Here is a 60,948-nt window from a genome sequence, read left to right as displayed (position 1 = left end):
TTACGCTCTTGCCAGAGAGTAATGCTACCTTTTTCTTTGCGAAATAACTTCTCTTTGGAGCCCAAAATTCAAAAGAACCACTTTTCTATCAAATCATCGATAAAGCATAAGCTCATGTTCTGAAGACAACTTTAGGATTCGACTCTTGAAGACTTAAAAATTGGATACCCGATCCATTTGCAATAGGCTAGTTTGAGCATGCTATTAATACGTGGAAAAGTGGTCGGTTGAACTTGAGCTTGAGAACTTGAAGAAATTGAGGCGTTTCTTCTTAATTTTGGCTCTCGTGTTGCCAGAATTCCAAAGGAACTAATCTCATGTTTTTCGGGGATGCAATTGTTTCGGTGTAATGAGGTGGCAACATAAGCAGTCGACTTTCCTACGCTTGGGTAGTGAGGTAATTTTAAATAATCTGTAAATAATAGTAAAAAAATAATAATAAAATATTAAATAATAGTAAAAAATAAATAAAAAGTAATGATAAAATATTAAAGAGTAATTTTACATACCACCGTAAAATACATGAATCCTACATAATCAATTTGAAAAAGAGTAGAGTCTACTATTAAAAAATTAATTTTTTTCTTGTGAATTATATATTTTATTCATATTTTTTAAAGTGATTATGCGATAATCGTATAATATATCTTTTCTCAATATTAAATAATAGTGAAGTGATCTCCTTATAATGAGGTGGCAAATTTGGAAGGTACCCCCTCAGTAAATCGCCCTCATGTAATTTTGCCCCCACAAAATTACTATCAGTTCAAATTTATTTTTTTGTGTGTTTTTTATTTTTTACTTTTTAAATGTTATAAAAAAATTATATAAATACACTAGTGGTTTAAAAAAAAAAAGAAAAAATCAAATGAAATCTGGACGGAGAGCAACATGCTATTTAGTATGTAGCAACTAGCAAGTTAGTGAAACTGAACAACTTTTGATTGGTCAAAAGCCTCTTCATTTCTTGAGGAATATCCCAGAACTAGTCATCTGTAAAATCAATTCAGGAAGGGTATACAAATTTTTAATATCCACAGCACCCTCTGATATTCAAAAACCAATAAAATAATTGAGAATGTCTCGGTGGTAAATGTTATTTGGTTTTCATGCAATTGACGAGAACCTCTACAAATCTCTTGTACATGTGCCGCTTCAAGTACATTTTCTCTACTTTCTTCCTTCCTTCCTTCCCCATTTGCTCCCTTGCCAATGGATTTTCAAGCAAAAACCGGAGATTTCGAGCAAGGGCATGAGTTCCTGGACGCCCCGGAGGATGAAGAAGACCCGTTAAGTTGTGGTCGACGATCTCTTTTGTGCCCCCGGCGTCTGTACCAAGCACCTGCTCCATAAAAATGAAATATCGTTGTCAAGACCTGTTGGTCTCAATCCCGTACATTGCTTCTCAAGCAACATTAACCAACGCCCCTAAGACATGGGGGACAGCTTATCTTTCACCTAAATGTCTACAAGATCCCATCAATGATTTTATTCTATCTAAATAAGATCACTTGTACGAGAAATAGTCTCCACGAAACTTCCATAACTAGTCAACTACGAAGATAAAATGATAAGTCAACACCAATAAGAACTACATTCTCGTTGTGATATCAGCTGTAGCATGTCCATTGACAACCCAGGTCCAGTAAATAAGATTCATCCCTTGTAAAATGTCTGAATAGGAAATATACAGTCTCAATCATTTACACACGACTTGCCAAAGTGAGAGATCGCTTCCCATATAAAGCATCTCCAATAAATGAACAAGCACATGCGCACAGATGTACAAATAAACAAATCAAATAAATAATTGCAATGTCGATGAACATTGATTAAATTGTCAACAGATATGTAAGTGGTAGAAAATGGTTTATAAGCAAACACTGGGAATAGTCCGAGTTTTGTAATGTTTTTAAAACATTACGAATTGTTCTGATGCTACATTATCAAAGTAAAGCAGTTCTTGGGAAGAAAATCAAAATCAGTTAACCATTCTAATAATCCAATAGATGCCTCACGTTTTATCACAGAAGTTGCACGTTGAGGACATGTGAGAAGCTTTGACTCTAACGATTAATAATCCCAAATTTTAATGATGTTTGAGATAGAGGATTATAAGCATCATGTGGGTTTTAGAATGTCAGCAAAGATAGCATGTCTAAGTTCTGCAAGTGTAGATAATCTTTCTTTTTAACAAGTGAAGGTAAACTAGCAAGACAAGAACAAATAACACCATACTTCAAGGCCTATTTTTTTTCGCAAAAATAAAAGGAAGAAAAAACAAGTTGGTTCTCTTACCGGAAGACCAAATGCCATTGCTTCAATTGTCACTCTCCCGAATGTTTCTCCCAATCCCTGTACAGAATTATACAGATTATCTTGTGTTTTATATTTAACGTGTAATCATAAAAATGATTAAGAGGCATGAATCAAATAATTTTTTTTGAATTCTGTGAAATGTGAGCTTCATATATAAGCACTTGGTCAGTTATCACATACGTTTATTTGGTAAAGATGAATGCAAGTAAAATTTTCAACACATAATTACAACATAGACTAGCATGCATCGGTGATGCTCTTGTATATACCCCGTGTACTTGGGCTCTCGTCTATTCTTATAATCAATAAAATTTTGTTTACCAAAAAAAAAAACACATCAGACTACAGATACCACCTAGCAGCACTCAAGTTTTAGCCAGAACTCCTCTAGATATTAATGCAAACAAAATCCTTTGGTTGTATCCAGTGACGCAGGGGACATATCTGAAGCTTAGTATTTTAAACCCGACAGCATAAATTGAAACATAAAAAACATAAACAAAGCTTTGAAAAAATTATGTAGAACCACGACCACTGTCTATTGACTAGAATCACTAAAGGACCACGAAGGTTGATCACCTGGGAGTTTATGACATAAACATCTGCCGCAGAGTAAAGTGATGCTACATGTGTGGTTGCTGGAGTCCAGAGCACTGACTTTGACAAGTTTGAATGCTGGGATAAAGATCCTAGAAGTCTTTTGACATAAAGCACCTTATTGCTCTTAGATCCAACAGACCCGATAAGAATTTTAAGTGCATGTTCCTGTGTTCCTCTACTGTCAGACAACATTTTCCTTGTTCCTTGGGAGATGTAAAAGTTCACAGCATCTGTGTCATTAACAGAGGTGAAGAGACCATGTGACTGCAAGCTTTTCCTCTTGGATAACTTCAACCTGAAAAAGGACTCATTTGAAGCAGGCAATTCATTTGAGGACACTCCAACATCATTAAAATGTTGAAACAGAGCTCTTATATGATGCCTTTTAGATAAGTTATATTCGTCTTGGCCTATATTGACTGGATTTTTTATATTAGAAGCATTGTCCAAAGATTCTTGTTCAATCAGCAAACGTGCTGATTCAAGAAGCAAGAGCTGGCCTTTTCCAGGATTTATACTACTCAGAGACATAACAAGCATATCATTATCTGTCAACCCCATCTCCTTTCTGACTGAATCTCGCAACAGCTGCCTTTTCTCTTGCATCTTCTTGGTGCTGAAAGATGGAGTATTAAGTGAACATGCAATACCAGCAACAAAAGCCAGTTCATCATTAACAGAGAGAGGAACAAGTGCAGGTTGAGATCTCAGTTTAATATTCTCTTCTTCGCACCAGTTTAGCCATTGTCTAGACTGTGATTCAGACAGAAAAATTAAAATTTTGACTCGGTTAAGGACAACTTTTGCCCGATCAAAGTACTCTCGTCGGTTTTCCATTATCCACCAACCAACTTGGCTGGCACCAGCCGGAAAATGAGAAATATATTGTTCTGAAACAAATAAACAAACAACTAAATAAAAATCTTTATTTATACTCATAACATGGGGTACATGCAAAAGAAGCCAATGATTCTTCAAACAAATCGTCTACACTTGAGATTACATGGTGTTGTTACTCAATCGTCATAGGAACTAAGCAGACTGTCTTTAGCTGAAGCAGGATAACGTTAAACCATGACAAAGACATGGCAGTAAAATAGAACCCTTTAAAAAAATGCTATTTTTGATTTGCAAAGAAGACTAGTTAACTTTAGAATGGCACGATTTTGTCCCTATTGTCATTTTTTATTTGTAATACTCAATAGTTTTTTAGACCGTCTGACCTTACACGTATCAGAGGCATGACAATTGTTTCAAAAACTAAGAAAAAAAGTTAATCTGCATTTCAAGAGCCTCAAAAGAGCGTTTAGATACTCGTAATTATAAAGCAGAACAATTCTGCGTTTTAAGAGCATCCGAAGAGTGCAGCAAGCAGCAAACAGAAGCAAATAGCATGCCTGCATATGGTTAATAATGCAAACAAGTAACATTTCAGTGCTAATAACAGGATCTTTTTCACGAGTAAATAATAAAAAGATTCATATATAGGTCTAATTGATGAATCATGCTGATGCACTTTGTTTCTCACCTTTAACTTTCTTCATATCAGCATAAATAATAACATATTTTACAAACTATACAGTGTATACTGCCAAATTGCACTCACCAATCCATGATGCACAAACTGCCGATCCAGCTATGACAAGATCTGCTTTCATGGCTGTTTTGAAGCTGAGGTCTGCTCTGTCATCAAGCACCTTGATTCTTCTCCTAGTAAGTTCTGACATCAACCCACCCTTCTTACTAAGAACTACAGCAGAAACCGTAGCTCCGCAGCTTAGAAGCTCTGTTGCCAATTCCATCATTGAAATTGGAGCCCCAGTCATTGAAAGTTCATGGAATATCAAAATAAACCTTCTAGACCAAACAAGGCGCGCAAAGTCTCCCTTCCTGTTACAGGTTCCAGAACGCTTCTCAGGACTCCATTCTAAAATTCTATCCTCTGTCAAGCCAAATGGACCAACAAGCAACCCATAAGAAGAATTCTTCTTTGGAATTTCTGGTTCCTGATCCTCTAAGTCATTGCCTTCAATGTCCACTGCAGTCTTTTGTTTACCATGCACTTTACCATGCAAACTACGTCCTGCTCTTTTACTTCTCTTCTTTGATTTTCTACTTCTATTTGATGAAACAACATTTCCCTTTTTGGGCAAAACCACATCTATTGTTTTAATATCTTCATCATGAATTTTATTAGTCCCATTATCAAATGCCAAGCTATTGTCTTTGACAATCAAATCCCTTTGCAGATTCTGCTCTGTGTCTAAATTCTGATCAAAATTGCTCGGCTTATTTCCAAAACCCAAAAATGCCTCCTTGTTATCACCGTGAGCCCACCTGGACTGAACATAAAATGCAAGATAAGCCCAGAGAGTAATCAGTAGCAACCAATACACCAAACGATTGCTTCGAAACCATTGTATACCACCTCCACCACCTCTACCTTCTCTTCGTGGAGTTCGGCTAGAGTTCAATCTACGAAATGCAGGAGAACTCCGGGGAGTCAACCTTCCTGACAATGTAGACTTCAAACCACCACCTGATTTCAATGGTGACTGTCTAAAATCCCCTCTGTTGCTGCTTTCCTCCATTGATTTCTGCCACTATATTACTTCACCAGAAAGATTGAATGACATGTTTTGAATAGTTATCTATTACTCAACATAAGCAGGGCACCTCTTCAAACAATTGAATGAAGCTTAGACACCAAAAGATACTCAACAAGTATGTTCTGTTATAGCTCTTTGAGGAATGATTCTACATGAAGAAAAAAAGAAGTATTAAAAAAGCAATAGATATATATCTTGTCCAAAACTTTCCCGAGTGTAAAGGTAACCTCAATTTAACTAGCCAAACAGCAGTATCTGATTTTCTTTCCCCATTCTTTGCAAGATCTTAAAGCATTCAGAGAGATTCACAACTAATCGCTTTAACTCTCTTGCATTTTCTCAGGAATTAAACAGAGCCTAAAATTACCGAGTATTGAATTAAATGTTAAGGAAAAGAAGACCTCTGTTACTTAGCACCTGAAGCAACATAGAAGCTACACAAGTAGACCATATCGTCAAAAACTATAGCCATCCGTTTGTCTGCCGATAAATGGAAGAAACTGACACCTTTCAACACTCTCAGGAGCAAAAATAATGGTGATCACAATGAATTTCAGTAGGTTTTCTTTCACTGCATTTTCTCGGCCGCCAAACAAAGAAAATTCACAACGAAACCAACCACATGATAAATAAGACATCGCTTTGTCCCTGTTAGTATTAACTCAACAAAGTAATGGAACTCTCACGGTTTCAAAATTTTGATTTATGCATTTCTATTTTGCTCGTTTGTTTTCTCGGAGACCAAGTAAGCTACAACGACACACCGATCCTCAGTTACAAGCTATTCTAACATTATCTAGAAGTTGAGAAATCTTTCACAACTGATGATCCAAGAAGCAGTACACGTTGGTTACAAACCCTAAGAAGTCACCATTTTATACTGATAAATTAACATTCTTCATATTTAGCAAACAAAGGATAGCAAAGAAAAGGAATAGAGGAACGAAAGGAATAAGATTACATGGATCACCTCATTGTCTGAAGCAGTAAGTCCAAGATCTGAGCCACAGAGTAAGGAAGGTTCTTGAATGTGCCGCTTTGAGCTTTTAGCGAAGAGAGTAAGAGCTTGGAGCTTCTAGAGTTATGGTATATTGCATACGATCAGTGAATACCTTGAGAGAGAGATAGGAGAGAGTTGCAAAGTTAAAAAAAGTGTGTGATTATAGATGCGAGTATACCGTATACATGGAAGAGGGAGAGAGAGAGAGAGGGCATTGAAATTCAGAGAGAAATGATCGCACGTACGAGTTGACTCGTGTGTTCGTGTTTCGAGGGAAGAGGAAGGTGAAGAGTATTGATACGGTACAACGCCGCACTACCAAAATGCATGAAGAGGAAGTTCCGATTATCATGAGGCCCATCCACTTGCGTCATCAAAGGCTGCAGTCAGGATTGATGAGAAACTGATCTCGTTTTCGTGACGCGTTAGTGAGGAATTTAGTACAGCAGAGAAACAGATGGCCTAAAAGTTTTCGCAATGGTACGGCTGCCGTCGGGGTTGGGAAGCGTCTTGGATCTTGACCTTTAAACAGCTTGATTGTTCAACAGCACCAACCACCAGGGACCCACCGGTCAATTGCTTTTAAATCAGGTTTTTTTTTTAGTGAAATGTTGTACATATATTGACTTATCGTTTGGATGACAAACATCTCTCAACTCATCTCAACAATTTCTTCAAATCTCATCATAAAATATAATAAATAATTTAACTTTTTCAAATCTTAAAATAATAATAATATTAAAAAATAATATTCTAACAATATTTTATCATCTCAACTCAACTTAACTCAACTCATTTCAACATCCAAACGCAACCGACACTTAAACTGAGTTGAAATTATCTCTGATTTGAATTTAATTTCTAAATATTTAATTTTTAAATCATTAAATTCATCTCATGTATGATCTATAATTTTTTTTAACTCAATAATTTTTTACATATAAGATCCATAATTATTTTTAACTTTTCATAAATATATATAAATTTATCTTTACATCTAAACATATCTAAATTTATCTTAGGTAATATAACAAAACTCCCTCTATCATCTTAATTTATTATTATTTATAAATAACTCAATTCATTTTAATTCACCTTAACATTTAAATGAGATCTTAATTAATATGTGATTTGTTATTTTTATCAATTTATATATATATGTTTAAGTATTAAGATTGAGGAAAAAAAATCATATTTAGATAGATATGTAGGATGTACCAATTCTACAGATAATTTATCATTTATAATAATAATAATAATTGAGGCATATGGGTCCTACGCGAGCTTTACCAAATGGATAATCTTTATTTTAAACAATATACGTAGGCATGTGGTCTTTTCCAAGACAAAATGAAAAGCATCCAACAAGCATTATGAGGTGGAATCAATTATAAATTTTAGAAATAAACCTCTTTCCCACGTCACGCAAAGTGTTGGGAAAAATGGCGTTTTCCTTGTTATAAAGAATATGCGAGTCAAAATAGTTGTTATGAAAGCGTCGGTTCTTTCTTTTTTTTTTTTTTTTTTAAGCTATGATTCTGCGAAAGTTTGGTGTTTGAAGAGAGGGGGTCCTATTTTCTTACTTGTGTAAGTAAGTACAAATAAAGTGCCCAGAGCCCCGACCAAGAAAAAAAAAAGGGGTGTGCTCTGTTTTTCTGTATAAACATGGTAAATATTACATTGGAATTTATCATTTTAGAGATGTGTTAAAAATGATAAATATTAGTTTTATCGAAATTATCATTGTGGAAAGAAGTTGATTGCAGTAGAAAATTGGGAATAAATTGTTATACAGAATATATTTTTATTAAAAAAAAAAGAAAAAAAAGATGCTGATCATGCCCAAACATATGTGCAATAATCATGAATAAAAAATTATATTTGCAGTCTTCATTTAGAGATTGTATGTGCAAGTCCTTCATTAAATGAAAAAAAAATATTATTTTGATAAGGATATTATTATAATTTTAAAAAAATTTAAAGATAAAATTAATTAGGCTTGTAATATAGTCTCCATTTAGAGACTGTATGTAGCATTGTTCATCATGAATAATGTTTAACAAAAATCCTTAAAATGATTTTTCTCGAGATTTGAGAGAGAACTTCCAAATTTCATTCACTTATGCACTCACGAATTAATTTGCAACAATCAAATTAAAATTTGAAGGTTGTGCCCTTTAAATATTACAGTTTTAAAGGGTGATTTTAAATGAGATTAATTAAATAAATATACCACGAGTGACAACAGCAAGTAAGGGTCTGATACAGTGCGACATGCAACCGCTGTGCTTATATTCATGAGTCAACCTATACCATAATTAAAAAAGCTCGACCTCTACTCTAGTTTGATTTCCTTTCAAAGCACTTTGAAATTTTCCAAATGAATGGAGAATTATGAAGGCTTATGAGTATGCTAAGTGAGAGAGAGCTTGCTTATTATTTACCTGGGAGATTGTTAAGGCCCTTGTATTTCTCACTGTAATTCCTTACTGTAAAGTATGATGGGAAGGTATGGAAATGCAATGTGTGCTGCAATACACTAGGAGCAGATTGCACTACATGTGTTCGAAGAATTGAAACAGAGACAACAAGTATGAAGAAATGTTGCATTTATTGAGGTGACTACGTTGGAACTCATTCGAGGTAGTTCCTTCCTCCTGTTATAGCTAACATCTATGAAAATTACTCACAATCCGAATGCCCTCTGCACAGGTCCCTTCCTTCCCCAAATACAACATCTCTAACAAACTCCCGAGCTAGGCTAATGTCACATGCCCCCTAATTGTGAACGACAGGACACACCGTTTTAGGTATAACCAAAACGCTGTGTCTTACAACTGATATGGAAATAAAACATTTAATAACAAAAACACCCCGTTTTAGCCTTAAGAGTCAAAATGCTACGTTGAAACCACTTTAAACTAGTTGGGAATTCATTAAACGGGACGCAGCGTTTTGGCATGTGCACTGTTTTGGCTTATACATGCCAAAACGCTGCATCTTACAATCGACACCCAAACTTATTCTCATTGCAGACGATGCCATCTCGTACTTTCCTTACTTCAGATCAGATAAGTTCAAAACTCCCTTCACTTCAACACTTCTTGTCTTCAATTTCCAAACTTAGGGTTTCTTCTTCCTTTCGGCATCACAACAATTCCTCATTTGTTCATATCACCTTGCCCACAAGGTGTGGGTAGAGCTACTGTATTTTCCACAATTTCTTCCATGAATTCTATTCATCTCCCAGTCCCCTCCATCTGACCAAAACTTCTGTTATGCCATGGTTTCCCTCCTTCCTCAGATGACGATCCATCATTGCTTTGAGCTCGAGAAGAACTTCTCCATGTGAATCAACGGGGGGAAGGGTGGCTAGCGGTTGAACTGAACTCCCCACTTTCCTTTTGAGGCACGACACATGGAAAGTGAGATGTATTCGGGATGAGGAAGGCAGCTTAAGACGATAAGCAACCTACCCGATTTTCTTCTCTACTTGGAATGGCTCGCAATACTGGGGGGATAACTTCATATTTCGGCGGTTGGCTACTGATTTATGCTGAAATGGCTGCAATCTTAGGTATACCCAATCTCTCTCTTCAACTGTTCTCTCAATTCTATGCTTACCAGTTTGTGTTTTCATTCAGTTCCTTGCTCCTTCCAAGTTTTCCTTAAGTATTTTGATGATCTTGTCTCTACCTTGTAATGTTAGGTCCACTGATTGATTGTTTGAAGTCCCTGGTATGTATGACATGTTTCGATGGCTTCAAAACATAGCAGCTCCAGCTTCCGCTTTCCATGGAAGATGATGATGGTGGCTACTATGTTTGGGCTGCTTTCGAGGGTGGCCAGAGGGAGGAGCTGAGACGTGGTTTTCTTGGCTTCGGCAAGGTGGTGCTGCTGGACGAACTGAGGGGAGGTGGTGGAGGTTGTGTTCGTGACTTACGGGGTGAGGGCTAGCAGCGGCGTTGAGGAGATTAAAATGTATATACATATATACATATATACATATATATATATATATATAAGTGATAGAGAACGGTGAAGGAGAACGTTCAAAATAAAACCAAGGGAAATAGACGTGTAAATGAGTGAGATGACTAGACGTGCAAGCGGAGGAAACAGATGCAATAAAGCAGTGTATGCAGTGATAGATGGACAACAACTAAACCGTGCATGACAATCTACCACAGTGAGGAGTCTATGTGATGGAGGGCTATTGCGGCAACCATCAATAAGAAAGTTCTCGGATGTGTATAAAAAAAAAACATGGTGGAAAACCCTAGAGAAAAAATAAAGGAACAGACGTGCATGTGCATGTGCATGTGAGTGGATTGTTTGAAATTCAAAGAAGAAAATCCGGTAGGGAGGATTTTTATTATGAAGAGGATTCATGAGTTTGGAGAGAAAATAATAATAATAATAATAATAATGATGATGAAGCCTACAAAATAATATATCTGATAAATTTTCCAAATGAATGGAGAATTATGAAGGCTTACGAGTATGCTAAGTGAGAGAGAGCTTGCTTATTATTTACCTGGGAGATTGTTAAGGCCCTTGTATTTCTCACTGTGATTCCTTACTGTCATGTATGATGGGAAGGTATGGAAATGGAATGTGTGTTGCGACACACTAGGAGTAGATTGCACTACAGGTGTTCAATGAATTGAAACAGAGACAACAAGTATGAAGAAATGGTGCATTCATTGAGGTGACTACGTTAGAACTCATTCGAGGTAGTTCCTTCCTCCTGCTATAGCTTACAGTTATGAAAATTACTCACAATCCAAATGCCCTCTACATAGGTCCCTTCCTTCCCTAAATACAACATCTCTAACAAACTCCCGAGCTAGGCTAACATCACCTGCCCCCTAATTGTGAATGGCAGGACTCACCGTTTTGGGTATAACCAAAACTCTGAGTCTTACTACTGAAATGGAAATAAAACATTTACTAACAAAGACGTCCCGTTTTAGCCTTAAGAGTCAAAATGATGTGTTGAAACCACTTGAAACTAGTTAAGGATTCATTAAACATAACGCACTGTTTTGGCTTATACATGCCAAAATGCTGCATCATACAATCGACACCCAAACTTATTCTCATTGCAAACGATGTCGTCTCGTACTTTCCTTACTTCAGATTAGATAAGTTCGAAACTCCCTTCACTTCAACACTTCTTGTCTTCAATTTCCAGACTTAGGGTTTCTTCTTCCTTTCGGCGTCACAACATAGATGCAGTTTGGGACAAAATGACAATTATAAATAGCACATTGTGTATTTTTTTATGTACTTTTTGTTGGCTTTTTAGTAACTCTTGTTATTTGAGTCAAAGTGATAAGTTGTTTTCATTAGTTTTTTATTATTGTCACGGAGACCGACAAATCTTTATTAAATCTTGATAAGGTGCAAATTTAAAAAAAATTGAATTGTTTATTATATTTTATGTAAAAATTTTAAAAAATTATAATTATAAAATGAAACATTTTGGACTAAATGTAGGAGATTACCTTGATCAAGAGCATTATGTCTAACTTGCCTACATGTTTCCTTTTCAAGTTTGTTTCTACTTTTACCCCATCAGCATCACCAATCAAACCCTTGGGAACGGGGCCGGGAAAGTTCAAATTTCACGTATTAAATTAAAACAAAAGAGTTTACAATTTACTCTTAAAACACATTTACTATTGTATTTTGGCAATATCCATTTATTTACTTTTCTTTCATCATAGCAATCTGGAAGGGACGCAATTAGAATAAGAAGAACATGATCACTTTTTCCCTTCTCTGCATAAATTTCTATTGCTCGAGTATTCCTAAACTACATAGCCTTGATTGTAGATTTGTATCTCCATTGAGGTGCCTTTATGCTAGAAGCACACAAAAAGAAGGTTAATAGAATAAAATACAGATAAGCGTTGCATTGCCTAGAAAAACATCAATTATCACGTATGAGTTTTGCTAAAACATCAATAACCCATTCTTTACTAGAGTCCTAAAACTATTTAGCTGCAACATCGCCAGCAGTAAGTCAACTGGAGAAATTCTCACTCGTTAAAGGTCCTCTCAAAACAATTATTATCGTCACAAAAAAAAAAATCCACACCATTTATATAAATAGAAAAATTCAACTCCACTGACCAATAAGATGCTGCACAACAAATCTTGTTCTTTTTGCCTTTTCTTTATATTTTTGGAAGCCAGCCAACATTTCTCACGAGCTTCACTGAAAAACCAAACCACATGAAAACCTGAAAGAAACGAAAACAAGGGATTATCACAATTTCATCCAATGTCAACTTGCGAGACCAATACATTGGTGATTATCCTTTGATGCATATTCCTACCGCACGTTTAAACAAGATACTGCCACCCGTCAAGCCGCCATATTGTCTTAAATTATTTAGTGCAGCATGAGCAGGTGTTCGTCATATGTAACTGCAAGAGAAATTGTAAATACAGGTGCAAATTAAAATGTTGATATAGAGCAGCAATTATATTTTCGGTGGGGGTACAAACCATCACAGGTGCTGGCTAAGCACAAAACTAAAACCTTAAGAATGCATCACGGGTCCAGCCAACTGAATGCATACATTGAAAGAGAAAGGGGGAAAGGAGAAGAGCATAGCATGAAACACAAATCTGAAATCTCATATTTCAAAAAATATAAATAATAATTGTAGAAAGACAATAAATTGCGTGGGAAGGAGTAAAAAATGTTGAGATATCAAACTAAAGAACCTTTAAATGGATTTTGTTATCGCTGTGAAAATAAAGAGATAAAATTCGCAACATCCAAAATACAGAGAAAAACACATTAATCAGTGCAAGATTAGTTACCTAAAATATCATGGAACCTATTGCGGCCCAGAGTGCTCTAGAACAAAAGCCTAGATACCACAAAGGGCTTGGAGGAAGGCCTGCAGCATGAAGCAATCACAACTCAGAATTTTGCAACACCCACACGACACAAAAGTTTAGTTGGGTGATAGTGAACCTTTATCTGCTTATTAAAAGCTCCGTAATATCTATGTATTTCACTGGCCAAAGTTCATTTCTGAGTATCTGCATGGATAGGAAAAAAGGCAAATTAAAAATTTTCGTTTTAAGGCAAAAATATATAGCAGGATGGATCATGTTCCTCCACCCCACCCAAACCAGGGTGAATGTGGTGCCAGGAGACACTTAGGAGAGAGCCTTAAAGATCTATTGGCACTCAAAAACAAGTATTCCAACTTGCCTGCGAGGCTTATTGTGTCGCTGCCCAAATTCATCATTCCCAAGTTCTGCAGGGAAGCAAGTTACTTGAGTTCAAAATTAAAATAAATGATGAAATGAAGTATTTCAAAATTAGTGATGATATAAAAGTGCAAAGCTGCAAAGTTACCAGGCCTCTGTGAAGGCTTCCATTCCTTATTGGGTTTGTTCAAATTATTTTCTTTGCTACAAAGGGGAAAAAATAAAGATTAAAACATCGCAATGTTGATGGAAAGATGACATCAGTCAATATTAGCATGATCAAAATATCGTCTTCCAGAGAAAGGAGCAATGATTACATGCCGAAATAGGAAAGATGAATCTACTTGGCAATGCCTCAAAGCATTTTAACAAAAGAACTAAAGTGAAATGATGTTTCACTAAACACCATATTGCCAGGTTAGGCCAAAACAAAAGCCAGTATATCATCCTCTGACCATTGTAAATTATCAAACGCATGCAGACGATGCTACCAACCTTGAGGCACCCATTGAAGATGTCTGCCCCGATGGGTGTTGATGATAAGCGCCATCAACAGTAATATAGGGATATGTGGTCCCTAGAGCTCCTGCAGCACCCGCCAATAGCCTGAAGAACGAGAAAATGAACATCACTATTATCCTTTGAAAATAAACAAAATGCAAGTGGTAACTGGAGGAAAGATAATGTAGAAAGAAGAATGGTAAGAGTGTCGCTCATTGAAACATCCACCCCAAAGAAATTTGACTACCAGGCAGTGAATTTTTTTTTCCCCAAATCAGAAAGAAGGCACTAAGGAATACCCCTGACTAGAGATGAATCTCCTCTCAGCTGTAAAAACATAGAGAGTAGATATTTCCCAATCCAAAGGAAGTGCCAATTAGCCACTAAATAAAAAAACTAAAAAATAGCATTCACGGAGCACGTGAGCCAAAGAAAAACAAGGCGACCCACAGAAGAAACTGCAGTTTACAATGAAAGGATTACTATACCATGTCATCTCAGAATTTCCCAATCCAAGTTGTGGCTGAGCAACATAACCAGGGAACGCCATACCAACAGCAGGAACTCCAATACCACCAGGATGCTGGCCTCCAAATTGCATCACTGCAAGTAAACCAAACCAGGGAAGAATGAGAATAAAGTTCAATAGAGAAAAAAAATAGACTACGATTCCATAAACTCTGCAATTACATAGATCTAGAAAAATAATTCAAGCTAATGAAGCAGTTCCCAGTAGCTCATAAAATAATTGAGGCATATTTAGTTAGGTACAATTAATTTGGTTACGTTTCCAAATCCAAAAATTTGTTTAAGAACTATTCACTTGAACTAGTGGAAAACGAGAAAGAAAATTAGATTTTTTTTCCTAAACTGTCTCCAAAAAAAAAAAAACTTTTATGGAATCCAAAATGAGGATTCTTTGCACAACATTCCAGAGATTTTTCCACATACAAAATTTCTTCTAAATAATTGAAGATAAGATCCAAGAAACTTTCACCTGGCAAGAATGTGGGAGTCGCAGGGAAGTTTTGATCTCCATGACTAACAGCCATGCTACCAGTAGCTCCCATAACCTGAGTGCCACTGTACATAACAGATCCCTTCCCAGTATCTTGAGTATTGCCTTTTCCCTTTCCAACCAATGCACCTTTAGAGCTATTTGATTTTGAAAAAGATTCAGCCTCCTCAGGTTCATAAGAATTTATTGAAAGACCCACTTTTGGAGGGGAGGAAGCTTGAGAACCACTACCAGGACGCTGGTTTGCATGTTGTGCAGGAGCTTGCACAGGAGGCTGACCTCTGCTTTGAGCAGGACCTCTCTGAACTGCATGGAATTGCGTTGAAGGGGAAACTCTATTGACTTGGTTGTGAGGTGGAGCCGGTTGATAATTTATCTGTCCTGCTAAACCCCTTCCCTTTGTTGGAGGAGATTGTGTAGCACTGACTAAGGAGGATCCCGAAATTGGCATTTGCAGATTAGCCAAAGGTTTCCCAGCACCTGGATTGATGGACTCGTCAATATAAAGCTTGTCCATGCCAACAGATTCAGTTATGTTCTTCCCACGAAGCAATGCATTGGTTTGTGGGATTGAAGAACCATCATCCATAACAGCTGGGTGAAGACTTCTGTTGGAACTACCAGCTTGTAAATCTGTTTTCTGCATCAGAGTGATGTCTCTATTGGAAGAGCCAGAAGGATAAAATGGAGGAGAAGCAGAATTCAAGCTTGATGCAAACACTTGTCTCCTAACAGGAACAGGTTCAGATTCCACACTTGACACGGGCATGAAAGCTCTCCCAGAATTTGTATGTGAAGTTTTCTCAAGAGGCTTCCCAGACCTGAAACATCAGCAAACACAGCAAATTTTAAGCACAACCTGATGAACATGGTGAAAATTCTGAATGAAAGCCATCAAGCTCAAATTTCATACTTACTGTTTGTTTTCAGCTGGTGGAACCTGACTTTTGTTTTTAAAGGTGGGTTCATATCGTCTGGGCCCCCGTCCTCTCACACTCTTAGGTGTCTGGCTTTGGTCATTATATGCTTTAGGCCTACTCCCTCTTGGATACCCTCGATCAATACCTCGATTTTTACCACGACCTCGATAAGGACCTTTAAAATTCCTCCGACCCTGTAGTTATATTAAAGTGCATGCCATAAAAAAATAAAAAAATAAAAAAATAAATAAAATCAGATCAGAGAGAGAAAGAAAGGGAGAAGGGGAATGCAACATTTAAAACATTATCCCTCTTGCAGATTGCATGTATCTAATGGATCACCTCTTCATAATGCCTTTCCTGCGAAGTCATTTCCTCAAACTTGTCATGCCCCCATTTCCGGTCATCTTTGGACTCCCACAACCTCCTTCCACCACGTGTGCGCCTAAAAATTCAATAATCATGTTAAAATCATCATTTACAATAAATTTCCTAATAGCAAAGGGTTATATAGTGGCAACATTAAAATTCAAATTTCCTAATAAATTTCCTAAGGTTCATGGAAACTGTAAAGCAGGCTTTCATTTTGGAGTCCCCAACATCACTTGTTAAGTATCGTCCCGTATACTCGAACCTTTGTCTATTTATGCTCAATAAAATTTTTTTTATCGATCAAAAAAAGAATCAAGGGAGTGGGAGGAAGTCAGTATGTGAAAAATGAAGAAATAATGCCTTCATAATCTAAATTCTGACAAAATAAACCTGGAATTGATGGCATTTAAAGCCAAGGAAAATTAACTTATTCAGTAATACTCTGAAAACACCAAAAGCACATCAACACTGACATCATTGCCAGAGGGGCAAGGCAGTGCCAACTCCACCCTGCGTATACTATTGGGTACCAGTGCAACAAGACAAATACATACCTTCTATAGAACAATCTGCATTCCCACACGTTACAAATGCCCACATTACATAATTTTGTGTTCATACTCCAAAATGTAGCACAAAGGTCCCTCAAACTACACCTCATTCTTAATTTTTTTTTATGCCTAAACTCGAAATATAATCTACCAGCATTGAACGACTCTTCTAACCATTTAACAGGCTTATCCGACCACTTTTTCACTACAAGCCAATCCAATATCCATACCGAAGTATAAAACCGCTTAAGATTGATGACAACCCAAATTAGAGCGAGACTCTAAACACATTCCTATAAATAATAAACTATCATGCCTGTGCTGAAAAGAAATGAGCCCAAAACCAAAAATATACCTGTGTCTACCACCAGCATTGTCCCTAAACCGATCATCGTGCATATAGAAAGCCCCAGCGGTGGGCACCGCAAAGGGCTCATTCTCCTTCTTCTCCTCCTCCCCCTCAGCCCGATCCTCTGCTTGCACCTCTGCCAACTCATCCATAGCCCTCCTTTCATCACCATCCGCTTCATTTAAATTCACCACTGCAACTACCGAGTCGATCCTACCACCAACACGTGCCTTTCCCTCAACGCCTCCGTCCCTATACAACGCTTCTTCTTCTTCACCTCCATCCCCATCTAGCTCAACCTCTTCTTCATCTTCCAAGTCTTCCTCTTCTTCTTCATCCAACTCTTCATCATCCTCGTAATCCGCCACCCCACCCTGACCGTCCGATTCGTCGGAATGAGTCCCAAAGCTCCGGTCCACCCTCGGCTTCTCTCTCCTTTCTCCTTCGCCTTCCTCATCATCACTTGCTTCGCGCCTCCGCATAGCCAGCGATCTCTTCACTTCCTCTGGATCGCTCTCATACTCAACCTCTTCTTCACCCGCCGAAGCCATGAATTCCTCTAATAAAAATTAAAATCCCAAACTTTCGCCGTCACCAAACACCAATTTTAGAAAACGATATATCAATCAAAACCAAAGAGGCACAAAAATCATCAAAATCCCTACACAACCGAAAGACCGAATAAATGACTTTCAGGCAATCCAAATGGGCAGCAGCCCTATAAACGGAAACTTACTAGAGAACCAAACACCAATTCGAGAAAATCTCGATAAAACGACGGCCTATAAGACAAAAAATTGAAGGCAATTAGGGTTTTATAAATTGGGATCTCATGGTTAGCGTTTGAGAAACCCTAGATTTTTAAAGGGAGAGAAAGGGGCAAGAGGATATTTTTGGATTTTTTAGTTGACGTCAGCAATTGTATGGGAAAAGACTTGTAAAAGGAAAAGGAAGAGGAAAGGGAAACGGGTCTTTCTTCGGAGAAGTGTTTAAACTTTAGAAGGGCTAATTTCATAGGGGTATTCTTGGTAAAGCAAGTTTTTGGTCAGCGTCCGGCACGTGAGATTGGGCTATCTTATAGTCGTCAGAGACTCAGATGCTACAAGACTCGCAGTGACTCTGGCTGGACTGCTGGCCGAGGGCAGGTGAATCTGAAGCCTGTACCAATTAGCCAATGAATTTATGCCTCATTGTCTAAACTAAATTTTTCTTAATTTGATTTATAAGATTTAAAATTTAAAATTTATCATTAAATTCAAATTATATCATCGTGTAAATAATATGTGATATAAAAATCTTTAAGTAAAATTATTCTAATAGATTTTGTTGGAAAAAGATTTACGAGTTGAATGTGTATACCATTACCTAATTGTCATAAAATAAAATTCTATGCACTAGTTTTTTTCTTCTTGTTTTGAGATATTTGTAGATAAAACTTTAATAAATCACGTTACCATCTCATTTTCATTCCATTATATAAGATGTGACGCATTTATTACCGTTGAATAATCTTTTATTTGATGATTTTTTTATCGTTTAATAGTGATAAATATATCGCATCTTACTCATTCAATAATAAAATATAAATATGATGTATAATATTACTCATATGTAGAGTTCACTCCCTCCCACCTACAACATGGCTAATATGTTAATAAGGAATTATCTTGTCAAAAAGTAAAACTTCGTAAAAAAAATAATACAGAGTAGACACAAGGACATCGTTTAATCCAATCCTCAACACAATATCAGAATATATATCCACTTTGTGATTTTTGGGACCAAGAAGATATCCACAATGCAGATCGATATATCCCAAAGATTTGGGGGACAACCATAGAACTGTGACCAACACCAATGTCTTGCAAGCTCCAATTATGCCGTCCGAACCCGAGAATTATCCAAAATGAATCCAACAGTACCTTTTTTTTTTTTTTTTCTTTTTTGTTGGGGGCTTGAAATTAAACTACAACAAAATGGAGAGAACTCTGTTAACTCTGCAACATAAGGGCCGAGGATTCCAAACCCTAAAACTTTCTCCTCTTCCGAAGGGAGGAAGGACTACTATAGGAAGGACTACTACCACATACATGCATTAACAGGGAACGCCTTTCAATCATCAGAAGCCTTGGGAGAATTCTCTGGAGTCTTCAGAACTGTAGACACCTTACCTTTATGCGCAGAAACGGCAGCACGAAACTCCTCCACTATGGAACCATCCTTGAACTTCAAAGCAAATGTTGTGAGGCCATCCTTCCCTTCACTGGCACTATTAATGCAGGCAAAGGTGATGCCTTTCTTCTCCATATTTGTGAGCTTCATGTCTGGGTAAAGACTGGCATTCATAATTAACCTGTAATTTCCTCTGGCTCGCATAAGAAGTCGGGCTCTATCCGTCTCAGTTGTGGAGACATTCACTTTTAGTTCTCCCTTCCCACGTTCCTTCCAACCTCCCTCGATATATTCAAACAACACTGAATCGGCAGTGAAAACCACTTCCTCGTGTTCTTCCCCAGTCTCGACCACAATCTCCTGCATTGATGGGAAACCAGTTTGCTCAGTCTTCGAAACAGTGGAAGCCCTTGAAGTGCCAAAAATTGAAGAACTTCCATTATTAGAGAGACTCAGACCAAAAGGCTTATCATTTTCCCCTCCAAAAAGAGACACAGAAGCAGTACCGGGTCTAGACCCATCTGTCGAAATAGAATCAAAGGAAAAAGTAGAAGTGGAAATTCCAGTTCCAGCAAGACCAGTGAAGGCATTTTGGCTGCTCGAAAGTTGTTGGAATGAGCTCAAAGGGGTACCTTCCACACCTGAATTCACAGTTTCGCTTTTGTTATCTTTCTCGTCTTCATTTTCAGACTTCTCTTCTTTTGCAGGTTGTTCATCATGTTCGGCTGCCTTAATTCCAATATTACTGCTCTCCTTCTCCACAGCATTTACCTCATGCGCTGAAGATTCATCCTCTGCCTCATCAGTTTTGGTCTCTGACCGCTTAGTTTCCTCATCTTTTTCATCTACCTCATCTGAAACTTTCTCCTCACCAGCAGCCTGTGCAACACTCGTAACAGACGAGGTTACATTGAACTCTGTAGGAGGGACTAAGTGGATTGTAGCAAATGGATTGAATGAGGGGGCTGACATGGCCTGGTTTCGACGAACTTTGACAATTCTTCTGGTTGCCAGCACCCCCTCGCTGGCCTTCTTGAAAGTTCCAGTCTCTGGTTCAGGAGCATCTTCTTCATCATCAAGACCAGCATTATCTTTATTGAGTTCCCTTCCAGCGACCCTCTTCTTTGAAGGTGGAAGAGCATTTTCCGCATCCCCCATTGAAAAATGTATTCAACAAACTAAAACTTCAGAACTGTTGTCACGATGCCTTGGGGTAAACAGATATCTGCAAATGAGCAGAAATGATGTTTTTCTGAAGACATTATAAACAAATGAAGAAATAAAGGAAAAACAGCATTGGCCTGCCTCAAGGTTAAGTGAAATTAAATCATCCAACAAAATTTTAAGCTTTCGGGTTCGGATACTGAGGAAATCCTAGATATCAATCATGCTTGGAAAAGCTTATTGTGATGCCTTGTTTATCTTCTTCTTATTTTCTCTCTCCTTAAGCTTGCGGAGGCAGAATTATGATTGGTTTCTCTCCGTACACTTGCGAAAAAACACGATGGTGCTTCGTTGTCAATGGTGTAGCGATACTGGTGTCTGAGTTTTTTTGGAGGTTTTATAGTTAGTGATTAGTGATACATTGTTTTAACATTTGGCTTCGCTGTGATGGAGTTGAATTGTAACGTTATTATTGATTACAAGACCTTTGAGTTTAAGAAGGAAGATGATAGGTGGTGGAGAATAACGGAGAGTAGTTGCCGTATTGTCAAATATGTCTCCATCGACCAAGATGCTTTGGCATGGCTGGCTGCTAGAGTAATGGAATGCTTAGCTTCTGGGGGTCCTTCTGAGTTTCTTAGAACTCGAAGGAGGGGAAGTCAGGTCTTAGTCATGCAGAGAAGACATAACAGTCACGGCAGGTTTTTTTCCTTGTCGGAGTTTGGGCGAGAGAGGAGGCGTGGTCTGATAGTAGTACCGGCAGGGAGGACGGGGGATGGATGGAAGAACTTTGGAGAGACCTTGAAGGAGCTGTTAGCTCCAATCTCCGCTGGGGGTGAAAAAAACAGAGGTAGTGGAAGTCCATATCCTCCATCGGAGACGGTGTTTCCTTTCGCACGGTCGTACCGAGAGGCGCTAGAGGTGCCTCGAGTAGCAAAAACAGCAGAGAGGGCAGGCTCGGTAGGTACAGGAGGGTCATGCTCTTTAGCGAGGGCTCAATGGAGTAAGGAGAATGTCAGGCTAACGGTCGGGCTGAATGAGGAAGTACTGTTGCAGGCGTTGGCTGAGATGGAACGTCAAGTGGGAGCTTTGTCTGAAAATATCGGTTGGTTGAAACGGTGTGTTAAAGGGAAGGCTGTCGGGGAAATGGGCTCGGGCTCAGGCCATTTTTGTAAGGGGCCTTTCTCTACCGAGTTTGGGCTGGAGAAGGGCCCAGGCCCAGCACGGGTAAGGAAGGAGGGTATGGACCGATATATCGTTTTGCCTGATATATCGGTACAGGGGGTTTACCCCCTCATCACCTCGCCGATAGGTGATCGGACGGACTCAATTCCACCACAGAAAGGGTCGCCGGGAGATAGAAAGGGTCGCCGGCTCCCGGCGACCACCTTGGTGGGTCTGCGAAGTCAGCTTCCTGGAGAGAAGATGAGAACTTCGCGGAAGGAGAAGTCACGACAAAGATGGGAGATTTCGAAGGGGATTCTGGCTCACCTATCTTTGTGGTTTTGGGTGGGGAGATTAGTTCACATACTCCAATGATGGGGGAGATACCGTTGAGGGGGACACAGCCTTGTTCTGGTGCTGTAGGCGAGGGATACGTTACAGAGGTGCCTTCGGTAGAGCACCAGGGAGGGGTTTTTTCTGCGCTTACGGCGATAGGGGAAGTGGGGCCTGTTTCTAATGAGTTGATTGTGGTTAGTGGGTCAACAGAGGAGGTGGGGTCTGTTATAGAGGCGTCGGATAAATTTTCAGGGAACTTACAGATGGTGGTCAGCAAAGTCAGGGGTGATCCGAAGGAGTCGGGTAGTCCTACCCCACTTTGTACAGTCCACTCTAATCCAATCCCTATCCCTGAGGATTGGTTGATGAAAAAAGTGGAGGAGCTTCAGGGATTCCTGGGGATTTCTTGTGCGGGATATGAAGAGCAGTTCAGGGCTCTTCTAGTGGCCATTGAATCTGGATGCTCAACGGCAGAAAAGTCGGCTGCTAAACAAGATAGAGAGTTGAGAAGACTAATTTGCACTATTAATTACGATAATAAGGGAGGGAGTGTGGGGAGGGAAAGACAGAAGGGAGGGGGAGCAGTTGTTCTTATGAAGCCTAAAATTATATCATGGAATGTCAGGGGTATTAACGATGCAAATAAGCGGCTTCGCATCCGTTCTCTTCTTCGTAGTTGGAAAGTTGATATAGTTTGTATCCAAGAGACTAAGGGCAGGTTTGGGGGTGAGATGAGAATTTTGTGTTTTGTTTTGAAATTTAAAATATTATGTTTTAATATTATTATTGTTTTGGGATTTGAAAAAAGGTGTATTATGATTTAAAAAAGTTGAATTGTTTATTATATTTTGTATGTGGATTTGAAAAATGTGTAATGATGAGATGAGATGAGATGAGAATTTTGTGTTTTGTTTTGTATTCCAAACCTACCCTATGTTGAGCCATGTTGATAGGAATATTATTCGGAGTCTATGGGGTTGCCCGTTTGTGGGATGGAGTTTTTTAGCCTCTTTGGGTGCATCCAGAGGGGTATTGTTAATGTGGGATAAAAGAGTAGTGGATCTAGTAGAGGATTGCATTGGGAACCATTCAGTGGCCGTTTCTTTTAAGAATGTTGAGGATGGTTGGAGGTGGGCTCTTGTGGGGGTATATGGTCCTAATATGGATAGAGATAGACGATTGTTGTGGGAGGAGATAGCGGGAGTGCAACATATTTGGGAATTACCTTGAGTGGTGTGTGGGGATTTTAATGTGGTACGCTTTCCTTGTGAGAGGGCGGGAATTTCTTCTTTGACATGGGCAATGGAAGATTTTTCGGAGTTGATTTTCAATCTCAATTTGATTGATCTTCCTCTAGTGGGGGGGTCTTACACATGGTCTAATAGTAGAGGGGGGTCACGATTGGACAGGTTTCTAGTCTTCTTCATGGGAGTCTCATTTTCCGGATCTAATTCAGAAGCGTTTACCAAGGGTATGTTCTGACCATTTCCCCATTATATTAGATTGTGATGGCTTCCATGGGGGAAGGAGGTATTTCAAATTTGAAAATATGTGGCTTCAAACGGTCGGTTTTGGGGAGAAGGTGTGTAATTGGTGGGCCTCATATTCTTTTCATAGTATTCCTAGCTTTATTGTGGCTTCTAAACTTAAAGCACTCAAGTAGGATCTGAAGAAGTGGAATATAGAGATTTTTAGACATACCGAGGAACAAAAGAGTACCCTGTGGAGTGAGTTGAGCTCTTTAGAAGAGGGGGAGGTAAACGAGGAGTCTTCGTTGAGAAAAACTGTGGTGGTGTCCGAAATAGAGAGGGTGTTGCTGTTAGAAGAAATATCTTGGCGACAAAAATCTAGAATGACGTGGTTGAAGGAGGGTGACAAATGTACTAGTTTCTTTCATAAAATGGAAAATTCTCACAGGCGTAATAATGTGATAGAGGTGATTCATTCAGGTACCACAGTGCATCATTCTCCAGTAGACATTCAGGCACATATAGAAAATTACTATGAAGAGCTTCTTAAAGAGACGGAGGTGTGGCGCCCTAAATTGGATGGACTACATTTTGATCAGTTGGATGGTAGTGCAGCGAGTTTGTTAGAGAGACCGTTTGAGGAGTTAGAAGTGCTGCAGGTAGTAAGAGGGATGAACAAAGATAAAGCTCCAGGTCCGGATGGTTTCTCTATGGCTTTCTTTCAAGAAAGTTGGGACATAGTGAAAGAGGACGTGATGAGGGTCTTTCATGAATTTCATTCTTGCCAAAAGTTTGAAAAGTCCCTTAATGCTACTTTCATTGCTCTCATTCCGAAAGTTGCAGGTGCTATTGAATTGAAAGATTTCCGCCCCATCAGTTTGGTAGGCGGGATTTATAAAATTATTTCAAAGGTGTTAGCGAATCGAATGAGCTTGGTGATGGATAAAATCATTTCCAAGTCCCAAAATGCCTTTGTACGTGGACGACAAATTTTGGACTCAGTTTTGGTAGCGAATGAGTGTCTGGATAGCCGGTTGAGGGCAGGTATTCCAGGAGTCATTTGCAAGTTGGATATGGAAAAGACTTATGATCATGTGTGCTGGGATTTTTTGTTATATATGTTGAAGAGGTGTGGTTTTGGAGATAGGTGGTGCGGTTGGGTGAAACATTGTGCATCATCCGCTCGGTTTTCAGTTTTAGTAAACGGGCAACCCTGTGGTTTCTTCTTGAGTTCGAGGGGCTTGAGACAAGGGGACTCGTTATCTCCTTTTCTCTTTGTTGTAGTGATGGAGGCCGCCGTAAGGGGAGGTTTTATGGCTGGTTTTTCAGTGGGTAACTCTACCTCTGGTGCTTTTTCCATTTCTCATTTATTGTATGCAGATGATACTTTAATCCTCTGTGATGCTGAGAGTGGACAGTTGCAAGCTTTAAGGGCTGTTCTTTTGGGTTTTGAAGCTGTCTCGGGTCTCAAGGTGAATTTGGGAAAGTCGGAGTTGGTCCCGGTGGGAGTGGTGGACAATATCAATCAGCTAGCAAGTTTGTTGGGGTGCAAAGTGGCTTCTCTTCCGATGAAATACCTGGGCCTCCCTTTAGGAGCCTCTTTCAAGGCTAAATACATATGCGACGGAGTTGTAGAGAAGGTAGGGAAAAAATTGGCAGGTTGGAAACATGTATACTTATCGAAAGGGGGGAGACTTACCCTCATCAAAAGCACTCTATCCAATCTCCCTACTTATTTTCTATCTTTGTTCCCTTTAGAGCATTGGCAATGGCCTAGCCATTGCCAAGTCCAAATTTTAGCTAGAATGTTAGATTTTAGCTATAATATGGATTTGTAGGTACATTAGTCCACATTAGACTAGCTATCTTGAAGTTCAAATAATAATAAAATATTATATATATAATTTTTTTTTTTTTTTACAAATAGAGTTGATATATTAATTAATAACTTTATTAATAAAAAAGATTATTATTTTTCAAAGATTGTAGTTGTGAAAATGTATTTATTAATACCTGATAACTTATTATTCTAATATATAGTGGCAGGCTCTATACATAAATAAGCTTAAGTACTAGTATATATACGAATCCCCGATCTGCCTATCCAAGTACACTTGCATGTACATAGAAAACAAATAATAAAGCGCACGGGAGATACAGAAAATATATAGAACAAAAGCGGGAGCAAGAAATTATTAAAATAATGATTTGGCTTGTGTGCAGTAGCTCGCCAGACTTGGCGAGAGATGAAGAAATACTGTAGCTAAATGTTGAACTTTAAATATTTAGCTAGGCCGATGTGGGTATTTTTTTCTCTTTTTACCTTTAAGTTAGACTTGCATTGGCAAATGGCTAGTCCATTGCCAATGCTCTTACTGGTGGGAGTGGCCAATAGGATGGAGAAATTGTTTAGGGATTTCTTGTGGGGTGGTATGGGGGAAGAACATAAATTTCATCTAGTGAGTTGGCAGCAGGTGTGTTGTCCGAAGGAGTTGGGAGGTTTGGGGGTGCGTAGTCTATCTGTTTTTAACAAAGCTCTCTTGGGGAAGTGGTTGTGGAGATTTCAAATGGAAGAGGATTTTTTGTGGAGATTGGTTATTGTTCAGAAGTATAGTTGTGATTGGGGGGGTTGGCGTTCCGCGGAGGGTAGGGGTTCCTTTGGTGTAAGCCTTTGGAAATTTATCAGAAATGGGTGGGAGGAGTTCGTAAAGCACACTAGTTTTGAGGTGGGAGTGGGGACTAGAATTAGTTTTTGGTTTGATGTATGGTGTGGTGAGAGTGCTCTATTTATTGTTTTTCCAACTGTTTTCAGATTGGCTGAAAACCAGCAGGCCGCTGTCTCAAATGTATTGTGCTGTGACAATGGGAGTGTTTTGTGGAATTTGATCTTATCCAGAAATGCGCAAGACTTGGAAGTGGATGAAATAGCAGGTTTTTACAGCCTTTTATATTCCAAGAAGTTAGGAGGAAATGGGAGGGATAGAATGTTGTGGAAACATTCAAGGCGCAAAATTTTTTTCTGTTAAGTCCTTCTATAAAGTGTTGGCAGCTCATCAGCCCATTCGGTTCCCCTGGAAAGGTATTTGGAGAGCTCCCATACCACCAAAAGTCTCTTTTTTTATTTGGACTGTTGCTTTGGGAAAGATTTTGACGGCTGACAATTTGAGGAAACGTGGTATAATCGTGATGGAAATGTGTTACATGTGTAAGAGTAATGGTGAATCAATTGAGCACCTTTTCTGGCATTGTGAGATGGCAAGGGAGTTATGGGCGGGTATTTTTAGTCGAGCCGGGCTATCCTGGGTCATGCCTAAGAGCGTGACAGAACTTTTAGCATGTTGGAAGAGGCAACATCATTGTCCTCAACTCGAAGCGACATGGAAGATGGTTCCTTTGTGTTTATTGTGGTGTATATGGATGGAACGGAATGAGAGATGCTTCAACAACAAGGAGAGAAATGCGGGGGAATTATGGAATTTTTTTGTGTTTTCTTTAGTTCAATGGTTGGCTGCTATTGTACTAAAGGGAGGGAATGTTCACGAGTTCTTATTTTCTTTTCAGCTTTCTAGAATGTGATTAGGAGTCCATTTTGTATACTTCCTGTGTACATGGGCGTTGACTAGTTTCTTTCAATCAATAAATTTCTTACTTATCAAAAAAAAAATTTCTCTCTCCTTAACGTTAAATAAAATAATTTTGAAATCTTGTATCCAGACTTGATTTCTCATACTTAGAACTCTAGAAATAATAGGATAAAAACCCTTAAACAATCCATCTTTTACTACACTACTAAATTCCAGTTACTGTTCATAGCCTCGAGACAGGTCATATTCCATCCTTTTTCTCACACGTTTTGAGCTCAAAACATTTATATCGCATAACAAAACATCCCTAGTAACTCTGCTCTATAAATTGCAAAGAAAATGTACTAGAAGGACAGAATATTAAGCGATTTCATGCCAAACGAACGAAAACCGCAACAGTTTTTAGAAGAAAAAAAATCTATATTTCCTTGTTTCTTCTTTTTCTTTTCCCATCGACCAAACGGAGTATAAGAGTTAAAACCCTAATAACTGAAGGAAAATTCGAGTATCCCAAAATGAGTCATTAATAACATCGTAAAAAGAGCGAAAAAAAACCCAAAAAATCAAAACCAATCTACATTTTGGAACAACCATAGAAGCAGAACAAAAAAAAAAACAAAAAAAAAAAAACACAAATAAGACAATTGATATAGAAACCATATATGTAGTGAGATTGAAGTACGACTTACCTGGAAACAAAACGAAGCGAAAGCGAAATCCTCAGAGAGAGAGAGAGATAGATAGATATTAAACAAAATAATAATTAATTTTCTTAAAATAAAGGGAAAAAAAAAGCTAGTCAGATTGAAGGGTTTGGAAATGGGAAATTTCTGAGGGTTTCTTACCCTTCTCAATTCATCTGCACAAGGGGTTTTTATCAGCGCGTTACTGGCAAATGTTGAATAAGATTTTGCGTGTTACAGAGCTCAAATTGTGACACGTGCGGAGTCGGGCTGTACTGGGAAATGGGAATGGCATGGCATTTTTGCGTTTGGGGCTTTCGAGCCCAAATACGAAAAAAAGGCTGTTTTGGGCTTGTGATTGTCTTCGTTCAATTGTGAAAAAACATATATAATTTAACTTATCTTCATTTCTGATGGTATTTTTGCTCGATGGAGGAACAAAACTATCCAAACATATCTTTACTGAGGCCCATTACTTTCACAAAATCCAGCGAAATTTTATAAGAACTTTTCTTTTAAAAAACTCTCAAAACATTTCCTTCAGTTCTCTACCTCCGAAATCCTAAACATCCAAACTTCATACGAGATCATTTCTTTAGAGACAGGAATGGATGAGTAATTCTTTTGAATTTGGAGAAATAATCCGTTAGTTCACCATAACCTTACACAACCAAGTGTTTCAGTCGAATACCCGATCAAAGTCAGATTCTCGTTGTTTCATAATGAAGAAATTTATGAACCTAATTCATCTCATAAAATCGATTCTATAAGAGAGAATTGTTCATTCTTTATAAACATGCTCAAGATCTTATCCACAGGCAATGTGAGATTATTTTTCAACACCCTCCCTCACGTACAGGCCAGTATTTTTCCTAGTTCTTGTCATGGAATAAGTTGTGTAAGTCCTTATTCGTCCTATGACATACTCTAATACCATGAAAAAATTTATAGGCCTAACTCATCTCATAAAATCGATTCTAAAAGAGAAAATTGTTCACCCAAAACCTTAGCTACAGGCAATGTGAGATTATTTCTCAATACAAAAGATTGAAGCATTTGCATTCATATGGAAAAACTCTCAATCACCACCGGGGAAAAATAAAAGGATGAGAAAACGAATTGGTGGAAACGCTATTAAAGAATATCTATTTATTTATTGAGACATCAATTTGATAAAGCTCACAAATAGGAAATGATTATTATAAGGCACGTTTACAATGCAAGAAGATTCCCCTCAACAAACAAGGGAACCAAGAATATCTAGAATTCGAATTGTAAAAAATAAAACAAAATCTGGGTAATCATCACTAATTCAACCTTCTCTACATCCACAAAGGCACAGAAGAAATCGTGACAAAACCTCTGAATACGCTAAAAAGAAGGAAAGGGGGTGGTGGTGGGGGTGTGACAATTTAAAGAGCAAGTGAACCTTAGAAACTTTTTTACCATGTGCCCAACGACAAAATTCAAAGTGCTATAAAGCCACAACATCGGGTAAGAGAAACAACCAGTCCCCTATAAATCACTCATACACGTCCCCCTCCAGGAAACCTGGTATTGAAAAGGAGAGGAATTAGACAGATTAAGAGAGGAACCTCCTCTTGAAATAATATTTGGCAATTTCGCAAAAGAAAATGTAATTTCCATTCAACACTGAAAGCGCCTGTAGATGCCATGAAAATATATCATCACAAAAAAAAATTATTTCATTTCTTTCCAAAAACTTGTGAATTACATCCAAAAATACATTGCTTTTTATGTGTCCAGAGGCACACCAAAATAAATCAGTTTCTTCCCCGATGTCAATCAGAAGAACCACACGGACTTCAACCAAATGCTATATGCAAAATCTTTTCTCCAAAAGTCCAAAACAAATTATTCTAAATTACAGATTATTATGCCATTGTAGAGATTCTTCATTTTTGTTTTGTTTTTTTCTGTTTTTTCCTTTCTGGTTAATGCGCACAGGCGTATGCATGTGGTTAGAATCTATTCATTACATCTGACATTCCCTTTTATTTTCTCTCATCGTTTCTCACCTCCAGTAAGAGATCCATACAGCTGGGAACCTACTGGTGTGGCGTAAGCACTGCCAACAGAAAGGAAGAACCAAGTCATGATAGAAATACCTAAACTTTCATGTTAAAAGAAAACAGATCAATAAATATACCAAAGTTAGATAATGCAAAACAAAAGATTTTTTTTTTTCGTTTTCCTTTCTTTTTTTTTTTTTTCTTTTTTGGGGGGGTGCGGGGGGAGAACCTAAATCAAGTTCCTAGCAATGAAAAGTAGAAAAATTATCTACACACACAAATCAACAATTTATATATGAATTGGTGTGCACACACAGGCAATGAAGAAAAGAAAAAACATCTTTAATTTTGTGTCATACTTGTAATAAGCATAAGATTGGAGAGCAACGGCACCAACTTATTGAAGATTGAACTAGAAAGTATCGAATAAACATAGATCATTAAGATGTAAATTCCATATGATACGAGAAGCAACAAGCCAAATGGCTGTAAACGGAAGTTATAAGGCTCTAAGAATCAAATGCAAAGAAATTCATATGTTGATGTTACTACAACTAGCAGACCGGAGTTGGTCATTTGCTATACAGTAGCATACTAGATGTGATGCATACAAATGCCAAAAATATAGTTCCTATAGATAAGGCATACTAATAACAAAACAGCAATAGCAAGGATGAAAATAACAACAAAAACAAAAAATGACCGATAATTACAATCATAAGTAGTTGTAGGGTTAGTTCTAGTAGATATAGTGGGTGGAGAAAACAAAAAAGCAAGTTGCAAAAATGGGAGTTAGAAGTGGCACTTTAGAATCAATTAATCACCAGATACAAAATTTGGATTTTCATACTGGCCCAACCAATTGCTTTTAGGCGGACGGGGTTCCTTCATTATTCGTACCCCACTCTTCTTCAGCCTCGTTACCATTAACGAGTACCGCACCATCTGTTGAATCAGCATCCACTACGACAGCCTCCTCTTGGCTTTCTTCTTCACCATTGTGTTCCTCTGCATTCTGTTCCTCTCCATTCTGCAACCCATAACATAAGTTCGCATGATCATGAAGAAAACAGAAATCAGATTGATACAAGCACATCAAAGAATTTGAAACAGCAAAACACTGTACATATCAGACATCTCTAAAATGTTGCCCACATAAAATTATGGACCTATTTGCATTAAATAAAACCAAAGACATTTTCCACTAGAAATTTATAGGTAGGGTCTACCTCATGATTTGCGTCTCCATTTTCAAGGGGTTCCTCATCATCCACTTGCATGGTTCTAAAAGCTTCCACAAGTGTGTGGTGTGATCTATCAGCATGGTCAACATATTCACGTGCCGGAGGATAAACACCCCTACAAAGCAGTCAAACAAACACAGTTAATACAAACTCTCTATTCCTTATTAAAATAAATAAATACTATCTATTTGGATAGTATGCATGGAGAAAGGCTTGATAAGAATCTCAAGCAAAACATTATCCAGCAAAAAGCTGGTAAATGCATGAGTGCTTAATACCTCGTCTCGGCAACTCTGGACTCTACAGAAAGAGCAACTTGCCAATCCTCAAACAAATTAGGATACTCCTCAGGATCAGCTAAAGATTCGGCAGCTTTTGGATTAACCTACAAAATCAAAGTTACATTGAACAATCTACACAATCAGGATAAATCCATACAAATATATGTACATGGTTAAGCACAGCCTTTTGGATTACAACAGACTATACCCTGTATTTGTTATCACAAACTTAAAATTGATATTGGGTGACCAAGGCCTGTTATTACAAAATCTGAACCAAGCACAATAAACAGGTGAAAAACAGTAACCTTATTGAGGTCCTTTCTCCAAATTGCAACTATCTCTGAGACCTTGCTTGGAAGATAAGATCGTGCCATCAAGGCAGCCTCAGGTATCCGATTGCTGCAAAAATTTAATTTCTAGAATTATATTCTCACACTTCAAGTATAGAATAAAAATATAATTAAAATAATATACCTTTCCAACAACAGCTGAAGACACTCTTCTAATTTACCCAACATGAATAAGCAAAGAAATGCAACATTGTTCTTCCCCTGCTCTTTAGCACGGGATGCAAGTTGTGATATCCCTTCAGCATCACCTAAAGAAGAATAGAGCAGCAATAAACCACTCAAGTCCATTGCATGCTTTAAACATTCCTCAGCCATTTCTAACTGCAACAATCCAATAAGAGAGGAATGTCAATCAAGTGAAAAATCCAAACAAAAACAAGCATTTAATAGGATAAATTTCTAGAGAAGTGTGGCTCAGTAAACATTTGCTATGCCACAAGAGGGTAAGAATCTAACCACCAACTTCTAATAGGAGCCTGCTAGGAGCATAAGAAAAATTTGACCCACACTTGTCAGGTTTAAATCAGAACGCTTTGAACAATTTTCAAGCATAAGAAAAATTTGACCCACACTTGTCAGGTTTAAATCAGAACGCTTTGAACAATTTTCAACCCTAGATTACGGTCTCACTTGCCCATACCTAGAGCTAAATGAGGTATGAGCTCTTTATAAAACTTCTACATAAACCCTAGACAAGTTAACAGTTCATTTAATAAGAAAATCCAAGCACATGTTCAATTTTTTGACAATATCCTATCATACAGATATGGATAGTAGGAAAAAGAAACCGAGATGCTTTTCTAAAACAGTGAAATTTATATTGGGCAAGATTATAATGCAGATCTAGACCTTTCCAGTGGACATAGCCAATTCTCCCAACTGCTTCCATTTAGACTCACTCTGCACTTCTGAGGCAATGCTCTGCCAAAAAAGCATATGAATATACTTATTAAAAAAAAAAAAAAGCACATGAATATCACTTGGGAAATAATAGGTAAATGAACATATTATTCTTCAAAAGAAAATTTTAAATGTTCCAATGCTTGAGTAGACAATAGATCTCAAGGCAACTCATAACCTCTCAATGACATAAATGAATTAGATTTACCTTTGCAACCTCTAATCTTCCAAGCTGTATGGCCAGCTCGAATCTATAATCAGGGTCTGTGGCTACTTCAAGAGCATCCTCAATCATTCCACGCGATTCCAAGAAACGAGCCACACTATCAATAAAAGAAAACCATTATTTAGGATCCATGAAACATTTTGATCCCCGAAATTTCACATAATAATTTTAGTACAAAAAGAACTGACGAGAGAGAGAGAAAGAGAGAGAGATCCAACACGCAGAGATAGCCACCACCCATCTTGAAACAACATACAAATCATAGACATGTAAATAATATACTTTTATAATGAACAGGACACTGACGTCGAACATCTACCCAATAGAAACATAAGGTGTGCGCAACAGGGGATGCCACTATATGCCTACAAACAAACCATTTGGAACTGCTTGGACCATAAATGAAATGCTATTGTGTCCAAACAGCCAAATCTAAAAAAGAAAAAGAAAATCTTGTAAATAAGAAAAATTAAAATCCCATTGCCTTCACTTTGCCAATTCAAATTCTATACGTACCTATTATGATGCTCCTTCGGGATTGACGGTAACACTTCACTGGCCCTTTCTAGGTCTCCACGCATCACAAGAGTCTTATACTCAATCAAGCTAACAAGTAATGTGTATCCAATAACGCTGCATGACCAAATAGAATACACAAGAAAAGTTTAAAGATAAATCAACCGGCTATAGACTTCCATGGACAGCGACCAAAACCCTACTTACTTGAACTCTTTGTCAATTAGATACACCCGACTTTGACCCGCAAGATAACCCAACAAATACATTGGCCGGTCCAAATGAAACATTGTTGTCACCTAAATAAATAGAGTAATTATCAAGATGACCTTTCAAATCCATGAATGGAGAAAATCTGGATCTAGTAGACAAGTTTGAGCCAAAAAATGGACCATACCTCACCACCAACACAGTAATTGAGCCTCCAGGAGGAGTTGTTATAAATGAAACAATCCCCAACCCATAAACCAGTTCTGACACGTTCATTCACTTCATGAAGAAGTTCAAAGGCATCCTCAACACCTTGCTCATCTACAGGTCTTCCACTATCAAAATAAGAAGAAACTACGTCCCTCTGCAATTGAAGAACAAATCAAGTTCATAATAAATTGCACTAAACCACACATACGAGAGTGGGCACGTAAAAAGCGGAAAAAAATAATTAGTCTCCTACAAAGAAACTTTTTAAGTGGAAGACAAGATTAAAAAGATCCTTACACTGTACTTCAGGATGTAGAATGATGTATCACTGGCAATTGCCACCAAATCTCCACTATCAGCCCAATAGAGGTTCTGAGATTAGAATGAAAGAGTGAAACATAGAAAATAGTACAGATGAAAGAAAGGCAACTGAAAGGGATATGATAATACGTTATTACTTACTTTCACATTAACATCAATTCGTCGAATCAACCTGCATTCAGCCCAATCATAGAAACAAATAAAATCATTTGAGCACATTGCCAATAAAGCTCCCCCATAAATACGATCAGCCGAGAAGGTTGGACGCACGCTCCTTTTCTCCTGATACATACAATCTCCATTAAACTCAACACAAGATCACTAAAATTAAGATTAATATTCATTAAATTGGCCAATGAAATGGAACCAATATTCATAATTAGCACGTGATACTGATAAATGAGACAAATTCAAAACCAGTCATCCACTTAGGGAGATTTCTATGCCCCTTCCCTAATATATGTTACAACTGTCAATCATCCAACCATCATAATGTGTTTGAGGAAATGAAACCGAAAATCAGATTCCAACATAAGCGACAATAAATTAACGGTTATCTTCATTCTCTTTATTGGACATATTGACAAACCTGGAAATTTTTACTGAAAATCTTGATCTTTGATGTGCTTTCTCTAACAGCATATTCTCCATCTGACGACCAAGCAAATTCCAAAGCCGAACCAAATGATCTGTTTCTCCATGCCAAAGCTGTATAGATAATGTACTCGCCATCTCCGCAGACAACAACAAACCTCCCATTGGGGTTGTGCTTCAAGTTCTGAAAATAATAAATAGTAGAAAATAATGTCAGTAGAACTTACAAATAGATACACAAAAACAATTCATAAGTCCTGAAATTCTTCACATCGTATCTTATATTCCACACGCATTAAACAACAGTTTTCTTTCTACACAAAGTACAGTACACGTAACTTACAAAAATACATCTCTTTATCATCACAATAATAACATGGTAGAAGCAGAAGAAATGAAAACCACACTAACATACTAATGAAATCACAGAGAACTCAAAAGCAGACCAGAAGGATGCCATATAACCTGTGGATAAAGGTCACAGGTTCCCAATTCCTTTACAGCCAAAGGCAGTCTTTCTCCATCAGCAACCTAATAATCAAAGCAAGCAGAAGTTACATGGCCATCAAAAATAACATTTATTTCCAGGTGTCATGTCATGCAACAAACTAAGGGTACTTTGGATTTGCAAAATGGCTATTCCCATTCCTAAAAGGATTCAAATTCTTTCGTGGAAACAACACATAAAGGTCTCGTTGGAATTTATCAAAATTCATAAAATATCCGAGTCCCACAATTTTTTTCCAAAACAAAAACCATTATTTTTATTTTCAACCTTAAAATAATAAAAAAAAGTAAAAGAAAAGGAAAAAGAAATTTGATTAATATTGTGAGGGTGGCCAGCAGTGAGCCACCTCACAAAATGCCGGGGGTGGTTGGACCACCAACGGATTGGGATTTGAACCACCCATGGCATTAAGGGCTGGGTGGCCGGCCACCATAGAAATTATATATATATAATTTTTCTGTAGAGAAATAACAGAATTTTTGAAAAATTAAATTGATTGCCCCCCAGTAATAGCTATTCCTCTCAAAGAGGAATATGAATTCCTCATTCCTAGTAGCAAAACTATGGAATATCTATTCCACAGGAGCCTATTCCGCAAACCAAACATGTCCTAAGGGTCCTTGTTAATTGAATTCAAACCTCCAAATCTGCTCCCACACTCTTAATGTTCACGGTTTGAATTTCATTATGCTTAGCCCAAATGATTTTTCCACTGTTGTCCATACTAGCAACAGGTTCTTCTCGACCAAGCTTCACCATAATGGTTCCTTCATCATAACCAATCACAACCCTGGACAGAGAAACAACAGTTTTGGAGATTTTAGTGTGAAGAATAACAAGAACATGGTAATCAAAATTTGAAAGATATAAAACAACTTCAAAACAATAATACATGGGCCAAATTTCCCAAAACTTCACCTTATACAAAGAATTTCAATTCATGAGAATAAACAACTCAAGAAGAGATGTGCCAGTAGACATAAAAACAATGATGATATTCAATTAAGAGAAAAACCTTATCAAGAAACTTACCGACGAGAACCTTTCATATATCCAATAGCCCAAACTCTTTCAAGACCATAATTCAATGTGTTTTCAAGCCTGTAAGTAGATGAAATTGCTTAAATGTCTGAAAGTTAAGGGTTGGACTAAATAAATAAACTCAGTGATATATTATTAGGATTTTCTAAGGAAAAAAAGGAAGAAATAAATTATGCAAAAAGAAATGAAAAAGGAGAAGATAAAAGAGGGCTATGCATATGTAGAAGTTTCAACATTGTGTCAATCCTGGTGTTGATTCAAATTTGAAACTCCAGCCCAATTGAACCATTTATCACGTAATTTTTTTTATATGTAATTATTTCAACCAAAAATGCAAAAGGCACTACCCAGATACACAGGATGTAAACCAGGGAAACACCTATCTAGAAAATTTATTATATAAATATTAAAGATGTCCACATTCATTAGGTCATTTTAACTAGACCAAAATGATTCGTTCTCATGTTTCCATAAGCAAGGTTACAAGTCGTGGAGAAGTATCATCCACTACCTAAAGCACTTGCAATTCCCCGGACCTTCTTCCTAACAAAAATTGTTTGATAAGGATATCTAGGAACCTATAGGCATAAAAGAAGGGAGGGAGGAAAGGAAAAAATACTAAAAAATAAAACACCAAACATTGTTTCAATACTTCACCTAAATAAAAACCCGTTCATGAACATTAGTTAATTTGAAATCATTCATCATTGCATGAATGAAACCGTTATGCAGAAAACAAACTGATTCACAGCCAAAAAAGAAAAGTCTAAAAGGGAAAAGAGGGCAGGGAAAAAAGGTTCACTGGCCAAACCCATCTCAGAGACAAAACTCAAGAAAGTTTAGCACAAAACATGTTACCTATAAGTGGTGGAATGCCATATTCGAACTGTTCCATCTTCAGAACCAGTTATTATTATAGGAAGGTCAGGATGAAAACATACTGCAGAGACATTGTGTGTGTGGCCGTCTAGTGTCTGGACACAGCTTTTGGTCTGATAATCCCACACCTGCTTTCATAAAAAATTTTCTAGCCATAAATGTTCCAGATCATCGTACATAGATTTAAACAAAAGTTTATTGGCCCAAAAAAAAAAAGGAACAAGTGACAGACCTTAGCAGTGTGATCGTCAGAACCAGTAATTAGATAAGGTTTATCACCACCAGTAAAGTAATCAACACAATTAACACCTTTCTGATGGGCATCCAATGTAAAATTTGGGTCGGGGGAGCCAAGATTCCAAATCTAGAAAGAAAATAAAACTAAAGCATTATAAGCATAATTGAACCAGATGAGGGAAATTACAAGGAAAATGGTCACCAACGACAAATCCCTTTATACCTTTATGGTGCGATCGAGTGATGCACTAGCAAATGTATTGGTGTCTTTTGGATTAAACGTCACTTGCATCACGTAATGGGAATGTCCCTCAAAAATCTGAGTACAGACCCAACCTTTTTCCCAATCCCAAAGCTTTATGAGCATATCATCAGATGATGACAGCACATATGGAAGGGTAGGATGGACAGCCACACACCTAATGTAATCTGTGTGTGCCTCAAATACTTTTATCTTATCCATTGTGTTGTAATTGTATACACGAATAAACATGTCATCAGCTCCAGCAACAACCCATTGCTTGCGTGCTATAAACTTGGCTGACCTAACTGTAAATAGGGACATAGCTTTAGCACCCTAACTCAAAGAACACCAACAAAGATAAAGCAACAAAATGATTTTCTCAATAACCTCATCAAGCAAGAGAAGATGGTTAGACTTCAAAGTAAAAGTAATTTCAGATACCTGGTAGCTCCGTAACCTCAAAAGACTTTGCCATGGTCTGATACAGGGAGATTGAAGTTAGACATCAATGGCTAGAAAAATCTCCAAAGCACTCAAAATACATAACACCAGTCCTTTTTATTAGTAAACACGCCTACTACGAGTCATGAAATACCAAATAAAATCACAAAACACTTCAATGCATCACATGGTTGATTATATTGTAGGCACACGTGGTGTCTTCCCAAGTTCTGAATTTAAAACATAGAATGAGCAGAAAGTAGAGATCACATTAGTTCAGTTTTTTATTATAAGTAAACGAAGATTTTACCCAAAAAAAATATATATACAGATTAACTCCTAAAGTTCATATATTATTCCATCAAAACATGAAAGTGTGCTGAGGCAAATGATTCAAGGCACACAAACAAACAGACACATGTGTTGGTACACATGCATATGTGCACACGTGTGCATATAATACACGCTCACACAGAGAGTGAGAGAAATGCCGTACATATTTGAGACAGAACAGACATGAAGAGGATCAAAGCAGAACTAAGACATTAAATGACACCATCATAGCACAAGCATTTGGGACTTTCATCATCGCCAAGTTCAAGAGAGAAGCCTCCAAGGCATTGTGCAGAAGCAAGAAAGAAAATCAAACCAACATGGAAAGACGCTGCCAAGGGATTCTTCTTAGTGAATTGCAAACATAGTATTCACAAACTATAAGAATTGAAATCTACACCATACACGAATCATGTGGTGTGATGCCCTTAGGACAGTGAATCACTAATTCTGTCCATCCTTTTTCCCCCAAAGAAAAAGCACCATCTTCCATAGGTTCGGGATTTATGTGTGGCACAATGAGAGAGATGCTTCTATAATGAAAGGATTTTGACAAAGAAAAATCATGAATCAGTCAAAAAGGTTCCTGCCATTTCAATGCACTTGAAAATACAAGAAGTTTTCTTGGGGGGCAGGCAGGGGGGGGTGTTGCTTGAAAAATGTGGTCACTAGAAAGGTATTTTCCGCAAAATTTCTTTCTATCCAGTGACTGAGGATTCCCTCAGGATCTGTTAGTATTCTGTCCCCTTAACAAGTCACAGACTCACACGCGATGTACACTCCTCAGGGAAGGCTCTAGCTATCCATTTAAAGATCGGTAAAAATAAATAAATAAATACAAGTTCAGTACAACTTTTTCAAGGTTTCATGCAGATCTCACCTTGTTACAATTAACAACAAAATGCCCAAAAGATAAAAAGAAGTTTCCCAGGTCATTACTGTCCATCAAAACACTACCATACCTGTGATTGGTAGTTCCAGATACACACGGTTCCTGAATACAAACTCGCAAGAATCCTGAACCAAATTCACATGCATCAGACTTCAGTACATACTACATTGCCCTTAAATTCTCACAATAAACCTTATATTTTCAAATTACATAGTTGTAAAGTCAGGTTTAGCATGGCAAATGCGTTATTCCTAACTAAATTTTTCCCCTAGAGTGCTTTGGAAAACAATTTGACAATGGGAACTACAACTCAGGAACTCGTATCATTGCTCTACCACTAGTTATGTTAACTATAAAAAAAATAGTACTAATTCTTGTATAATAGTATGTGAATAATAAGAATAACATAGAATCTTGAGTTTACCATGGTTCTGTGGGATGCAGATCAGCAGACTTTACTCTTTCTGATCTTTGAGCAAGCTTTCTCTGATACAAAGATTAACAAGAAGAGACCGTTATTCAGACAATTAGCAGGTTCAAATTCACATCCTGCCTGGTTTATACGAACCCTTTAACACATTAGAATGAAATTTTCTCAGTAACGAAATAGAGAATGCCTAAATTCCCGCCCATGTATACGAAAAAACACCGAGGGACTTGAGATCTAATTTCAAAGTACCTTGATTTCCAGTCTGAGAGGCTGCACAAACACAAATAACAAAACCAGACAAAAAAACGAGTCAGTTATCAGCCAAACACTAGATCTCTCGTAGAAAATGTAGCTTGAATAATTTTAAGTCTCGCGTTCGAATCAATTAATATCAAACCCATTTCATTCTATCTAACCAACTACTAGATCAGAAATTACAATCGAATCGAATAGAAATTGCGCCAGATCTATGCTACAATGAAATGCAAAAGCGTTTGAGAAATGAAATCGAATAGAAAAGCTCACCATCTTTTGCGGATTTGATAATACAGTAGCTTCGATCGGAACCAGGAAATCAGAGATCGAAATTCACGAGCCCTACAGATCGAAGAAAGGGAGCGGGAGGGAGGGAGAGTGAGCGGGGAGGTGGGGGGTGTTTCGGTGTTGAATCGGAGAGACCTGCGTGTAAATATTACTCTCTAGTTAAGAGAAGGAATTTACCAAACTATCACTGGGTGGGATATTCTAGTGCGGAATGGCGTATGATAAAGGAAACGGTGTTGACGGATCCAACGATGGAATCAAATGAACGATTAGTGCCGGTGCCGCCATCTTTTGTAAAATTATAATTCTTAATTTTGTTTAATTATATAATAAAATTTACTATACATCAAACATTATTCATTCTTGTATTTTATATTTATAATTTTTTTATAAAGTGTATATATTTTTTATAAAATATGAGTGTATTTTTTATAGGATGGGGTGTAGGATGATGAACGGCTGAGAAGAATTTTTTGTTATATAATATATTCTAATTTCTAAAATATATTAAAAAATAAATATTAATACATAAATTATAATAAAATAAATAAATATTCCTGCATCCCGAGTAAACTTGTATTGAAACTAATGGCCGAACTTAAGATTAGTGGGCCTTTGAAAGAGCAGTCAGGTACCAACTGGGTTTTAGGTGCTCAATCAATTGGTAAACAACATTGATTAATGGGCTGGCATTATTAGTTTATGTCCAATAGGGTTAGCAGATCGACCCTATTTGCGTTACCTCGACTTCCTTTTTTAGCGGCTGGCATTGTTCAACATCTAAATATCTTTTTCTTTTCTTTTTTTAATGAGCAAAAAGAGTACAACAATATAACCGAAAACAAAGTTGGGTCTAGAATTTGGATCCTTATGAAATAAATGAGAATGCTTTTTAGGAATATTGTTAGAAGCGATCCATCTCTTCTGGCATAATGGGGATTGGGCTTGCACTTCCATTAGCCCAACCGACCTCAAACCATTTCCTTCCATGGCCAATCCTGGGATTTTCAAGATTTCTTCCCAATTAATGTAGAGTACGAGGTTTTTGTTAACGAAAGCAAGTTTTGCTACTTATTATTTCTCCACATCATATTTTCGTTATTTTAAAAAAAAAAATTAATTTTTTATTTTATTTTATTTTGTTCTTCTTAAACATGTTGAATTATTCTACTCATCATTTAATATACCTCACATTTAGTTAGAGAAAAAAAAATATGATGTGTGATGTGTGGGAATGATGAATAAAATTTTTCTAAGGAATGCAGATGGAAAAATGATTACTCGAGATTACAAGACCCCGTTTGGATACATAAACGGTTTCATCTCACCTCATCATTACAATTTTTTCAAATTTCTATATAAAATATAATAAACAGTTCAACTTTTTTAAATTTTAAAATAATAATAATATTAAAAAATAATATTCTAATAATATTTTATTCAACTTTTAACTTTCATCTAAAATCATCTCATCTCATCTCATCTCATATAATCTAACTATCCAAAAAGGATTGTTTTTCTGCCCTTGTTAAGTCCATAGAATAAAGTGTATTTTTTATCTCATGCCGGAAGATAAAAATAAAACACTTTTGGGGTCAACTCTATGTAATGTGATTGCTTTAATTCCAATTTGCATTTGCTTTAAGGCTAGCCTTTCGTATTTGAATGTTACTTTTGCAGGGGTTCTATTGAGTCTCGGGAGGAAGAAGCCATCTGGGAGAGGTTTAGTGATGTCAATTTCGACTCTAATCCTCAAAAACCTTTTGATGGAGATGCAGGAGGTGATGATGTGGTCAACTTCCAGTCGATTTCCCATTACTTTGCCAATTTTTTTATGCATTTCACATCTTCATCATCTCCAGAGGCAGTCTGTGTATTTGGACCCATAATGTTGAGAGCTTGAGATCTACTGCTTGTAAGCTTTGTCCTGGTTGCCATTCTTTTATAATCATATGAAACCCTTTGAAGTAGTTCAGTCTATGGCTAAAAACTCCTATCTTTTTATTGTGAAGTAGGAAATATGAATAGGAAATTATTGATTCCTAGGTCCTCTATGTTTAGGCCAAGGATAAAACTTCATACGGCTTTGATGGTGGTGTGGAATGTGTGTTTGTTTAAGTGTTTGGATGAGACTAGTTTTCTAATGAGGGCATGATTTGAGATTATTGAGGCTGCTTCCGTGGCTGGTTCCAGGATAATATCATCCCATGAAAGTGCCTTAGTTTGAGAGATAAGGAGATCAACATCTGGTGGCGGCTTTGGTTTCATGTTTGTTTTCTGGAAATTTTTGGATGTGGTTTCATGTGGATTGGTTACGAGTGGAATAAGGGGTTGGGTAGGGTAAAGGGGAAGGTTTCATGTTTATGTGGATTGTTTTGTGTGTTTCCCCTGCTTATTAATTGCAAGCAGTGTCACTTTCCCAACTTACTAGTTACCAAAAATTTGTCTTATTCTTAAATAAATCGGCCACTGGATTGTAGGTAATAAGTTGCTGTGTTTTAAAAATTGCAGGCCATTTTAGTTATAATTTGGATATTCGTGAACATGACAAGATTGAAATTTGAGGATTCTCACCGAGATGACACGAAATCGGGTCTCTTCGAGATGTAAAAAACATAAGTTTTGCTATGGGTGTGGCTGTCTAGGCCATGTGCACCAGTCCTGTCCTACACATCATGGAAACTATGGGTGAAAAAAAAGGGTAAACCGAGTTCGGTCCGGTACCGGATTTGGTTAGGTTCGGTATCAGTTTTATTTTTCTAAAAATCGGTCAAAATCGATCTAGTTCTTTTTTTTTTTTTTTTTTAAACACCAGACCTAACCAGTTCATATATATTTTTTAATTTTTTTATATTGTATATCATATTTTTTATATAATTTTTTATATTATATATGATTTTTATATATAAAATAATTTTGTATTATATGATAAATTATTAATATTAAAATTTTATATCACTATAGTCTATTGTATTAATAATTATACTAATATTATATCTATATATTATATATTATAATATATCACTATAGTCTATAATATAATTATAATATGCTACAATATATTATCACCATATTATCATAAATTATATTATATATACTATATAATATACCGAAAAAATCAAACCGGAACCAATAAAATCAGAAATATTGTTTTAAGAGTATAACCAATACGATTTCGATCCTTTAAATCTCAAAATTAGTATATATTAATTCTGTTCTAAAATATGTGCAAAAACAAATCGAGTCGGAATAGTTATACCCTAGTGGAAATACCAATGAACCATCGTATGCTCAATGGATGCGAGCAGAAAGTCAAGAACAAAGAAGGAACAGAGGAACCGTGTTAGAGGCAGTTATACCAGCACCCCCCATGTTTGAAAGACCACAATCCCTTCCTCCAATCAGAATCAAAGAACCACCAATCCAGAGAAACCAGCCTGGAAATAATAATGGCGATGGAAAACATCCAATCTTCTATCAACCATACAAAGGAAAAGGGAAAAAGATCCTGGAGTTAAGCATAGAAAAGGTAAATCAAATGTGCAGTTTCAAAAAATCTGTAAATTCTTAAGGCCACAGTAGTACAAGTGCAGAAGAAGCTCTTGTTCATCATCTTCCAGAAAAGTAACTTTGGAGCAATAGATGTTATTTTATCTCTTTTTAATACTTCACAACTTTATAGAATTTTTGTTATTGATAAATCTAGTTCATCAAACTTTAATATAGTCTTTATTTTTTTAAATATTTACTGCTTTTATTGCTCACATATTGTAAAGTTCAATATATGAATTTTTTTTTTATACAAGAGGATGGGGGGTTTCGAACCCAGATTTTCCATTTAGAGAATTGGATCATATGTCATCAGGTTATCAAATTATTGACAGTATATAATTTTTTTAAACCTTGGTTAGAGACTTTTATAATCCAAATTTGTTTGAAATATGTTATTCCTCACCATAAATGCAGATTATTAATAAAAATGAAAATGATAATATGACTTTCAAATATGCCTGCCAAATGTGTTATCTTGTATATTTTTATTTTTATTTTCTTAATGGTTAAGAAAATGAATATTAGTGAATTTATTTATTTTTTATTTTTCTTAATGTTTAAGGATGTTTAAAAAATACTTAAAGAAAAACAAAAACTCATTTGCAATAGTAGCATTGTCCTAATAAAAATTGAGATACCGTCTTTTTAAAAGAAAAAAAGAAGTTTAGACAAGTAGTATTAAATAATGGACGGTGCTACGTCCACCACTCCTAACTCCCATTGGGAGCTACCGTTAAACATAATTGGTCTATTTTTTTTTATTTTCTTTTTTACATGTATTTTCTTGCACTTTTAAATATTTTAAAAAAAAATCACAATATTATTAAAAAATATTTTCTTAATCACTAAATAAAAAATTCCAGCAGTAATACCGAGTTATAAGAACCATTTATGAGAGTATCATTTTATTTAATTTTTAGGACAGCACTACAACTACCACTAGTTTCCGCTAGTTATTTTGATATGTTTTTTTTAGTTTTTTTTTCACGTGTATTTTTTTAACACTTGTGAATATTTTTTTTAAAAAAATTCACAATATCATTAAAACAAATTCCTTAATCACGAAGTAAAAAAACAAAACAAAACATGCCTGCGGTAGCTTTCGCTAGAGCGGTAAGAATAGCATTATCCTTAAATAATATCTATTCAACAAAGACTCCATCCACTTTCAAAAATAGAAATAAGAATAGAAAAGCACTACGATGCCATGACTTCTCCTTTTGCTCGTCCTACATGTTTCAATCCCTTCCATTTTTCATACGCGTAGGAACGTATTGGAAGAGTCTTCCAAGCTGTCATGCAATACATTTGGCAGACAAAGGGGCTCGGGTTACAACGGTGGAAACCCTTTTTGCCATAACTTGATCATCAGCACATGTGTGTGCTTTGAAAGTTAAAAGGTCAACGATAATGTTGCTACAGTAATGTTAGATAGTGTGGTAGTTTCTCATATTATTTAAAAATCTTTATATTACATATTATTCATATGATAATAAAATTTATTTTTTAAATCAAATCAAATCATATCACGTAGATAGTATGCAGTGTAAAAAAATTCAAATAGATTTATTTTTTTCTAATTTATGTATGATTTTTCCTCCACTAATTCTACGTGTATTCTCTACCAACCAGAGTTCCAACCCATCAAAACCGATGCTAGGCCACTACTTTGAGACGTAGCAATCAGCATTGCCCAAGTATTGCTGAAAAAAAATTATTTGGAATTTAAATAATCCCCCCCGGGCCCAACCCTCAACTTCTTGTTGGCAGGTAAAGTCGTATATACAATGCTATCGTGTCAGGATTGGGCCCATTAGTGGCGAGGCCCTACTAAAACATGGTCAGCCTGCTGCATTTCGAAAGGATGGAATGCAAAATTGTATTCCACTGAAAAAGAGTGGGCCAATATGGACTTTTTTTAATAATATTTTTATAATTAGTTTGGGCCAGCCTGCTGCAATTCAGAAAATATGAATTAAATAGAGTTTTGCACTCTGCACTCGCTTACACCTTTGTGTGCATGTACAAAGGGTTTGTAGAGTTACATATAACCGTTTTAGGAAAAAATATTCACCTTAGTAAATTTTTTTTTGGTAACAACTTGTTTAATTGGATCTCTAGACAACCCTCATGAAAAGGGTCAAATGATGTTGGACTACTCATTGGCACACTTAGTATTGCTACATCCACACAGAGATTTCATAAAAATATATTTATAAATTGACATCATTTCATGTAATACGTTAGATCTACTTAGGTGTATAAATCAATCTAGTCCGGAGAAATGATGGATTGAAATTTTTTGGTTTATCATTTTTCTAGACCGGACTAGACCGGACAGGTCGCTTTGACCTAGTTATTTTGTTTATTTTGTTTCATCTTTTTTTTTTTGCAAAAAAATTAATAAAAAAATATTTAAATTACTAAAATTAAAATTAAGTGAATTTTTAATGTAGATTGTATAACTAACTTATTAAAAAAATATATTTCATTATAATTATATGTATGAAGTTGGTAGTTACTACTTACTAACTTAGACTTTACTCTTTAGTATGCATAATTATTAATAATGTCCTACATTTTATAAATGGTTAATAAATATCACATAATCTCATCGTAAATAGATTATTCATGCTTACGTGCAACTTAGGTATTTAAAAAAAACTACATAATTAGTATTACTTTAATTAAGTGTAAATGATAAAGTATGTATGAATGTATCCACATATAATGACATAAATTATCATATGATTTATGATATATTATTAATTGATAACATATATTATTTACCATTTTATATGATCAATGATAATAGATTAGATGAAAATTACATAATTAACTAATATAATTATTATATAAAATATATATTATATATATTTTTTTAAAAAATAAATATAGTTCGGTCGGTTTTGGTTCGGTCCGGTCCAAAAATCACAAACCCTGAGATCGGACTGAAACCCATTCGGTCCACCATCCGGTACGGTCCGGTCTAGTTGGTTTTTTCGGTCCGGACCGAAACTTATTCACCCCAATATCTATTTTACAATAAAAGTAATTTTACAATCTGAAGTGCTATATCAAGATACATTAGTTTGTAAGTTTATTTTTATGAATCTTTTTGTCTCTAAAAGATTTATCCGTAGCATTTATTTTGATAAAACCAAAATATCCATATGCATAAATATGTTCGATATTAAATAATCAAACAATATATTAAAGCTTATAAATAATAATGGATGTCATTTTTTTTTTTCATTCGAGAAGTATCTAATTGATTTTTTGAGTGGTATTTAATTAATTAGAAAATGGTATTGATTTCACTTAAAGATTTGATATTGTAGGGCCTGATGACTTTTATAATACTACTTACAACAGGGCACGTGTTTTCCATGATATATAAAACCTTTTCAATTAATGGTGATTTGTTGATCTTGTTGTGACCAATCTCTTTTACGTAATAAGTAATATTTAAGAGTGGAAGAGATGAAAGCATATCCATGAAATAATCATTATGCGTGGTAAAATCTAGTGATTAGATAACTAGACAAAAAAGTATCAGTTAAGTATCCTTAAAAAGAGAACAAAAGTGAAAAGATAAAGTAAAAAAGAAAAAGAAAAAAAAGCAGCCGGCCAGTCAAACAAACATCAATAAAAAAAGTTATATATGTAGTAATAAAGCTTAATAAGTGATTATTTAAAAAAAAAAAACCAAAAGCTTAATAAGTGATTATATTTATTTTTGGATAGTGCTACATCCACAGCTCCCAACTATCGTTGGGAGCTATTGTTAGTATAATTGTTCTTATTTTTTTTGTTGTATTTTTTTACATATATTTTTTTATACTTTTAAATATTTATTTTTAAAAAAAATTACAATATTATTAAAAAATATTTCCTTAATCACTAAGTAAAAAGAAGAATTAAAAAATAAAATAAAAAATTTCAGCAGTAACATCGAACTGTAAAAATTAATGGTGAGAGTATCATTTTCCTGGTTCTTGCTAGTTATTTTTATGTATTTTTTTTACATATATTTTTTAACACTTTTAAATATATTTTAAAAAAAATTCACATCATTAAAAAATATTTTCTTAACCACAAAGTAAAAACAAAAAAAGAGCAAGCGGTAGCTCCCAGCGGGGACGCTTAGCATTTTCCATACTATATTATTTCATATTTATGGATAGACGTGTTTAATTCAGTGTTCCCGTAGCTAATTCCATTAAAAAAAGGCAATGTTAGGGATCTCGTTCCTTTTTTTTTTTAGTTTTTTTTTTTACGTAGTGATTAAGAAAATATTGTTTAATAATATTTTATTTTTTATTTTTTTAAAAATATTTAAAAGTGTTAAAAAAATTATTATGTGAAAAAAAAGTCACTACGTAAAAAAAACTAAAAAAAAAAAATTGGAGTAGGATAAATGAACGGGATCCTTATCATTTTCCTTAAAAAAATCATAAAAAATTACTATATATATATATATATATTGGGACTTAATATGAGGACCTAATAATTTATTTGAGTTGAAAATGGTTATGGGTCTCAGGTGTAAATAGGTTTTGAGTTGGAAAAAATATTAGAAGCAACCATTATTGAGAGCAATTACTTTTGCACACCCTACGTGACATCATCCAAACCACACATCTTTCAAATTTGAAATTACAATCGGATTGAGAGAGATGATGAGAGAGAGCTCGGACTAAGAGAGAGACGATGAGAGAAAGCCGATGAAAGAGAGACGATGAGAGAGAGAGACCGAGATGAGAGAGAGAGTCGATGAGGGATGAGAGAGAGAGTTTAGGAGAAAGAGAGACAATGAGAGAGAAATCTGTTGAGAGAGAGATGTTGATGAGAGAGACGCTGGAGAAAGAGATGATGAGAGAGAGAGGAAGAGAGAGAGGGGTAGAAGCCAGAAGGTCTGGTGCGTTTTACACACAAAAAAAGGACACGTAATGTGTGCTACGGATCAGTCGTGAACAATGGCTAATCGGTAGCACAACTCTTTGAGTTGAGATGTGTTTAATAATTTGAGAATTGAATATTTGAATGTTATATTCAATTTAAAATTAGACTGAATTAAGTCCAAGTTCCAAACGACAATTAGTAAGCTAGAGAAGCTGAAAATTGAACTCTTAACTATCTTCTCCGTTATATGAGTTCAATTTTATCTATCTTTCGTGATCCATTATTAATAATCTTGTTTTATTCATTAAAATGCATATAATTCGTAAATTTCATACGTATCATGTAATTATAAATGTCATTATATATAACCAGCTTATTAATGAAATGACATGTTTCGAGTCTTGCATATATTTTTTTTTTTTTAAAAAGGGACCCATTATTGAAAAAAAAAATTTATTTAAGATTTATTATTTTTTATAAAAAGAGTGCTTAAAATTTACACATTATAAAATTATAAATATCATTTTTTATAGTATAAATTCTCACGAAGTTTTAACTCCGTTATCCTTGTTTGACTGATGGATCGTCCAATTAATTAATATTAAGGCGAGTCTCGCCGCAGTTGAAGCATCAATGAAATTATCCTAAGAAAAATGCTAGAGTTATCGACATTTTGGTCTCGATAATTTTTTTTTCTTTTTTCACTTAGTCATTAAAGAAATTTTTTTTTAGTAATGTTATGATTTTTTCTTTTAAAAAATTAAAAATATAAAAATAAATGAATTAAAAAAATAAAATAAAATTATTCTTCTCGAGACCGGTCTCGTGCTGTAGCACTGCTCTTATCCTAAACGTTTTAATTGAGCAAATTAAACATACATCATGGGCTTCATGAAGAAAACCTATCATATATAGGATAATTCGTTAGTGCCTAGCTGGCCTGCAAGCCACTATAATTTTTGTGGTACAAAAGGCGCAGAGATCGATTTGAATATATCGATTAAGATCCCCTTCTTAAGTTGACTTTAGTGGAGGACCAAATTAAAGTACGTTGGCCAAAAAAACAAGTCAATCCAAGAATGATTACAAGTATGAATATTCCTCAAAGCAATATAAATTAAAGGAACCAGAAAACCACACGAAACAATTAATTAAGCTGTGTTGTAAAATCTGATTGGAATCGTATATATATGCTTTAGCGTCGATCCTTAATTCATGGGTATGGGGTTAGAGTACCTAGTCATGGAGTACTATTAACACATTATATATAATCAACCCAGCTAGGAATACTCCTATCTCCACTTTGGTCGTGATAATGAGATTGCTCGGGAATGATTGGTTTAATTGGTTATATACAATCAAACTATCTCATTTCATCTCATCTAATATAATTATTATAATTTTTTTAAACTTCTACATAAAATATAATAAATAATTTAATTTTTTAAAATTTTAAAATAAAATTATATTATAATAATATTTTATTTAACTTTTAATAAAATATACCATCTCATCTCAACTGAATTGCGTAATCAAACGAGACCTAATTTTCTTTCGGTTGGAAATTTGGTCATTATTGCATATATCATAAATTCATCACCAATTATATATGCTAGGACTAGTATATATATATATGTATACTAGTAGTAGGTAACGTCCAATGGACGTTTGCCTAATTTTCTTTTTTATTTATTTTTATCTAGTGATTGAGGAAGTATTTTTTTAATGATGTTGTAAATTTTTTATTTTTTTAAAAATATTTATGATGATTAAAAAAATACATGAAAAAAATGAAATGAAAAATAAAAAAATGAAATACACATTCAGGACATATTTTCGGGCTACTTTTTCGTTAATTATAGCAGTTCTCTTTAGTTAATTAAGAATATTATCATATTTAAATTATGTTAAAACTCTAATTATTTATATAGTTAAACTTTTTTAAAAATATTTAACAAAATTTCATCATTTATTTAATGATGAAATATTAGTATTTTATAAATTAAATTTGATAATTTATTTATAATATGATATTTATATGTTAATTATCTATTTTAAATTAATTTAAATCAGTATTTAAATTTTTACCATTTGATCAAATTTGGAGAGTTATGATAAAAGGTTAGATTTAAATCCTAAAAAATTTCATTTTCGTCTCGCTATCTCTTTCTCCCTCTCACCTTTTTTTTTTACCTAGTTATTAAGGAATTGTTTTTTAATGATATTGTGAATTTTTTATTTTTTTAAAAAATGTTTATGATGATTAAAAAAATACATGAAAAAAAAATAAAAAATAAAAAAGTGAAATACACATTCAGAACATATTTTCGGTAGCAGTTCTCTTGTAATAATTTTTGTGATATTTTGTGGTGATTTTGTAAAGATGATTGCTATGAGGATGTAGAGATGGACGAAGAAGGGAAGCGTAAAATAAGAATATTGTTTATTATTGTTCATTACTGTTCATCTTACTATTCATCAGACGATACACACTTTTAAATATAAGGAGATATATATACGCATACATATATAAAAGGTTAATTGACATCCTAGTATAGTAAGGTCGGCAATGACAGAAGCGTCAGATCGGCCAGACGACAGTAATTAATTAGTTCATATTTTTTTATTTTTTTTATTTTTTCTGTTTTTGCTATTTATTTGATTTAGTGATTGGGTTGATTTCTAGAATGGGCTTGGTTACTTTGAAATTAGTTGTACTTGTGTAAAATCCTGTATGGCGTAAGATTTTCTAATTGATAAAAAAAAACACGTTTGCCACATCTGTCAAATTGAAGAAAAAAATAAAGTGTAATTTTGAATATTAAAATAGTTTAATGTATAAGAATAAAATTATTATTTATTTATGTTCATCATTTATTATGAAATTTAAATTATATTAAAAATTCAAATTAATTAGATAGTTTTTTTCTCTTAAAAATGTACAGTAAAATTCATCATTTATTTAATGATGAAAAATTATTATTTTATAAATTAAAGTTTATTTTTAGTGTATAATATAATAAACAGTAATAGGATATGCGAAAAAAACATGCGAAGAAAAAAAGAAAACAGCTTCTTTATTGTTCATTTAAAACTCAAAAATCAATATTTTTTCCTATTTTTTCTTTCTTCCTCTCTCATTCCCCACGCACGATTGCGGTATTACGTCGCACATTTGCATTCACACGGACAAAAAAAAAAAAAAAAAACTCTTTATTGTTCATCATATTGTTGATGAACAATAATATGATATGCAAAAAAACATGCGAAGAAAAAAAAAAAAGCGGATTTACTGTTCATTACTGTTGATGAACAGTAATAAACAATAAACAGTACACAATAGACGCTCTTAAGTAATAGGCAGATATATATATATATATATATATTCATCACCAAGAACCGTGTCTCACTTCATCTCTCGAGTCTCCTCCAATTTGAAATAACTTTTATATATAGAGGAATGCTACACAACCTCTCATCTTTCACACATCAAATTTTTTTAAAATTTTAAAATTTTTTAATTTTTTTTTTAATTTTTTTTTGAGTTTATTCTTTTTAAAATACTAATTCAATTTTTATTCATTATTCATATATTAAATATTTGATAAAAGAAAAAAATAATAAAAATTAAAAAAAGTGTAGTGTGTGGAGGCTATGTGAATAGTAAGAAGTTGCGTAGATTTTTTGTTATATATATGGTCCAAACAAGGCACTGTACTGCTATCAGATTTTTCCAATGCCTCGAAAGTGGTCATGCCAGGAAGGCCTAACAAAGTCCATCCATGGATATTGCCTTCAGCAATTCAAACCAGAACCTAACCATTTTCTAAATGGAAATCAACAACGTACAATATGGCATTTAATATGATGGCAATGATTCAAGTATATCTTTTCAAATTACAAGTCGACCTTTTTGGTGTTTAAATTAATGAGCAAAACGTACACGAATTGCATGCATGTCGGAATCGGTGCAGATTACACCATTCCGATCAACATGCATTTCAGAAAACCAGAAGAACCATATTACGTACCTGTTATTATTTTTAGTGAGCAAAAGTGCAAAACCCTATATACATACATACATACATATATATATATATGTATATATGCAAATGATCGACATCAAGAAACATGCTCTAATGATTGATAAGCCTAATATACTGAGCCCTAATATGTATAAGGAGATCAAGGGGATTCTCGTACTAATTGGGTTGGGTTTATATGTTGTACGTACTTCTGATATGTTTTGGAATCAGATTCTGTAATGTCTAGTTCAATTATTTGTGTATTTCTTGCTGTTTATAATCCGGTACGAAGCTGGCTTAAGAACCAAAGATATCGCCGATATATATGGAGGACCGTATTCTACTTTTCCTGTCACTTGAATTTGTTCAAAGAAACAGGCTCTTCCCATTTCTGAACACTTTTTCCACAGAAGTATCTGAATAAGTTGAGATCATGTCTAAGATTGTTTCAGTCACATCAATCAAAACAGAACAAATTCCTATCAGGAAACTAAACATATATAGAAACGATGTGCTCAAAGTTCAAATCAGAAGGGCAAAAGTGGACTACTGTTTAATACCATTTTCAAGTACTTCAAGCTATATAAATTGCCAGTGATGGCTCACCATGCCTACTTACCTATCAAATATTTTTTCTTTTTAACATAGACAGCAAGAATCTCTTCCTTTTTATCAGAATGGTAGAAAATGGTCTAGAGAGAGAATTTATGATTGAATCAGGTCCATCAATCGTGGCTGGCCGGGTATCTAAGGTAGCCCGTAGCCACCCAGCTTGCAGACTTTTTATGGGTAGATACTTGAGTGCTTTCTTTGCAATTCTTCCCCCATCGCCGCGTATATGGGAGGGACATGATGAAGCAAGCGTAAGTCCAAAAGAAGTCAAAATTATTCTCTTTTTCACTCGAAACTCAGTGGTTCTGGATATTTCGTAGCAAGAACGCGAACGACGACAGCGCAATATTATAATGCACAATTGGCTGGAACTAGTAGTGGTTGATGACGTCGTTTTACAGGAGAAAGAAATCCCAGAAGCAAGCCAGAACATCCAATACAGGCCAGCTGAAACTTTTGACCGACCTGCATATTGCAGATTGTGCACTAGATCTCAGATCATCGAGGATCTGAATAAGGTTGGATTCGACAGATACGTACCATCCTAGCTACCTTTTTTTTTTTTGTTCTTTCTAATTTTGTTTTTGTTATTGTTTGCTAATGCATGTTTAGTCATTGCCTCGATAATGTTTTAAACTGATAAAATTCGCAAAGTAACAAGCAAGTAGCTAGCAATAATAAAAACTATATAGAAATTAAAGATCATGATCCTGATCATCTACACATGGGAAAAAACCATTAGAGAATGATCATGATCACTATATAGCCTTAATTAAACGGCGCCGGCCTGCTTGATCTAATATCTTCAAGTTCAATAATGCATGCAACTGGCCGGCCGAGTTTTCCTAAAGCAACAAGCAAGTAGCAATTATAAAAACTGCCATATATATATATATATGTATGACAACTTTTCACGTGGGAGAAATTAAGCCGTTGCCTATAGATTCGTATGCAGCCACTTCAAATCTTCAACTTTAATAATGCATGCGTAACTGCATTTTTATCTCGATCCACCTAGGGTGGATTTGGATAGACAATTCAAATGAAATGAGATGATATGTTTTGTTGAAAGTTGAATAAAAAATTGTTAGAATATAATTTTTTAGTATTATTTTTATTTTAAAATTTAAAAAAGTTGAAATATTGTTTATTATATTTTTATATGAAAATTTAGAAAAGTTGTAAATTGTAACATGATGAGATAGAATGTTTTGTGTATCCAAATCCACTCTTAATTATTTGTTGTTTCTTTTGAAACAAGCGCTAGCTAGTAAAGGGTAAATAGAAAATAAAGAATAATAATTGAGTTAAAGAATGATGAAAATTATATAGAAAAATAAAATAATTAAGGGAAAAATATTGAGTGCTCGACCCTAATTATTCACATGAATGCAAATATTAATTGTAATATTTTATATAGCTAGGCAACATATATAGCATGCATAATATGGCATTAATCTTGCCTTGGCTAGTGCTTCTTGTACTGTACTTTAACACTTGACGCGCGGATAGCCTTAATTTCTAATTTATTTCTTATATACGGGACGGAAACAGGAGGCCGTCTTGTCCTTGGCCACGCATGCATGCATGGCCTCATATGTAGTGAAAGAGACAAGTTATAAGCAGGGGTCCTTTGATCTGCTTCCATTTATGTTAATAAAGTTTATATATATATATATATATATTATATATACACTAATTATTTGGAGCAAACTTTCTTTGAGGGACTTTGGAGTATTATAATGATTCATCATGTAATTTGTCATATTTTAATAAAAAAGGGATCTTAAATTATCAATATTAGATATCGAATTGGCAAGATCATGATCATGATGAAATATCATATCGATGTTTAGATTGCTCTTTTTCCACCAAGTTGTCTGCATGGGGCCTATTAATTCGTTGGCTGATCTCCGGTTCTAAACATACCGGCATTCTCATATCCCTTTTGAATTATATACATCAAACTGATCAATCTTGTATTAATGCGTTAATGCAAACATGCCTAACGCCAGCATACACTGCCTTTACCTACAAGGATTACATTAAATACAATTTCCTTAGGTACGGCTCGTGGTACTAGTAAACAAAGTAGCTCATCTTGGTCGATTGTGGGTCTAAATTACAGTCACTGCGGTCAAAAAGGGGTTTTTTTTTTTCTGGGTCTCAAATCTCTGACGTCAAAGCAAGCACTAATGTAGGAATATTGATTTTGGTTATTTCCTACCCGTTTCGTGTAGTTCATGTTTTGATTAAAGCTTGAAAGCGTGGGAAAAGCACCAGCTCTGGAAGCACTTGTTTTTGTTTCCTGACCATTAGTCGAAGCACTAGTATTCTTAATTAAATGACGTTTCATGCAGTAAATGCTTAATTGCCATTTTTCGCCGCATTGGCCGCAGCTCTACCTATTCCTTCTTCGCATGCATGCAGCGACTTAATATCGGACGGGAGTGTCAGATTTATGTGGTTAAAGAGAGGAAGTTCTGCTAATTAAGGAGCATAAGTTACGACTATTATATAATATCCAGAAGCCAAACAAGCTAAAAGCATATTGAAAGAGCGAAAGATGGTCGAAGAGAATAGCTATAAAGTAAAAGCATGCATGAGAGAGAACGAAATAAAAACGAATCTTCCCCTGATCTAGTTATTGTTCATTACCCAGTCAAAAAAAAAAATTTCTTTGTCCATTCTTCCTGATCAAGTGACTCATTTTTCGGCCTTCGATACTTTATTTCAATAGTCCCAATTCAAGGAATCATATATATGCTATACAACAATAATCTTTGACACCATTTCTCTTGCAAGAACAACATTTTAATTCAAAATGTAAAACCCTAGAGTCAAAAAGATCATTCAGGACCACCAATGGACATTTGGGAAGAAGAAAAGAGTAACGATGTGTTATATCTTCTCGGTTCTTCCTTCTCAGTTCTTGAGCAATTGATTTCTAACAAGCCGATGATTATGTGAAGATGGTTTCATATTTAATTTGGGGCTTAGGGTTTTAGATGAGTCTGTGAAGACGGTTTTTGCTTCTGTCGAGTTTTTGCTTCAGACAATTTCCACAATTTCGTTTTTTTCCCACATCACGTGTGCGAGGTGTGTTAAATTTCAAGGCTACTGTATAGCACGATGGACATTATATGGTACTACTTAGGCCTAGTTTGCTTTGAGAGATAAAACACAAAATTTTGTACGGTCAGACACTATTTAAAAACAAACACTTATTTTTTTATCTCATCTTATATTATCTCATTTCATTTCTCATTATTTTATTACTATTTATTAACTGTATTATACACAAAAAAGCTGCCAATGAGGCCTATCCTTTCTTTCTCTTGTGTTTGGCAGTAAATAGATTTTATGAGTGGATCTCAATGACACTAACGTCGAAATGTGTGGAAAAGAAATGGTCAGAACAACGAATCTGCTGAACTGTGGCAATAACGCCAAATGAAAAAAAAAAAAAAAAAGCAGCAAAACGCAAGAGGTAAACATTAGTGGGTCCCAATGGCAGGAAAATGCCGAAATGTTAAGAAAAAAAAATAAAATGCAACACAGCCCAGGAAAAAGAAAAAAAAAACAAAACAAAACGGTTGTAGGCCTCACAACCATAAATACTTCACAAAAAAATCAAATTAATCTTATCTTATCTCTATAAACAAACACAATTTTATATTATCTCATTTTATCTCATCTATACTCTACATATTTCAATACTATTTATATATATCTCAAAAAATTTCATCTCATTTCATATTATTTCTAAAAATAAACGAGACCTTAATTAGTATTTACCCTTTTGCGGATTAAATAATAATAATAATAATGAAAAAGGGTGAAGTAGCTCAAAAAGAGAGAAAAGGGAAAAGGATAAATGAGGATCGAGTGAAAAAAAAGAGCCAAGTGATGATTAGTATAGAATCTTTTTCCACGGAGTAAATATGGCATCAATTGGGCGGTCTCGATTGAACGGCCCTCAGTTCAACGGAGGGTTAGGGAACAAAAGGTTTTATTACAAGCTAGTCATTAAAGTTACAAAATCAATAACTATAAAAATAATAAAACATCTGCGTATCTATGATACTGTTAAAAATATAATATAAATTATTAAATTATTAATTTAAAAATATGTAACTTAACACAATCTGTAGACTATTGTATTTAATTTTGAGGTTTAATTTTGTAAAATTCACAAACTATGTTTATTTTTAAAAAAATGATATTCCCACCAATGATCGGTACAATGAATATTTTTTTAAAGTATTTGTGTGTATTTATTTTTTAATTTTTTTTTAATAAAAATACTAACACATAAATTTTTAAAAAATTAATACTATCGATACACCATTCGGTACCATTTATTGGTGAATGTAGCACTGTCTTTATTTTTATCCGCATTATAGATATATAGTGTTTGAGTTCAAAATGGTAGAAAGAAGAAAGCAGCTAGGATTGGAAAGATCATTGAATTAAACTATATTTTATTTTCTAAATAAAAGGTTGAGTAATTTTGGAAGGTCGTTACTCGTTACTCGTAGCATATCCTTCACGGCAATTGGATTCCTGGGCACACGTATGGAAAGGACAAGAGGAAATGTCACTAAACCGGAATTGCTAGTTTTCATTTTTAATTTTTTTAACAATCCTTCGTAAACGGGATGATGATAAGAGTAATCAAAAGGGAGGATCCAGATTTACGATGTGGAATTTGTGTATACGAAAATCAAAGCATGCTGATGGGATGGCCCGCAGATATTCCAATTTCCACCGTTGCAAATATTTGTCACTCGAGTTTTTTTTTTTTTTTTTTATAAAACGGATGTTACTCTTTATTAAGAGATTACTTATAAAGTTGATTTGAAAAATAAGTCAATTACAATCGTTAGTATCTTCCTAGTACACTTTTGTGACTGACATGGTCTAGTCTAGACAGTAAATCTCTAAAGACCTAGATCTTAGAGAAAATACCACATTTGTTCATGACAGAGATTACAAAACTCCATCCCAACTAAGAGGGGTAGGGTATACCAAACCCCGCCAACGCAGAGGGGGGACTACTACTGCTTTCGGACCAAAGTCCGAAAGCACTACTTTTTTGAATTTTTATTAACCTAGAAACTACATTACACAAAGAAAACTACAAAGAAAAAATACTACACCAAAAGAAAAACAGAACACATAGGTTGTTGTGGCGCGTGTAGTCTCTGGGAAGGGAACTAACAGTCGACCTTGGAGATTCCAGACTTATAGACTTCAGAAACGCCGCGCGTGGTGTTGGCAGAGAGCTCCCCGATGGTGTGTGAAGGCCACACGCCAAACGACGCCGAAACTACTCGCCGCTCCGTTTGGTGCCGTATTCGATGGTCTTTAAGATCGGCGGCAGGGCAACATTATGGCGGGGCGTGTGCTGGCCTGTGGGCGGCGGGAAGACCCAGATCGGCGGTTCACTCTTATTTCGCCTAAAAATATACAAAAATACAAAACAAAAACTACATAGAAGAGAATGGATGGAGGAGGGGAAGGGAGCCGAAGCTCCCCCCCTCAAGCCGGATCTGTGAAGGTGGTTTTTAGAGAGAAGGGAGAGAGTTAGGATAGAAATAATAAAGGTGTGAGCTAGGACAGCAATTTTTCTTTTGACTAATCGTCACTCGAGTTTTACTATATATAAATAAGTTTACGTATTAATTGTATATTAATATTATTATCTTCATATTTTAAATTTAAATTAAGATTATTTTTAATAAAATTTATTTTTTGACCAATTATATTAAATAAATACGTATATTAATACAAAAAATCAATTATAATTAAATTTTTTCTTCTCCCTGATGCTAAATCGGAATCCAAAAGAGTGTTCTTTGGCGCCCACCATAGTGTTGTGCACTGGTAATGACGCATCATCCCAATGGCGCTCCTCGTTCCTTTGTTCCCCCTCTCTTTTTTTTTTTTTTTTAAATAATGTCTTAATTCTGTTATATTCAATTACTTTTAAATATTTTTTATATATTTTATTAATATGATTAACAAAAACAATTATTTTATATTAAAAAAATAATACAACCAATCATATTAACAAAATACACAAAAATAACTACATATAACATTTTTGTAAAAGAAAAATATGTCGTTCAAATCAGACTAACTGCTCGGTAAGTAACGTCCTCATGCATACATACAGACACTCCCTTTACTCTCTCTCTCTTCACCTCTGGTTCTAACTTCTATATAAGCCTCCATTTTCTTCCTTTTCTTTCAACACTTCCTGAGTAGTCTTGTTCAACAGTTTCAAATTATAATACCATTTTCGATCTTCCTTCAACATCTGTGCTGCTCATTTGCAGAGAAATGGGTGTCAACTCTAACAGAGTGGAATACCTTTCATGTCCAGAAACCACTCTGAGAATACATACAGAGTTGGTGGCAATGCCACCCTTGCAAATCCACAACGTTTGCTTGCCACCAGAGCAAACCACATTCCAGAAACTCAAGCACAGGCTCGCCGAGATTTTCTTCCCCGACGACCCACTTTACAGATTCAAGAATCAAACATGGTTCAGGAAATTCATCCTGGCTCTTCAGTTTTTCTTCCCTGTGTTTCAGTGGGGGTCTGAGTACAATGTTAGTCTTCTGAGGTCCGATGTCATATCTGGTCTGACAATTGCTAGCCTGGCTATCCCGCAGGTGAGACAAAGAATGAAGCTTTTCCCCCACAACCCCCTCTCCCTCCGTGTATATATGTCTGTGTGTGTGTGTCTTGGTTGTTGTTGTCGATGATGTTTATCATTCAATGAATCGAAGCTGGTGGACAAAGCATTCTGTGTTGGGTTCTGCATATATTCCATTTGAGTTGGATCATATGATTCTATGAACTGGGTTTCCAAAAATTGTTTGTTTGTATCGATGTAACTAATCTTCTACTTAAGTATATCATCTGAGCTTTGAACATGATTTTTGTCTTTACCTCTTCAAGCTATAATTTTATTGTCCATCCATCCATATGGTGATCCTTTTTTTTTGGAATTTAACACATTGCACATGTTACAATAAGTAGCTCCAAGAAACTTATTTTGGTCTAGACATTTGGTGCTTATCAATATCTTTAAAGATTCAAAAGACACAGGCATGATTAGAGTGTCAAAACCATATTTTATTTGCGCCATAATCCAGTACTTTTGGTAAGAAGAACGTTTTTTCTTTTTTTCTTTTCTTGTGATCTAATTTAGTTTTTATTATTGCAGGGAATCAGTTATGCAAAGCTTGCCAATTTGCCACCTATAGTCGGGCTATGTCAGTATCAAAACCTACCCCATTTATTTACCATATAAATGTATTAATTAGTCAGTCATGTAAATTAATGAGAACTTA

At 35.5% G+C, this 60,948-nt stretch overlaps 5 protein-coding genes across 11 annotated transcripts in view; 1 reads left to right on the top strand and 4 right to left on the bottom strand.

Annotated features, from left to right (window-relative positions):
• Positions 1 to 922: 922 nt before the first annotated feature.
• On the bottom strand, positions 923 to 6,935 carry LOC109009762. 2 transcript variants are annotated; one of them, XM_035692335.1, is made up of 6 exons: positions 6,774 to 6,935; positions 6,499 to 6,640; positions 4,526 to 5,676; positions 2,899 to 3,809; positions 2,299 to 2,355; positions 923 to 1,342 (listed from the first exon to the last, which is right to left on the bottom strand). In XM_035692335.1, the coding sequence occupies exons 3-6, from the start codon at positions 5,508 to 5,510 to the stop codon at positions 1,097 to 1,099; spliced, it is 2,199 nt and encodes a 732-aa protein (XP_035548228.1). In that variant the 5' UTR covers positions 5,511 to 5,676; positions 6,499 to 6,640; positions 6,774 to 6,935; the 3' UTR covers positions 923 to 1,096. The 2 variants fall into 2 exon arrangements, with proteins under 2 accessions (XP_035548228.1, XP_035548229.1); XM_035692336.1 differs by lacking the exon at positions 6,774 to 6,935 and having other exon boundaries at positions 6,490 to 6,763.
• A 5,516-nt stretch (positions 6,936 to 12,451) lies between these two features.
• On the bottom strand, positions 12,452 to 18,419 carry LOC109009760 (protein MLN51 homolog). The gene is made up of 12 exons (XM_018990371.2): positions 17,485 to 18,419; positions 16,549 to 16,651; positions 16,204 to 16,400; positions 15,266 to 16,107; positions 14,757 to 14,871; positions 14,263 to 14,373; positions 13,916 to 13,971; positions 13,769 to 13,814; positions 13,526 to 13,593; positions 13,369 to 13,448; positions 12,876 to 12,966; positions 12,452 to 12,779 (listed from the first exon to the last, which is right to left on the bottom strand). Exons 1-9 carry the CDS (start codon positions 18,027 to 18,029, stop codon positions 13,566 to 13,568), a joined length of 2,043 nt encoding a protein of 680 aa, XP_018845916.2. The 5' UTR covers positions 18,030 to 18,419; the 3' UTR covers positions 12,452 to 12,779; positions 12,876 to 12,966; positions 13,369 to 13,448; positions 13,526 to 13,565.
• Positions 18,420 to 19,127: 708 nt separating this feature from the next.
• Positions 19,128 to 28,295, bottom strand: LOC109009761 (nuclear pore complex protein NUP50A-like). Of its 2 annotated transcripts, none has more exons than XM_018990373.2 (2): positions 28,213 to 28,295; positions 19,128 to 20,875 (listed from the first exon to the last, which is right to left on the bottom strand). In XM_018990373.2, the coding sequence occupies exon 2, from the start codon at positions 20,806 to 20,808 to the stop codon at positions 19,591 to 19,593; it is 1,218 nt and encodes a 405-aa protein (XP_018845918.1). In that variant the 5' UTR covers positions 20,809 to 20,875; positions 28,213 to 28,295; the 3' UTR covers positions 19,128 to 19,590. The 2 variants fall into 2 exon arrangements, with proteins under 2 accessions (XP_018845918.1, XP_018845917.1); XM_018990372.2 differs by having other exon boundaries at positions 28,057 to 28,262.
• A 923-nt stretch (positions 28,296 to 29,218) lies between these two features.
• LOC109009759 (coatomer subunit beta'-2-like) lies at positions 29,219 to 40,612 on the bottom strand. 5 transcript variants are annotated; one of them, XR_001999105.2, is made up of 26 exons: positions 40,469 to 40,612; positions 40,193 to 40,213; positions 39,938 to 39,999; positions 39,584 to 39,638; positions 38,289 to 38,325; positions 37,827 to 38,152; positions 37,599 to 37,730; positions 37,346 to 37,494; positions 36,479 to 36,547; positions 36,086 to 36,236; positions 35,404 to 35,469; positions 34,934 to 35,122; positions 34,486 to 34,626; positions 34,321 to 34,395; positions 34,001 to 34,177; positions 33,811 to 33,902; positions 33,604 to 33,720; positions 33,070 to 33,184; positions 32,811 to 32,882; positions 32,086 to 32,282; positions 31,917 to 32,010; positions 31,606 to 31,712; positions 31,313 to 31,442; positions 30,908 to 31,113; positions 30,090 to 30,139; positions 29,219 to 29,601 (listed from the first exon to the last, which is right to left on the bottom strand). XR_001999105.2 is itself a non-coding variant. In XM_018990370.2 (26 exons), exons 1-25 carry the CDS (start codon positions 40,469 to 40,471, stop codon positions 30,120 to 30,122), a joined length of 2,727 nt encoding a protein of 908 aa, XP_018845915.1. In that variant the 5' UTR covers positions 40,472 to 40,612; the 3' UTR covers positions 29,219 to 29,601; positions 30,090 to 30,119. The 5 variants fall into 5 exon arrangements, 2 of the variants coding, with proteins under 2 accessions (XP_018845915.1, XP_018845914.1); XR_001999106.2 differs by having other exon boundaries at positions 30,934 to 31,113; XR_001999107.2 differs by having other exon boundaries at positions 30,943 to 31,113.
• Positions 40,613 to 59,833: 19,221 nt separating this feature from the next.
• Positions 59,834 to 60,948, top strand: part of LOC108984881 (probable sulfate transporter 3.4) — a 4,936-nt gene continuing 3,821 nt past the window's right edge. Inside the window, exons 1-2 of the mRNA XM_018956967.2 lie at positions 59,834 to 60,264; positions 60,822 to 60,870. Of these exons, the coding sequence (XP_018812512.1) occupies positions 59,929 to 60,264; positions 60,822 to 60,870 (385 nt within the window). The 5' untranslated portion in view covers positions 59,834 to 59,928. The remainder of the gene's footprint in view (positions 60,265 to 60,821; positions 60,871 to 60,948) is intronic.

The sequence above is a fragment of the Juglans regia genome, chromosome 7 (genome assembly GCF_001411555.2).
Source record: "Juglans regia cultivar Chandler chromosome 7, Walnut 2.0, whole genome shotgun sequence".
Lineage (NCBI taxonomy): Eukaryota > Viridiplantae > Streptophyta > Magnoliopsida > Fagales > Juglandaceae > Juglans > Juglans regia.
This window is presented reverse-complemented; position numbering and strand designations above follow the sequence as displayed.

What these genes read in the sequence shown, in the direction of transcription:
- LOC109009762 (XM_035692335.1), bottom strand. Translation starts at nt 5,510, where the DNA reads ATGGAGGAAAGCAGCAACAGAGGGGATTTTAGACAGTCACCATTGAAA. An exon ending in AGTTTGTGCATCATGGATTG is followed by an intron (nt 3,810 to 4,525) that starts GTGAGTGCAATT and finishes TATTTGTTTCAG; the next exon opens with AACAATATATTTCTCATTTT. An exon ending in TTTATGTCATAAACTCCCAG is followed by an intron (nt 2,356 to 2,898) that starts GTGATCAACCTT and finishes AATTCTGTACAG; the next exon opens with GGATTGGGAGAAACATTCGG.
- LOC109009760 (XM_018990371.2), bottom strand. Translation starts at nt 18,029, where the DNA reads ATGGCTTCGGCGGGTGAAGAAGAGGTTGAGTATGAGAGCGATCCAGAG. An exon ending in AATGCTGGTGGTAGACACAG is followed by an intron (nt 16,652 to 17,484) that starts GTATATTTTTGG and finishes TTGAATTTTTAG; the next exon opens with GCGCACACGTGGTGGAAGGA. An exon ending in TCTTCAATGGGTGCCTCAAG is followed by an intron (nt 13,972 to 14,262) that starts GTTGGTAGCATC and finishes TCCCCTTTGTAG; the next exon opens with CAAAGAAAATAATTTGAACA.
- LOC109009761 (XM_018990373.2), bottom strand. Translation starts at nt 20,808, where the DNA reads ATGGGGGATGCGGAAAATGCTCTTCCACCTTCAAAGAAGAGGGTCGCT.
- LOC109009759 (XM_018990369.2), bottom strand. An exon ending in ATTACTGTGTTGGTGGTGAG is followed by an intron (nt 33,903 to 34,000) that starts GTATGGTCCATT and finishes CTATTTATTTAG; the next exon opens with GTGACAACAATGTTTCATTT. An exon ending in GGAGAAAGGACCTCAATAAG is followed by an intron (nt 31,713 to 31,916) that starts GTTACTGTTTTT and finishes TTGATTTTGTAG; the next exon opens with GTTAATCCAAAAGCTGCCGA.